Genomic DNA, 72,089 nt, shown 5'->3' with positions numbered 1-72,089 from the left:
CGTTTTGCATTGTTGCCAAAAAGTTAAATTTTGGTTTCATCTGACCAGAGCACCTTCTTCCACATGTTTGGTGTGTCTCCCAGGTGGCTTGTGGCAAACTTTAAACAACACTTTTTATGGATATCTTTAAGAAATGGCTTTCTTCTTGCCACTCTTCCATAAAGGCCAGATTTGTGCAATATACGACTGATTGTTGTCCTATGGACAGAGTCTCCCACCTCAGCTGTAGATCTCTGCAGTTCATCCAGAGTGATCATGGGCCTCTTGGCTGCATCTCTGATCATTCTTCTCCTTGTATGAGCTGAAAGTTTAGAGGGACGGCCAGGTCTTGGTAGATTTGCAGTGGTCTGATACTCCTTCCATTTCAATATTATCGCTTGCACAGTGCTCCTTGGGATGTTTAAAGCTTGGGAAATCTTTTTGTACCCAAATCCGGCTTTAAACTTCTTCACAACAGTATCTCGGACCTGCCTGGTGTGTTCCTTGTTCTTCATGATGCTCTCTGCGCTTTTAACGGACTTCTGGGACTATCACAGTGCAGGTGCATTTATACGGAGACTTGATTACACACAGGTGGATTGTATTTATCATTAGTCATTTAGGTCAACATTGGATCATTCAGAGATCCTCACTGAACTTCTGGAGAGAGTTTGCTGCACTGAAAGTAAAGGGGCTGAATAATTTTGAACGCCCAATTTTTCAGTTTTTGATTTGTTAAAAAGTTTGAAATATCCAATAAATGTCGTTCCACTTCATGATTGTGTCCCACTTGTTGTTGATTCTTCACAAAAAAATACAGTTTTATATCTTTATGTTTGAAGCCTGAAATGTGGCAAAAGGTCGCAAAGTTCAAGGGGGCCGAATACTTTCGCAAGGCACTGTATGTGCTCACTGCCCACAAAATGAGGTGGAAACTGAGCTGCACTTCCTAGCCTCCTGCCAAATGTATTAACATATTACACACATATTTCCCTCAGATTGCATAGATCCACAAAATAAATTTGAAAACAAACCCAATTTTGATAAACTCTTATATCTATTCGGTGAAATACCACAGTGTGCCATCACAGCAGCAAGATTTGTGACCTGTTGCCACAAGAAATGGGCAACCAGTGAAGAACAAACACCATTGTAAATACAACCTACATTTATGTTTATTTATTTTCCATGTTGTACTTTAACTATTTGCACATTGTTACAACACTGTTGACATATGACATTTTTAAATGTCTTTTTATTTTGGAACTTCTGTGAGTGTAATGTTTACTGTTCATTTTCATTGTTTTTCACTTGTATTTATTATCTACTTCACTTGCTAAGGCAATGTTAAAACATGTTTGTTTCCCATGCCAATAAATCCCTTGAATTGAATTGAGAGAGAGAATCTCTGCTTGTCAATTGTAGATAGGCATGCTAAGAGAATGGGTGCCTAAAAGCCTAACCCCTTTTCATATGGGAAATGCTAACAGTAGACTGTCTGGGTAGTGTATATATTGTCTTTTTGCCTTACCTTCTTATCATCTGGTCTGGGTTTTCTGGTGTTCTGCAGCAGCTTGAGCCCCTCAATCTGTCAGGTCAGCAGGGAGTAAAGTCTTCTTTAAAAGTTTCTCCAGACTCGCTGCATCCAGAACATTCACGTACGCTTACAGTGATAATAGAAACCAGAAAGACATGCACATACAGAGTCTGAAGAAAGTATTCATACCACTTGATGTATTCCACTTTGTTGTGTTACAGTCTGAATTCAAAATGGATAATACAATTATCATTCTCACCATCTACAAACAGTACCCCATAATGATGAAGTGAACTTGTTTTTAGAAATGTTTACACAATTATTGAAAATGAAACACAGTACTCTCATTTATATAAGTATTCACACACCCGAGTCAATACATTGCCTTCGGAAAGTATTCAGACCCTTTGACTTTTTCCACATTTTGTTACGTTACAGCCTTATTCTAAAATTGATGAGAGTTTCCCCCCCCCCCCCTCAATCTACACACAATACACCATAATGACAAAGCAAAGCAAAGTTTGACATTTTTGCTAATTTAATAAAAATATAAAACTGAAATATCATATTTACATAAGTATTCAGATCTTTTACTCAGTACTTTGTTGAAGAACCTTTGGCAGCGATTCGAGCCTCGAGTCTTCTTGGGTATGACACTACAAGTTTGGCACCTGTATTTGGGGAGTTTATCCCATTCATCGCTGCAGATCCTCTCAAGCTCTGTCAGGTTGGATGGGTAGCATGCACAGCTATTTTCAGGTCTCTCCAGAGATGTTCGGTCTGTTTCAAGTCCGGGTTCTGGCTGGGCCACTCAAGGACATTCAGAGACTTGTCCCAAAGCCACACCTGTGTTGTCTTGGCTGTGTGCTTAGGGTCGTTGTCTTGCTGGAAGGTGAGCCTTCAGCCCAGTCTAAGGTCCTGGGAGCTCTGGAGCAGGTTGTTTTCATCAAGGATCTCTGTACTTTGCTCTGTTCATCTTTCCCTTGATCCTGACTAGTCTCCCAGTACCTACCGCTGAAAAACATCCCTACAGCATAATGCTGCCACCACCATGCTTCTCCGTATGGATGGTGCCAGGTTTCCTCCAGACGTGACGCTTGGCATTCAATAATCTTGTTTCTCATTGTGTTAGAGTCTTTAGGTGCCTTTTGGCAAACTCCAAGCGGGCTGTCATGTGCCTTTTACTGAGGAGTGGCTTCTGTCTAGCCACTCTGCCATAAAGGCCTAATTGCTGGAGTGCTGCAGAGATGGTTGGACCTCAGAGTGAAGGAAAAGCATCCAATAAGGGATCAGAATGTGGGAACATAAAGCTGGTTGAGAGAAAGCTTTTCGCACTCTTGGCAGTCATCAAGGCAAAGGGTGGCAACTTTGAAGAATCTCAAATATATTTTGATTTGTTTAACACTTTTTTGGTTACTACATATTCCATATGTGTTATTTCATAGTTTTGATGTCTTAACTACTTTTCTACAATGTATAAAATAAAGAACAACCCTGTAATGAGTAGGTGTCCAAACTTTTGACTGGTACTGTTTATTAAAAACTATTGTCCCTTACATCATTACCCCATAGCAACAGATGTGGGATACACATACACACTCGACCTCTTTCCCCCACAAACAACCACAAGCTCAGCTCAAGAAAGGACTTTGTGTAAATGCATATACAGGTGCAGCTGTTTGAGAAGGCATGCAAAATGTAAGAAAAATTAAGAGATTTGATTAAACAACGTCAAGTTCCAGCTGAGGGAAATCAGATACACCCCTTCTCCCTAAAACACTCATGCTGATCCCCTGTTGTGACCATTTTTCCAAGCATCTCTATGCAGTCAGACCTTTGATTATTTTGTGCCACCAGGTTCACAATAATTTGCCCCCTCTCTGATTGTCCGAGCGTGACCCTGTCGCCATGGGTTACTGCAGCTAGTGTTGCCAGCACTGCACCCCACTGGAATCTCCACCGGCTAGTTACAAGGTTGTCAAGGTTCTCATTAGCAGCTTTGAGAAATTCCTTGTATATTATGCTCACCCATCAGGGGGCTTTGTAGGATCAACCCTGCCAGGCAGGCTCAAAAGCTTGAGTGGGCGGTGCTGCTTTAGTGGGTCTCTGACCGCATTTATCTTTCTGTTTTGGCTGCATACATGCTACCTACAGTATGCCCATAAAACAGATAAGGACTTCTCTTTAGTGTATTGGTCACTCAGGTGGGTGTCTAGGGTATAGGGTTGGGGACCGTTTTATCATGATAGGTCCATAAATAAACTATATTTATAATTTATTTTAAAATTAAAACTCAGCAAAAAAAAGACCCTGTCTTTCAAAGATAATTCGTAAAAATCCAAATAACTTCACAGATCTTCATTGTAAAGGGTTTTAACAATGTTTCCCATGCTTGTTCAATGAACCATAAACAATTAATGTACATGCACCTGTGGAACGGTCGTTAAGACACTAACAGCTTACAGACGGTAGGCAATTAAGGTCAGTTATGAAAACTTAGGACACTAAAGAGACCTTTCTACTGACTCTGAAAAACACCAAAAGAAAGATGCCCAGGGTCCCTGCTCATCTGCGTGAACGTGCCTTAGGCATGCTGCAAGGAGGCATGAGGACTGCAGATGTGGCCAGGGCAAAAAATTGAAATGTCCGTACTGTGAGATGCCTAAGACAGAGCTACAAGGAGACAGGACGGACAGCTGATCGTCCTTGCAGTGGCAGACCACGTGTAACACCTGCACAGGATGGGTACATCCGAACATCACACCTGCGGAACAGGTACAGGATGGCAACAACAACTGCCCGAGTTACATCAGGAACGCACAATCCCTCCATCAGTGCTCAGACTGTCCGCAATAGGCTGAGTGAGGCTGGACTGAGGGCTTGTAGGCCTGTTATAAGGCAGGTCCCTGCTCGCACACATACAGTACATGGGGTCTGCGATTTGCATTCACTTAGCTCCACACTTTTCCAAACATAAAAACCCACATCCCACCTTCCATCACAATACACCCGCACATACTGTGCCTTCTATGTCCTCAGTTTTCTGTTTTTATCCCTACCATGTTGATTCTGAGTACTTTTGTGTTCCAGTTCCTTATTTTTGAATGTATCATTTAGCTAATTATCCTTTCTTCTAATGTTGTTTTATAAAATACTATAAATAGATAGTTGAATACGAATTATTTTACAACATTCCCTATTTTGAATGGTATAGTGTAGTTGTACTTTAAATCTGGTTGTTAGTTATTTTGGTCATGTTGCTACAGATGCCACCCAATCATTAATTATTTTTGCATCGTTGCTAAGCAAAATGACTGGTCATCCATTCTAAACAAAATGGTTGCTATGCAGGCTGGATAATGTTTAAAGTATTTACTTATTTAACCAGGAAGCGCTCATTGAGATTTGAAATCTCTTTTTCAAGCGCATCCTGTCCAAGACAATTACAGACAGACATGAAAACTACAGGTAATCTAGTAAAAAAACAGAATTCACAGGAGTATAACAAAATCATAAAACAGCAAATTAAGAACATTGACAGGTCAAGGAATCAGCCTCAAAATCCTTCATCGATGATTTATCATCAATTGGGACAAGTTCTTCCAGTTTAAAAGTATTTTGTAAGGCGTTCCATGGCGCAGCGTACATAAAAGCCCTTTAACCAAATTCAGTTTTGACATTTGGAACACTTAGTAGGATAGAGTATTGCGAACGAAGAGATTACCCACCACATTTCTGAACAATAAAATGGTATTAACCCCATAATGGCTTTGTAAAGTTAAGTATACCAGTGACATCCGATTAACTAGAAGGACAGCCACTATCCAAGTGTTGAGTAGGTTAAATTGTCCTGTTAGTTATTATTCAAGACATCCGGCCTACCTAACACCTATTTAGTATCCTGGCGAATATGCCTCTCATGATTAAGTTTAGTTTTATTTATGGTAGCACACCTTACCTCAGGTCATCGCGGACCTGCCAGTGTATATTGGTCATACAAAACCCAGTGGATCTGTTTGGAATAGCAAAACATTTTAGAACCTCAAATCATAGATAAATCATTCCCCCCAGAATCGAGAATATAGTCTACTGACCTTGTCGCCGACTGGGAAAAGCAATGTTCGTTGGATCTAGTCACCGTCCCTGTCGGTCTGGGGTGTATACCGGCCTGTTATAGTGCCCCAATTGTCAAGACCCGGTTACAAACTCGGGTCTCCGGTGTGAGAAACAGTCACTTAGCAAACTGAGCCACTAATAGTCAGCAGAACCCAGAAGATGAGGCAGACACAGCAGTACTTGAGACGGTGTTTTAATAAAGTAAAAAGGAAAGTTCTTCAGGCAAAAATATAAATCCACAACATCAAAAGTAATTCCAAGAGAAAAAGGTAATCCTCCAAGTCAAAAGGTAAATCCACAAGGTGGTAGGTACGGCAGAAGAAAGCCTCAAAAGGTAAACAAAAAAAACAGAGTACCACAAGTGAGTCCAACTGGTGCAACAAATGTTCACAGCATCGCTGGGTGCTAACATTCAAACACAGAGCAAAGAAGTGAGGAAAACTAAGGGTTTAAATACATTCAAGGGAAACAAGGCACAGGTGCAAATAATAACTGGAAACAAGGGAAAACCAAAGGGTTCAAAAAGCACAATGGTGGCATTCAGTGGCCAAAACCGGAACAATCCTGGCCAAATCCTGACACCCAATGTCAGGGGACAGGACTTTGTTATACGGGACCACGGCCCGCCCGTGCACGGTTCTCAGCTTATTACCTTCAGATGACAGGGACAGATATTTAGATCCGGCTCTCAAAGGACCAAATTGTTAAAGGAATTTGATTCCTATAAGTTCATCAACCAATTCAATTAAAATACTCTGCCCATTTCTAAGAATTTGTAAGATACATATTTGCATGAAATGGACAGAGACCAGTCTCAAAATCAATCAATAGCGTTTATTCTCGAGAGTACTACCTATAAAATCATGTACATTAGTTTATATACCTCATGTTTCTTCAAATGTCTCTCCTCCCCTCAGATACAATGGCAGTATAGTTCACAAGCCTTCCCACATTGTCTACCACCTGTTAAACAATCTACTACTAGGTAGAGACAGGATGTCCTGTAAGGAACACAGCATTCCAGCCAGTCTGACGATAGCTCCATTCGTTTCTAACAAGGAACAGACAGTCCTTGTTCTAATTCTTGACTAAAATTACACACATTATATTCAGTATTATGATTATAATAAGATTCATACATCCATACAGTAACATAGTAGTATTCTGTTTAGTTATAGTTTTAAGTTAAATGGATACATAATTTAGTCATTATTCATCAAAATCCCATAACCAAAGTGTTGGTCCCATGTTTCATAAGGTGAAATAAAAGATCCCAGAAATTTTATATACACATAAAAGGCTTATTACTCTCAATTTTTTTGCACAAATTTATTTATATCCCTGTTAGTGAGCATTTATACTTTGCCCTGATAATCCACCTACCTGACAGGTGTGGCATATCAAGAAGCTGATTAAACAGCATGATCATTACACAGATGAACCTTGTGCTAGGGACAATAAAAGGCCTCTCTAAAATGCACAGTTTTGTCACACAACACAATGGCACAGATGTCTCAAGTTTTGAGTGGGCATGCAATTGGCATGCTGACTGCAGGAATGTCCACCAGCGCTGTTGCCAGATAATTGAATGTTCATTTCTTTACCATAAGCCGCCTTCAATATCGTTTTTGAGAATTAGGCTGTACATCCAACTGGCCTTACAACCGCAGACTATGTGTAACCACGCCAACCCAGGACCTCCACATCTGGCATATTTACCTGCGGAATCGTCTGAGACCAGCCACCTGGACAGTTGATGAAACTTGGGAGTGTTTCTGTCTGTAAACAGAAAAATCTCTGTATAATTGGCTGGGCCTGGCTTCCCAGTGGGTGGGCCTGGTGCCCAACTGGGTGGGCCTATGCGCTGCACCCCTGCCCAGTCATGTGAAATCCATAGATTACGGCCTAATTTATTTATTAACTGTAACTCAGTAAAATCATTGAAAGTTTAGCATGTTGCATTTACATACTTGTTCAATATACAGCATATGGGCGGCAGGGTAGCCTAGTGGCTAGAGAGTTGGACTAGTAGCCAGAAGGTTGCAAGTTCAAATCCCCGAGCTGACAAGGTACAAATCTGTCTTTCTGCCCCTGAACAGGCAGTTAACCCACTGTTCCTAGGCCGTCATTGAAAATAAGAATTTGTTCTTAACTGACTTGCTGAGTTAAATAAAGGTTAAAAAAACATATATATTAGCCTTCTGATTACAATGAAGAGCAAGATGTGCCGCTCTGTTCTGGGCCAGCTGCAGCTTAACTAGGTCTTTCTTTGACAGTAATCAAGATAAGACAATACTAGAGCCTGCAAGACTTGCATTCTGGAATGTGGTGTCAAAAAAGCACAGTGTCTCTTTATTATGTGTATGCCTCTCCCCATCTTTACAACCATTGAATCTATATGTTTTGACCATGACTGTTTTCAATCTAAGGTAACACCAAGTAATTTAGTCTCCTCAACTTGTTCAACAGCCACACCATTCATTACCAGATTCAACTGTGGTCTAGAGCTTAGGGAATGGATTTGTACCAAATACAATGCTCTTAGTTTTAGATGTTCAGGACCAGTTTGTTACTGGCCAACTATTCCAAAACGTGCAGTGACTGCATAAGCTGTGGTTGCTGATGTGTATATAGTTGAGTTATCAGCATACATGGACTCACAGGCTTTGTTTAATGCCAGTGGAAGGTTATCGGGGTGGTAGGGTAGCCTAGTGGTAAGAGCGTTGGACTCGTAACTGAAAGGTTGGAAGATCGAATCCCCGAGCTGACAAGGTACATATCTGTCTTTCTGCCCCTGAACAAGACAGTTAACCCACTGTTCCTAGGCTATCATTGTAAATAAGAATTTGTTCTTAACTGACTTGCATTGTTAAATAAAGGTAAAGTAGAGAGCTGCCCTGTGGTACACCACACCCTACATTTTTGACATTAGATAGGCTTCCATTAAAGAAACCCCTCTGAGTTCTATTAGATAGATAGCTCTGAATCCACAATAAGGCAGAGGTTGAAAAGCAATAAAACATATGTTTTCTCAACAACAGGTAATGGTCAATGATATCAAAGGTTGCACTGAAATCTAACAGTACAGCTCCCACAATCTTCTTATTATCAATTTATTTCAACCAATCATCAATCATTTGTGTCAGTGCAGTACATGTTGAGTGCCTTTATAAGAATGCTGAAAGTCTGTTGTCAATTTGTTTGAAGAGAAATAGCATTGTATATGGTCAAACACCTTTTTTTCCAACAGTTTGCTATGAGCTGGCAGCAAGCTGATATGGATGCTGTTAGAACTAATAAAGGCCGCTTTACCACTCTTGGGTAGCAGAATGACTTTGGCTTCCCTCCAGGCTTGAGGACAAACACCTTCCTTAAATATATGACAGATAGGAGTGGCCATAGAGTCAGCTAGCATCCTCAGTAGCTATCCATCTAAGTTGTCAAAGCCAGGAGGTTTGTCATTATTGATCGATAACAATAATTTTTCCACCTCTCCCACAATACCATTATAAAATGTTAACTTAAAATGCTTGTCTTTCATTGTTTGTTTTTGTATGCATGAATACAATGTCTCACTGTTCCTTTAGACAAAATTTGCCTAAATTTGCCCACTTTGCCAATTGAGAAATTATGTAACTAAACTCAACACAAAGAAGAAGAAACCATTATAAAGCCAATATCAGAAGAAAAGCTGCATTATCTAAACTACAGTTGACAAACAAATGGCCTAACAAACGTCAGAAATTATAATATGGCCTACCAAACATCAGAAATTATTAGCAGAAAGTTGTCTAAATTATGGGTGAAAGTAGCCAGTAGGCTATAAGGTCCAGTTTGGAGCAGCAAAATAAATTATTATGGAATTATGGTGGATTGAACTGCGTAGATAGCCTACTTTTGAAGTGATTTGTTTGACAATCAGAAGAAAATATCACACAACACCCATGATATGCAAAACTGAGCCTGTGCAGACACCGCTAAAAACATCAGCAAACGGGATTAGATGTTTACATGCCACAGTATCCTGTCTAAGATCAGCATATCTCAAGCATCTTATCCGAGTTTCTCATAACTGGGATACAAACTTTTTCGGGTTGTTGTAAACAGGATATGATGTTTATATGTCAACTCAAAAACAGAATACTTTAACAGGATATTGGTGGACATGTAAACCTGACTATTGAGATAAAATGTGATGTGCTCAGTGGTGTCATGACGTTGGCCTGGGCATAGGTTTATGACAGTCATAAATACCTATTTTTCCTCTCTCTACCCTACTGATGTTACATTTGCAAACCCCTTGGTTAAAATAGAGATTCTGGGAACTTCAGAAGGTGGGGGGAAATGAACTCTATTCTGGTAATCCGACCAATTGAACATATTCACTGATGTGGTCATCCTGTCTGGGTTGGCGCCCCCCCCCCCTTGGGTTGTGCCGTGGCGGAGATCTTTGCGGGCTATACTCAGCTTTGTCTCAGGATGGTAAGTTGGTGGTTGAAGATATCCCTCCAGTGGTGTGGGGGCTGTGCTTTGGCAAAGTGGGTGGGGTTATATCCTTCCTGTTTGGCCCTGTCCGGGGGTGTCCTCGGGTGGGGCCACAGTGTCTCCTGACCCCTCCTGTCTCAGCCTCCAGTATTTATGCTGCAGTAGTTTATGTGTCGGGGGCTGGGGTCAGTTTGTTATATCTGGAGTACTTCTCCTGTCCAATTCGGTGTCCTGTGTGAATCTAAGTGTGCGTTCTCTAATTCTCTCCTTCTCTCTCTCGGAGGACCTGAGCCCTAGGACCATGCCCCAGGACTACCTGACATGATGACTCCTTGCTGTCCCCAGTCCACCTGGCCGTGCTGCTGCTCCAGTTTCAACTGACCTGAGCCCTAGGACCATGCCCCAGGACTACTTGACATGATGACTCCTTGCTGTCCCCAGTCCACCTGGCCGTGCTGCTGCTCCAGTTTCAACTGTTCTGCCTTATTATTATTCGACCATGCTGGTCATTTATGAACATTTGAACATCTTGGCCATGTTCTGTTATAATCTCTACCCGGCACAGCCAGAAGAGGACTGGCCACCCCACATAGCCTGGTTCCTCTCTAGGTTTCTTCCTAGGTTTTGGCTTTTCTAGGGAGTTTTTCCTAGCCACCGTGCTTCTACACCTGCATTGCTTGCTGTTTGGGGTTTTAGGCTGGGTTTCTGTACAGCACTTTGAGATATCAGCTGATGTACGAAGGGCTATATAAATAAATTTGATTTGATTTGATTTGATTTGATATGTGGTGGTACTTAATGAATATAATGTCAGTTCGGTTGTCATCTGAGATATTCTCATCAATGATAAGATGACATAAACTCTACAGTGGAAAGTCTACACATCAGAGTTATCGGATTCACATGGAATTGTTGTTCAATTTAAATTTTTGAATATGAAATTATTCGTGATGGGATGAAATGTGAATTTAGCTTCTAAAATGTGAGATTTGGGTTTTCATAAGGTAGGGCTCTGCTCAATCAGCGGTCCACCCCCGTGGAGGGACATGGGCTATAAAACTTTTAAAACACGCCCTCCTCTCCCTTCCTATATAAAGCCTTGACGACAATATAACCTCCTGTTCCGAGGATTTGAGGACGACGGTCCGATGTCAGAATGGTTCAGATAATAACTACAGAACGAAGCCAACATCAGCGTGAGCTTTGGTTGCGAATGGTATGAACTTTGAACTCTTATTCACTACGGAAGTAATACCTCCTAGACGTTGAGTTAGCAACAGCCGCTGCAAACGAGGGTTAGGAAGGAACAGACAGAGTATCCTGTCTATCACACAACGACGTTACTTCAACGTATCCAATTGACCACCAGAGACATTCTTCGAAGGACAAAGGACTCGGTTGAGCAACACGGCCTTCCATCTACCACCAACCTACCGAAGCGCAGCTCAGAGTAAATATTTATTGCATTTTCCTTTTCCAAATGGGCGGTAATTTAGAATGCATAAGATACTGTATTTTTACGATAGCACAGCTTCGCCCTTTGTTCCTCAGTCTTCCCGCTCTTTCATTCAAACCCAGCCCTTTTCTTTTGTGTAACAAGCTGTCATATCTGTTCTGCTCGCTATGGACGTTTTCCTTTATGACGTAATTTGCAATCAAGTTATGATTTAATTATGTGTAATTCTGTGTTATTAGTTAGGTATTTAGTAAATAAATAATTAAACCCAATTTTGTATCGCTGATTCAACTTGTTAGCCAGGGTTCGTGCAGATAACCAAGAATTTACAACTTTCAGATGAAACTGAATTAAGATGATGATTAATATTGACTGATATTGATGTAAAATATTACTCGGTCTTTAAGAGTTTATTCGGAAGATAACAGCTCTATAAATATTATTTCATGGTGCCCTGACTCTCTAGTTAATTACATTTACATGATTAGCTCAATCACGTAATATTAATTACGGAGAAATTATTTTATAGAATAGCATGTCATATCACTTAATCCGGCATAGCCAAAGACACGACAGTGGGAATAACTTTATGCAGTGGAGTTTTGCAATGTTTATAATTAACTGAAATTTATCCAATGTTTTTTTTTAAATACATGGACCAATCATAATTATGTCGGAGACATTAAACTTATTTTTAAACATAAACAAGAGAACACAATGTCCAGATGGTCAATGGCATGTATTTTTCACAATGGCTGTCACATATTATTATGAATAGCTTTCCAAATAAATAACTTGACACTGTCTTGTGTATATAAAAACTCTTTACTTTAATGTAACCATACAAGAAATGCAGCATGTCCCAACTCTCAACATGTTCAACCTGTGAATAGATTGCACAAATAGCTTTATTTCAGCATCAATAAACAGGAACAAAACCATGAGTTGCTGGACATTGTTGGAATTCACTGACAAAGCCTGCATGTCAGCAAAATATCTTAAATCAATTATAAAATTATAGAACAAAGAAATATCATAATTGCTTAAAATGTCAAACACATTCACTATAATATTAACACAACATGTAAAGTGTTGATCCCATGTTTCACGAGCTGAATTAAAAGATCCCATACATTTTCCATACGCACAAAAAGCTTATTTCTCTCAGATTTTGTGCACAAATGTGTTTACATCCCTGTTAGTGAGCATTTCTCCTTTTCCCTGAAAGTCCATCCACCTGACAGGTGTGGCATATCAAGAAGCTGATTAAACAGCATGGTCATTACACAGGTGCACCTTGTGATGGGGGACAATAAAAGGTGAGTATGCAATTGACATACTGACTGCAGGAATGTGCACCAGAGCTGTGGCCAGAGAATTTCATGTTAATTTCTCTACCATAAGCCACCTCCAACGTCATTTTAGAGAATTTGGCTTTATGTCCAACTGGCCTCACAACCGCAGACCACGTGTATGGGGATGTGTGGGCGAGCGGTTTGCTGATGTCAAAGTTGTGAACAGAGTGCCCTATGGTGGCGGTGGGATTAGGGTATGGGCAGGGATAAATTATGGACAATGAACAGAATTGCATTTTATCTATGGCAATTTGAATGCACAGAGATCCCGTGACGAGACCCTGAGGCCCATTGTCGTGCTATTCACCCGCCGCCATCACCTCATGTTTCAGCATGATAATGCACTGCCCCATGTCGCAAGGATCTGTACACAATTCCTGGAAGCTGAAAATGACCCAGTTATTCCATATTGCATGTTGCGTTTATATTTTTGTTCAGTATATGCCATTTAGCGGACGTTTTTATCCAAAGTGACTTACAGTCATGTGTGCATACATTTTAAGTATGAGTGGTCCTGGGAATCAAACCCACTATCCTGACATAGCAAGCGCCATGCTCTTTTTAAAACTGAGCAAAAGAAAACAGTCCTGAAAGTAGCTATAATTGTGTTCTGTTATTATTTTTGAATATATTGGCAACAGTTGCTAATACCTGTCACCAACAAGTGTTCCCAGATTGCAAAAAAGGTATAGAAATGCCATACTCTGTAGCTCTCTGCTTGAGCATAGCCACCTGCGCTATACCATACAACTGTCAAAACACAGAACATAAACATCAGCAGACAATATATTATAAGTACACATATGAAAACTATAAAATATCTCTTTCAAAGTACTATACAACATAGGAGGCAAAGAATGATAGGTAAACAAAACTGTAGGCAAGCTGTGACAATAACAGTGTGTGGATAAAGCTGCAAAGTCCACAGGGAATGTATTTACTGTGGCATCCATAGCAACAGATGAAGTTTGGGTTGCATACTGTTGGTAATAGTTTTCAGGGCATATTGTTGGTGCAACAACATCAGAACTTCACACGGGAGGGGTATGACATACAGCTCAACTGCAACATTGGACATACACTGAGTGTACAAAACATTATGAACACCTGCTCTTTCCATGACATAGACTGAACAGGTGAATCCAGGTGAAAGCTATGATCCCTTATCGATGTCACGTGTTAGCTAAACCCACTTCAATTAGTGTAAATGAAGGAGGGGAGACAGGTTAAAGAATGATTAAGCCTTGAGACAATTGAGACATTGATTGTGTATGTGTGCCATTCAGAGTGTGAATGGACAAGACAAAATATTTAAGTGCCTTTGAACAGGGTATGGTGGTAGGTGCCAGGTGCACCGGTTTGTGTCAAGAACTACAACGCTGCTGGGTTTTTCACATTCAACAGTTTATTGTGTGTATTAAGAATGGTTCACCACCCAAAGGACATCCAGCCAACTTGACACAAATGTGGGAAGCATTGGAGTCAACAAGCTCTAACGAATTGAGGCTGTTCTGGATGGGGTGCAACTAAATATTAAGAAGGTGTACTTAATGTTTTTTACACTCAGTGTATATTTGCAATGTTTGGAAATTAACGTCCTCCTCGGGTTTCCTGTAGTTGTCTCTTTCTGCCCTTCCGCCAGTGAAGAGTGCTACAATCTGAAGTAAGAAAATAGTTTAAGTGACTGAGATCAATCATCTTAAAATCATGTCTAAATATTTCTGATAAAAGCATACAAACTATTTTGAGTGATCAGTGACACTTCATTAAACGTTTATGGGCCTGCTTTGAACATCCTAGCCATGAAGTAAGCACTAAACCAATCCAACATGTGTGTTACAACATTGTTGCTGTTTTTTCTTCTAATGTTTTTTTTATATTCATGACTCATGTTCTGCACATGAGTGCTTTATACTCCTTCATGCCTTACGTTTTCCTTCTATTAAATTGTTAACAGATGTGCTCTAGCCTCAACAACTCTACTGATCTCTCTGTAAAACAAGGAACAAATATACAGTGGGGCAATAAAGTATTTAGTCAGCCACCAATTGTGCAAGTTCTCCCACGTAAAAAGATGAGAGAGGCCTGTAATTTTCATCATAGGTACACTTCAACTATGACGGACAAAATGAGATTTTTTTTCTCCAGAAAATCACATTGTAGGATTTTTAATGAATTTATTTGCAAATTATGGTGGAAAATAAGTATTTGGTCACCTACAAACAAGCAAGATTTCTGGCTCTCACAGACCTGTAACTTCTTCTTCAAGAGGCTCCTCTGTCCTCCACTCGTTACCTGTATTAATGGCACCTGTTTGAACTTGTTATCAGTTTAAAAAGACACCTGTCCACAACCTCAAACAGTCACACTCCAAACTCCACTATGGCCAAGACCAAAGAGCTGTCAAAGGACACCAGAAACAAAATTGTAGACCTGCACCAGGCTGGGAAGACTGAATCTGCAAAAGGTAAGCAGCTTGGTTTGAAGAAATCAACTGTGGGAGCAATTATTAGGAAATGGAAGACATACAAGACCACTGATAATCTCCCTCGATCTGGGGCTCCACGCAAAAATCCCAGAACCACACGGGGGGACCTAGAGAATGACCTGCAGAGAGCTGGGACCAAAGTAACAAAGCCTACCATCAGTAACACACTACACTGCCAGGGACTCAAATCCTGCAGTGCCAGACGTGTCCCCCTGCTTAAGCCAGTATATGTCCAGGCCCGTCTGAAGTTTGCTAGAGAGCATTTGGATGATCCAGAACAAGATTGGGAGAATGTCATATGGTCAGATGAAAACAAAATATAACTTTTTGGTAAAAACTCAACTCGTCGTGTTTGGAGGACAAAGAATGCTGAGTTGCATCCAAAGAACACCATACCTACTGTGAAGCATGGGGGTGGAAACATCATGCTTTGGGGCTGTTTTTCTGCAAAGGGACCAGGACGACTGATCCGTGTAAAGGAAAGATTGAATGGGGCCATGTATCGTGAGATTTTGAGTGAAAACCTCCTTCCATCAGCAAGGGCATTGAAGATGAAACGTGGCTGGGTCTTTCAGCATGACAATGATCCCAAACACACCGCCCGGGTGTGTAAGAAGCATTTCAAGGTCCTGGAGTGGCCTAGCCAGTCTCCTGATCTCAACCCCATAGAAAATCTTTGCAGGGAGTTGAAAGTCCGTGTTGCCCAGCAACAGCCCCAAAACATCACTGCTCTAAAGGAGATCTGCATGGAGGAATGGGCCAAAATACCAGCAACAGTGTGTGAAAACCTTGTGAAGACTTACAGAAAACATTTGACATCTGTCATTGCCAACAAAGGGTATATAACAAAGTATTGAGATAAACTTTTGTTATTGACCAAATACTTATTTTCCACCATAATTTGCAAATAAATTCATTAAAAATCCTACAATGTGATTTTGTCTGTCATAGTTGAAGTGTACCTATGATGAAAATTACAGGCCTCTCATCTTTTTAAGTGGGAGAACTTGCACAATTGGTGGCTGACTAAATACTTTTTTGCCCCACTGTACCTTAAGAGGTGCTGATGCAATTAACATGTGTGGTTAAAAGTGAATGATACAGTCATGTGTTAACGTATATAGGATGTGTAAATGATTCATGAATAGGCTAACAGGAGATATTAACAGGCCTGTCCAAGTCACTCTCCTTTTAAGGCAGAGACCTCATGGGAACCTGTGGCACAGACAACTATCTCTCTTTAAACAGTGTTGAATAAGAACAACTTAGTGTCTACAGACACTGAAGAGATACAATTGACACAACATGCCAAACCAGTTGAGTAGGTTTGTGTTCCTGGGAAATTGCCAACATAGAGAGGTTAGGGTAGAGGTAAGAGGTAATAGAAGACAGGAAATATAATAAGGGAGTGAAGTGCACTCACAGTCTTGCTCTCCATCTTCACTGGGAAAGCAGTTTTTGAAGAGACAGTGCATTGTTCTATAGCAGTTATCCAACAGGGATTTGGGGGTCACGAACCTCCACCCTTTTGAGTTGGGCTCCTTCACTCTATTGTAGATCTCCTCTATTCGCTCTGGGGGCTCTCTCTGAGAGGTAAACATACAGCACATTACCATTATGAGTTAAGTTTGTCCACAGAGAGATGAGCAGAGCAGTGACAGTGACACGATGACCAGTCTTACACACCTCATCACTCTGTGGTGGGAACACCTGCTGGATCTTCCTGAAGAGATCTTCCAGATCGGAGGTGTACTTGTAGGAGGGATGTCTCTCTGGCAGGACCCTCAAGATTCTCTTCAACACCTCCTGGTTGACCAACAGCCACACACCCTGCAGGTCCCCCTCCTCCAGATCCACCACCCTCACCCTCTGGAGGGACAGAACAGAGATAAAGTGACGTAGTGGGAAGCGGGATAGGAGGAGGAACAGCTATAGATGTATAGAGTGATAAGAGTGAAGGTTGGAGATAAAGGAAGGAGAATACGGAAGCAAAGTAGATGAAGGGTGAGTGAGTGGATGGTATGATATGTTGATTTTTCATATGACTGAACAAGTTAGAAGAGTGATAATGATAAGGAAACAAAGGGAGGGACTCACCAGCCTGCTGATGTTGCAGAGTTTGAAGATCTCTTCATAGTGAACTCTGATGGTGTAATTAATGGGGAAATTGTGCTTCTGTTAAAGACAGGAAAGATTTTGGTGTCAGATTGTGTTTGTACAAAAAAACACCACCTTTCAATATAATTATTCTGTGCAGTGATCCACGCACTAGTCTTCCCTAATGTGTGTCTAATTTCATTAATATTCCAAACTTGCAAGTCACTGTCTTGATATCCTGAACCATTCTTACAAAGTTACGTCTTCTGTCGGTGAGTTTTGTTTCCAATGTCTTCAACGACTTGCACTGGGCCAATGTTGTGGGTGTCATCAAAACCGGTATTACCCACATCAAACCTACAGGGGGCACAACACACATATCATATAATACAGGGTTCTCCAACACTGTTCCTGGATAGCTACCCAAGTATTTTTCTCTGCTCATCCCTGAGTAATAAAGGCCTAGTGCACTAATTTGGTGTTTCTTAATTCTTATTTATTTTTTACCACCACCATTGAAGTGGTATAATGGTGTGAGAACTGAACTCAGATGAGTAAAGACATTGAGACATCTCTCACAGTGCAAAGACAGACCATCGCTCCTAGCTAGACCTCTGTGGCTGGCTGGCTACTGTGCTAAAATTAATTACGCTGAAATATAACCTCTTCTTTCCATCAGACTCATTATCTCATTGAGAATCCACCAATCTAAGGGAGAGCCCCTTCTGAGCCAGATTATAATACTGAGTAAACACCTTAATTTTCACACAACAATAATCTCCTCTAAAACGCTTCACCATAATCAGTGATGTACAGTCTTAGAAAAATGGGTTCAAAAAGGTTCTTCGGCTGTCCCCATAGGAGAACACTTTTTGGGTTCAAGGTATAACCCTTTGACATGAAACCTAAAAGGTTTTTTACCTAGTACCAAAAAAAATTCTATAAAGTGCTATCTTATGGGGACAGCCAAAGGACCCTTTTAGGTTCTAGATAGCAACTTTTGTAGTGGTAAAAAAAACATGCCGGTCGCAGTGGGGAAAAAAGCAGCACTGCCTATATTTTCAATGCATTTTTCTGCAAAAGGTGGGTAAACTGTTGGGCAAAAAACATTTTGGTAAACTCCATTATACCACGGACCATAATCTGCATGTGGTCAAGGGCAGGATACACAGTCACGGTCAGCACAACATTTTTTGCTGTTATGTTTGTGAACACAGGATTGTTCGGTTTGGTCCTGTGGTCTAAACTCAGATTGAGACCGTAAGTGCCTATTTTGACAAAAGGGTATTTTTTTCTCAGGAGTAACTAGCTCTGGCTGTACATAGACTGGGGAAGAATGAGTGGTGGCATGCAGTCCAAAGCTAGTCTATTGTTGATCACTGTGTGGTTAGATACTGTGGGCCAGGGCTTGGATGCAGACGGCTGTATAGAGACTCCGAGTCAGCAAAGTCTCCAAGACCTCACAACACACTTCACAAAGCACTAGGAATATGCCTCACCGCACAATCTGTATACACCAAACAAGTCCATATACAGTCAGGAGCTCAAACATCAGATATTCATATACCTCACTCACCCCACCTCCCCTCTATTGTCTTCAATAATTATACCTTCTTCCTATCTTTTTTACTCCTGTATGTCTCTCTCTCTCTCTCGCTCTGTGCTACAGGACGTGGTTAGATACATAGATACCAAGATTTAACTGCTATCTCTTTTTTTTGCAACAGAAACCGGACCTACGCAATAACTTTTTTTGGGGGAGGGGGGGGGGTTCTCTATCTGAGATAGGAAATACCCATAGATGTTTTCTACTGTCTCTCTCCTTTGAAACTTTCTAGCTTGAGCTCTTTGCAATATACATTGTCAGTGATGATTTATGGTAATAGTTGTTCAGTTTACAGAGAGCACTATCATCTTTTAAATCTTAATTCGATTTAGCACTCTCACTCTCCAAAGACAAACTGGGGCTCAGTTACTGAACGTGCTCATGGTACAAACAATTCTTAATGGTCTCCACTGACATATGTACTTCCTCAAACTATTAAGGGCCTCTTAGCTTTAAACGCATAAGTGGTTGATGTGATGAGGTCTCACCCAGCCCATTGCAACAAAAGCATAACTTATTAATGAAACCAGAAATAACATCCATGATGTCAAACTAAACATAATCTCAGTTCTGACCCCAATACATTTGGAAGCTAGATTATTTCCCAACAATATGTCAAGAAGACTCTAGCCTTTGGCCTGTTACGTAATTCTTCACACATGAACATACACCACAGCACTTCTCTTACCGAATAGCCCACCCAGGAGCCAGGTTGTTGGCTGGCACATAGTCCAACTGAGGTCCCTGTCTAAACACGCTGGAGGCCTCCGACTCAGAGCCCACACTGTTCCAGAGCACCACCAGGCCGTTTTCGCTCCGTGTTACCCTGTAACAGCAACACAGAGAGGCATTTTTAGACATTTCAACATTCACTTTCTTCATTGGTGTTAATTTGATTTTTTCTGAATAGCTACAAACACAGTACCCTTGTCAGGTTGAAAGAACAGAGAAAAAATAAATAACCCCACACTGCTCTTGCTAGTACCACTGCTCTTTATTAGCTTTATGTACCAGCCTCAAGGCCTTCCTCGGAGATTTTGAGGTTGAACGGACAGGAAATAAGTTTAAACTGATATTTCATGACAGACACACGTGTACATCTAGGGCACCAACCACTTTATGTCAAAAGGAGACATGGGTCATTAGCTGAGTTTGAAGTTTAAAGTACTGCATTGCCAAAACCAGTGCATAAAGAACTCCACTCTAGTAATGACTTTCCCTCACTTAACCAGGAATTATTACTAGATGTCTGTAAATGCTCTGCAATCTTTGTCAATTAAATAATAATTCGAATAATGATTCTATAACGCACATTCACTTGCAGTAACGCCAATATAATACGGTTATTACAGACTTATAAATACAACGTTGTTAAGTAAGGTTAATATATCAGTGATACAATCTAGTAATAATTCATTTGCAATCTCGAGACCGTCATCAAATTCAAATTTGGGTCTATGTACACCGAATGTGAATGATGTGATTATTCATTCACATGTGAATTTCCATGATCAGTCCCCCCCCCCCAAAATGATGAAAAATGATCAAATTTGATATCAAGAAAATGAATCACACATCATAGCTGTAATTTATAGAAAGGTGGAGGACAGTGCCAAAATGACACATGTCTGGACACACATGGTACTGTATGTAACAATAAAATGCATAGCATAATATCGTCAACATATTTATTATCTTTTAATAACAATATGTATGACTGTATAACAAAAGTGGGCAGCGCAGCAGCCTATGAAACGCAGCAGTTCCAATATTTGCGCAAAGCGTAACAAATTCGAATTCAATATTCAAACTTGCACAATCACACCTGTAACAACCGAAACCCGTCACTTCAACAATCCAGTATCTTCAGAATAACCCGCAGCAGCAACGATCAAAAGCACACATGCCCCACACAAATGATTTACAAATCTGGGAAACAACGCGTGCGTTAATCCGGACAGTGACATTGGCACGATGTGTCGTCTTCAACAGATTATCTGAGTGTGGCAACACCCAGAACAAAACCCCGTCTCAGACCAAAGCGAATTTAGGAAAATAACCGAAGCCTCCCTTTCTTGCCCTCTTTGGCCCCCAGCTCTTCAAAATGAGAAAAAAATAATAATTGCGAATCTGTTCGTCTCCAGCAGCAGCTCCGAATGAGGGCAGAGCCTGTTAAAAAAACTTGCTTCTACAGGCCCAGATGTCACGGGTTTTTACTTTCACTTTCCAATCTCTCCGAAATAATGCTCTCTCATCCCTGACCAGACTGCCCCCTGAAACATTCTTTGCGTTTAATAATTGTAGGCGAGGACAGGACTCCACGTTAGTGTCCATACAGGCTTACAACTTTCCCATGTGCTCAAAAGTCACTGGTCCAGGCATGTATGCGATGTATTCACAATCACATCATTGCATGACATTCACACATCACTGTCTTGCATCTCTCTCTCTCTCTCTCTCTCTCTCTCTCTCTCTCTCTCTCTCTCTCTCTCTCTCTCTCTCTCTCTCTCTCTCTCTCTCTCTCTCTCTCTCTCTCTCTCTCTCTCTCTCTCTCTCTCTCTCTCTCTCTCTGGCCACTCTTCAGAGGCTGGTTCCTCTCTAGGTGTCATCCTAGGTTCCCACCTTTCGAGGGAGTTTTTACTAGCCACAGAGCTTCGACATCTGCGTTGCTTGCTCTTTGGACTATTAGGCTGGGTTTCTGTATGAGCACTTTGTGACAACTGCTGATGTAATATGGCTTTATAAATACAACTCTAGGTCATCTGTGTGGCCAGCATACACTGTCATAAAAAAAAAGTTGTTTCAACTAAATATTATTAAGTAGCTGGTTCTACAGCTTTGTTTGTTTACTCAACTTTTCAGTCAAAGTATTACCTGAACTTTACTTTGCCATTTGGGCAATGATGCCCTTCATCTACTTCCCCAGAGTCAGATGATACAATTTTTATGTCTATGTGTCCAGTATGAAGGAATTTAGAGGTTGTCTGACGAGTCAATGCTAACTAGCGTTGATGCAATGAATGGAAGTCTATGGGTATCTACTAGCATGCCAAACTTAGCTCCAACATGAAGAAATTTAGAAAAAAACATAGGCAAAAAGTTCATTCAAATATAAATGACTATTTTAGCATTAGTTACACACACACGCACGCACGCACGCACGCACGCACACACACACACACACACACACACACACACACACACACACACACACACACACACACACACACACACACACACACACACACACACACACACACACACACACACACACACACACACACACTGATTTTAACATACAATGTTTTCAATTGTCAATTTACATATTTGTATTCAGAGCCTTTACTTGGTACTTTGTTGAAGCACCTTTGGCAGCGATTACAGCCTTGAGTCTTCTTGGGTATGACGCTACAAGCCTGGCACACCTGTATTTGGAGAGTTTCTCCCATTCTTCTCTGTAGATCCTCACAAGCTCTGTCAGGTTGGATGGGTAGCATCACTGCACAGCTATTTTCAGGTCTCTCCAGAGATGTTTAATTGGGTTCAAGTCCGGGCTCTGGCTGGGCCACTCAAGGACATTCAGAGACTTGTCCCAAAGCCACTCCTGCATTGTCTAGGCTGTGTGCTTAGGGTCATTGTCTGTGGTCCTTAGTGCGTTGGAACAGGTTTTTGTCAAGGATCTCACTGTACTTTACTCCGTTCATCTTTCTCTCGATCCTGAATAGTCTCCCAGACCCTGCCACTAAGAAACAACCCCAAAGCATGATGCTGCCACCACCATGCTTCACCGTAGGGATGGTGCCAGGTTTCCTCCAGACATGACGCTTGGTATTCAGGCCAAAGAGTTCAATTTTGGTTTCATCATACCAGATAAGGCCACTGTGTTCTTTAAGACCTTCAATGCTGCAGAAACGTTTTGGAACCTTTCCCCAGATCTGTGCCTCAATACAATCTGTCTCGGAGCTCTACGGATAATTCCTTCGACCTCATGCCTTGGTTTATGCTCCGACATGCACTGTTAACTGTGGGACCTTATATAGACAGGTGTGTTCCTTTTCTAATCATATCCAATTAATTTACTTTACCAGAGGTGGACTCCAATCAAGTTGTAGAAACATCAAGGATGATCAATGGAAACAGGATGCACCCGAGCTCAATTTCGAGTCTCATAGCAAAGGGTCTGAATACTTATGTAAATAAGGTATCTGTTGTTTTTTTTTAAATACATTTGCAAAAAAATGTAAAAACCTCTTTTTGCTTTGTCATTATGGGGTATTGTGTGCAGATTGATGATAAAAAAAAAATATTTGAGCAATTTTAGAATAAGGCTGTAACATAACAGAATGTGGAAAAAGTCTTAATACTTTCTGAATGCACTGTACAGTCGTGGCCAAAAAAAGAAATATATACACTGCTCAAAAGGTGGTGACCACAGACCACTTCTCAGTTCCTATGCTTCCTGGCTGATGTTTTGGTCACTTTTGAATGCTGGCGGTGCTTTCACTCCAGTGGTAGCATGAGATGGAGTCGACAACCCACACAAGTGGCTCAGGTAGTGCAGCTCATCCAGGATAGATCATCAATGAATGCGAGCTGTGGCAAGAAGGTTTGCTGTGTCTGTCAGCGTAGTGTCCAGAGCATGGAGGCGCTACCAGGAGACAGGCCAGTACATCAGGAGACGTGGAGGAGGCCGTAGGAGGGCAACAACCCAGCAGCAGGACCGCTACCTCCGCCTTTGCGCAAGGAGAGGCAGGAGGAGCACTGCCAGAGCCCTGCAAAATGACCTCCAGCAGGCCACAAATGTGCATGTGTCTGCTCAAACGGTCAGAAACAGACTCCATGAGGGTGGTATGAGGGCTCGACATCCACAGGTGGGGGTTGTGGTTACAGCCCAACACCGTGCAGGACATTTGGCATTTGCCAGAGAACACCAAGATTGGCAAATTTGCCACTGGCGCCCTGGGCTCTTCACAGATGAAAGCAGGTTCACACTGAGCACGTGACAGACGTGACAGATTCTGGAGACGCCGTGGAGAACGTTCTGCTGCCTGCAACATCCTTCAGCATGACCGGTTTGGCGGTGGGTCAGTCATGGTGTGGGGTGGCATTTCTTTGGGGGGGCTGCACAGCCCTCCATGTGCTCGCCAGAGGTAGCCTGACTGCCATTAGGTACCGAGATGAGATCCTCAGACCCCTTTTGAGACCATATGCTGGTGCGGTTGGCCCTGGGTTCCTCCTAATGCAAGACAATGCTAGACCTCATGTGGCTGGAGTGTGTCAGCAGTTCCTGAAAGAGGAAGGCATTGATGCTATGGACTGGCCCGCCCGTTCCCCATACCTGAATCCAATTGAGCACATCTGGGACATCATGTCTCGCTCCATCTACCAACGCCACGTTGCACCACAGACTGTCCAGGAGTTGGCGGATGCTTTAGTCCAAGTCTGGGAGGAGATCCCTCAGGAGACCATCCGCCACCTCATCAGGAGCATGTCCAGGTGTTGTAGGGAGGTCATAAATGCACGTGGAAGCCACACACACTACTGAGCCTCTTTTTGACTTGTTCTAAGGACATTACATCAAAGTTGGATAAGCTTGTAGTGTATTTTTCCACTTTAATTTTGAGTGCGACTCCAAATCCAGACCTCCATGGGTTGATACATTTGATTTCCATTGATAATTTTTGTGTGATTTTGTTGTCAGCACATTTAACTACGTAAAGAAAAAAGTACTTAATTAAGAATCATTCATTCATTCAGATCTAGGATGTATTATTTTAGTGTTCCCTTTATTTTTTTAAACAGTGTATATATTCATTTTCACTAAGTTTGCTGCCTCAGTGTCTTTAGATATTTATGTCAGATGTTACTATGGAATACTGTAGTATAATTACAAGCATTTCATAAGTGCCAAAGGCTTTTATTGACAATTACATGAAGTTGATGCAAAGAGTCAATATTTGCAGTGTTGACCCTTCTTTTTCAAGACCTCTGCAATCTGCCCTGGCATGCTGTCAATTAACTTCTGGGCCACATCCTGACTGATGGCAGCCCATTCTTGCATAATCAATGCTTGGAGTTTGTCAGAATTGTGGGTTTTAGTTTGTCCACCCACTTCTTGAGGATTGACCACAAGTTCTCAATGGGATTAAAGTCTGGGGAGTTTCCTGGCCATGGACCCAAAATAACGATGTCTTATTCCCCGAACCACTTAGTTATCACTTTTGCCTTATGGCAAGGTGCTCTATCATGCTGGAAAAGGAATTGCTTGTCATAAAACTGTTCCTGGATGGTTGGGAGAAGTTGCTCTCTGAGGATGTGTTGGTACCATTCTTTATTCATGGCTGTGTTCTTAGGAAAAATTGTGAGTGAGCCCACTCCCTTGGCTGAGAAGCAACCCCACACATGAATGGTCTCAGAATGCTTTACTGTTGGCATGACACAGGATTGATGGTAGCGCTCACCATTCTTCTCCGGACAAGCTTTTTTCCGAATGCCCCAAACAATCAGAAAGGGGATTCATCAGAGAAAATGACTTTACCCCAGCCCTCAGCAGTCCAATCCCTGTACCTTTTGCAGAATATCAGTCTGTCCCTGATGTTTTTCCTGGAGAGAAGTGGCTTCTTTGCTGCCCTTCTTTGACACCAGGCCATCCTCCAAAAGTCTTCGCCTCACCTGCCTGCTGCCATTCCTGAGAAAACTCTGTACTGGTGGTGCCCCGATCCCGCAGCTGAATCAACTTTAGGAGACGGTCCTGGCACTTGCTGGACGTTCTTGGGCGCCCTGAAGCCTTCAGAACAATTGAACCGCTCTCCTTGAAGTTCTTGATTATCTGATAAATGGTTGATTTAGGTGCAATCTTACTGGCAGCAATATCCTTGCATGTGAAGCCCTTTTTGTGCAAAGCAATGATGACAGCATGTTTTGTCCTTGCAGGTAACCATGGTTGACAGAGGAAGAACAATGATTCCAAGCACCACCCTCCTTTTTAAGCTTCCAATCTGATATTCGAACTCAATCAGCATGACAGAGTGATCTCCAGCCTTGTCCTCGTCAACACTCACACCTGTGTTAATGAGAGAATCACTGACAGGATGTCAGCTGGTTCTTTTGTGTCGGGGCTGAAATGCAGTGGAAATGTTTTTGGGGGGGATTTAGTTCATTTGCATGGCAAAGAGGGACTTGGCAATTAATTGCAATTCATCTGATCACTCTTCATAACATTCTGGAGTATATGCAAATTGCCATCATACAAACTGAGGCAGCAGACTTTGAAAATGTATATTTGTTTCATTTTGAAAACTTTTGGCCACGACTGTACATGATTACATTGTGCATGTTCATTTATACAGTAATTTGTATTCAACATGTCTTCAACTGGGATTCGATCTCACTACCTCTTGGTTCACAGCATTCCAATCTTCCTGCTATGCCACCATGTCTTTATCAATAACTGATGTTATCTGTGTTACTACACTTTGCACTTCGAAGTAAATCTCAGCTCTGTCAAAAGTACACTAAAAACTATTTTACCAGTGATTAAGGAGTAACATTAAAAACGATGTAATTTGCCCCACTAACAGACGACTATACAGAAATGGGTTATATCCTTCCTGTTTGGCCCTGTCCGGGGGTGTCCTCTGATGGGGCCACAGTGTCTCCTGACCCCTCCTGTCTCAGCCTCCAGTATTTATGCTGCAGTAGTTTATGTGTCGGGGGGCTGGGGTCAGTTTGTTATATCTGGAGTACTTCTCCTGTCCAATTCGGTGTCCTGTGTGAATCTAAGTGTGCGTTCTCTAATTCTCTCCTCTCTCTCGGAGGACCTGAGCCCTAGGACCATGCCCCAGGACTACCTGACATGACTCCTTGCTGTCCCCAGTCCACCTGGCCGTGCTGCTGCTCCAGTTTCAACTGTTCTGCCTTATTATTATTCGACCATGCTGGTCATTTATGAACATTTGAACATCTTGGCCATGTTCTGTTATAATCTCCACCCGGCACAGCCCGGAAGAGGACTGGCCACCCCACATATGCTCTCTCTAATTCTCTCCTTCTCTCTCTCGGAGGACCTGAGCCCTAGGACCATGCCCCAGGACTACCTGACATGAGGACTCCTTGCTGTCCCCAGTCCACCTGGCCGTGCTGCTGCTCCAGTTTCAACTGTTCTGCCTTATTATTATTCGACCATGCTGGTCATTTATGAACATTTGAACATCTTGGACATGTTCTGTTATAATCTCTACCCGGCACAGCCAGAAGAGGACTGGCCACCCCACATAGCCTGGTTCCTCTCTAGGTTTCTTCCTAGGTTTTGGCCTTTCTAGGGAGTTTTTCCTAACCACTGTGCTTCTACACCTGCATTGCTTGCTGTTTGGGGTTTTAGGCTGGGTTTCTGTACAGCACTTTGAGATATCAGCTGATGTACGAAGGGCTATATAAATAAATTTGATTTGAAATAAATGGTACAGTTAGGGTACCAAATTATCCCACCTCAAACGCACATGTGGATCATTATGGATTCTTTGGCCTTCATCCCACGGTAGTGAGGTGGGCAGGAATGACCAGATCTGGCAAATAATACAGTACCTCAATGGCTTCAGGAGTGGTTAGTTGGTTTTTAGTAACATTTCAACAGCTGAATGTTCCAGTTTAAGGAATATTCAGGTATTGGCTGAAATTAATTTGCCCTCTGACCCAAGTCCATTCATTATTATAATCAGTTAGTTAGCTGTAAGATCAAAGTCTAGGCATAATTAGAATTTAATAAATGTCATCACACTAGTAGGAGTGGGTAGCTTAAAGTGGCATCATCACCCCCTTGTCTCCTTCCCATCATTTGCTCTGTGTGAAAACATGCTGGTGAAAGCAAACACCTCAGATACATAATATAGTTTTATTTTATGTTTTCACATCACGATCAATGAAGATCAAGGAGAGGAAGCCCCTTTAGACAATTGAGATGCACCCTCATTTGAGATTTCAGGCAGCGGGCCAAGAGACATTCTCTTTACATCATCTGCTAGTCCAGACAAACTGACATCAGGGGGGGGAAGTCCCAGAAGATGGAGACCAATGACTCTCCAGTGATGGAAATGTAAGGATGCTGAAGATGGACACCCTCAAAATAGGGGCAGGGTCTAAGTGGAACGACCCTGGTGCTCAGTAGTTAGTCTTCTAATGTTTGAATTATTGCTTGCAGTTACAACATCAGGATGTTTGAATAAAATTAAGTTACTTTAGAACACATTGAAGTAAATAAGACACATAACCTATTGAACTGAAGAAATGTCTGAGACAGCTTACCAAGTACAACTTTTTATGCAAAAAAAATGCATGCATTTGTGCATATTTGGGAAGTCTTTCCCTGGCCAGCAGAAATGATGTTTTAACCTAAACCTGAGAGTACATATTGGCATGGCACAGATCTGGGGAAGGGTACAAAAACATTTCTGCAGCATTGAAGGTCCCCAATAAGACAGTGGGCTCCATCATTCTTATATGGAAGAAGTTTGGAACAACTAAGACTCTTCTTAGAGGTGACCGCCCAGCCAAACTGAGCAATCGGGGGAGAAGGGCCTTGGTCAGGGAGGTGACCAAGAACCCAATGGTCACTCTGACAGAGCTCCAGAGTTCCTCTGTGGAGTTGGGAGAACCTTCCAGAAGGACAACCATCTCTGCAGCACTCTACGAATCTGACCGTTATGGTAGAGTGGCCAGACTGAAGCCACTCCTCAGTAAAAAGGCAAAGACAGCCCGCTTGGAGTTTGCCAAATGGCGCCTAAAGGACTTTCAGAACATCAGAAATAAGATTGATCTGATGAAACTAAGATTCAACTCTTTGGCCTGAATGCCAAGTGTCACATCTGTAGGAAACCTGGCACTATCCCTACGGTGAAGCATGGTGGTGGCAGAATCATACTGTGGGGATGTTTTTTAGCGGCAGGGAGACTAGTCAGAGGAAAAGACGAACGGAGCAAAATACAGAGATCCTTCATGAAAACCTGCTTCGGAGCGCTCAGGCCCTCAGACTGGGGCGAAGTATCATCTTCCAACAGGACAACAACCATAAGCACACAGCCAGGACAACGCAGGAGTGGCTTTGGGACAAGTCTCTGAATGTCCGTGAATGGCCCAGCCAGAGCCCGGACTTGAACATCTCTGGAGAGACCTGAAAACAGCTGTACAGTTACGCTGCCCATCCAACCTGACAGAGCTTGAGAGGATCTGCAGAGAAGAATGGGAGAAACTTCCCAAATACAAAAGTGTGTCCATCTTGTAGCGTCATACCCAAGAATCAAGGCTGTAATCGCCACCTAAGGGGCCTCAACAAAGTACTCAGTGAAGGTTCTGAATACTTGAGATAAGAATTGTGATTTTTTTATACATTTGCAAAAATGCATAAAAACCTGTTTTTGCTTTGTCACTATGGGATAGTGTGTAGATTGTTAAGGGATTAATTATTATTATTTTTTTTAAAGGGTAGCCTAGTGGTTAGAGCGTTGGACTAGTAAATCATTTAAGGGTGGAGAAGGATTACTTATCCTAGGATAGGATAAGTAATCCTTCTCACCCCCTTAAATGATTTAGATGCACTATTGTAAAGTGGCTGTTCCACTGGATGTCAGAAGGTGAATTCACCAATTTGTAAGTCGCTCTGGATAAGAGCGTCTGCTAAATGACTTAAATGTAAATGTAACCGGAAGGTTGCAAGTTCAAACCCCCGAGCTGACAAGGTACAAATCTGTCGTTCTGCCCCTGAACAGGTAGTAAACCCAGTCATTGAAAATAAGAATTTCTTCTTAACTGACTTGCCTAGTTAAATGAAAGGTAAAATAACAAAAATGTGGAAAAAGTAATGGGGTCTGAATACTTTCCTAATGCACTGTATGTTCCTGGCAATCTCACCATACCTGCTAAAATGTCATGGTTGGGCACAGTGCCTTTATGCACAAATATTTATATAACAACAATGGTAGTCGAGATATGTATCCTCCCACATGCTGTATTTGGACGGGATGACATTGGGGGATTAACAAGCACAAAAAACATCTGTAATCCGCCATGTCACTCATTTTTACTTGGCAGGAGACTGGAGTTTGCCAAAAAACAGGTTATTCTGTCTGGAATTGGAAAAGTCCTCCAATAATACTAGTCCAGTGCAAATATACATCCCTATGCTTTGAGAGAAATGTCTGAGTTTGACAGGTTTTGCTCGCGGTTTGAACAAGAAAAGAATAACTGAATCAATAAATTAATGCAAAGTGCTGCACATATCCTATTATTTGAATAGTCTACATGTATCAACTTTCAGTGAAGATTCATATCACCCTAGACCCACTTCAACTTGCTTATGATGCCATCAATTTGCTTACAATCCAGACGATGCCGTCGCACTTCACACTGCCATGTTTCATCTGGAAGAGAGGAATAACTATGTTAGAATGCTGCTCATTGACTATAGCTCAGCATTCAACACCATAGTACCCTCCATGCTCATCATTAAGCTTGAAGCTTGAGAACTGGGTCCTGGACTTCCTGACGGGCCACCCCTAGGTGGCAAAGGTAGAAAACAACACCTCCCCTTCGCCAATCCTCAATACTGGGGCTCGTGTTCAGCCCCCTTCTGTACTACCTGTTCACCAATGACTGCGTGGCCACGCACGTCTAAACTCAATCATCGAGTTTGCAGACAGTAGTAGGCTTGACTACCAACAATGACCAGACAGTCTACAGGGAGGAGGTGAGGGCTCGGAGTGTGGTGCCAAGAATAACCTCACTCAACGTCAACAAAAAGAGATGATCGTGGACTTCAGAAAACAAAGGGAGTACACCCTATCCACATTGACGGGACTGCAGTGGAGGTGTAAAGCTGCAAGTTCCTCAGCGTACACATCCCTGACAAACTGAAATGGTTCACCCACACAGACAGTGTGGTGAAGACAGCGCCTCTTCAACCTCAGGAGGCGGAAGAAATTTTGCACCTAAAACCCTATAAAGTTTTACAAATGCACAAATGAGAGCATCCTGTCGGGCTGTATCACCGCCTGGTACGACAACTGCACCGCCCTCAACCACAAGACTCTCCAGAGGGTGGTGCGGTCTGCCAGACGCATCACTGGAGACAAACGACCAGCCCTCCAGGACACCTACAGCATCCAATGTCACAGGAAGGCCAAAAAGATCAAGGACAACCACCCTGAGCCACTGCCTGTTCATCCCTCTATCATCCACAATGCCAAGTCAGTACATATGCATCAAAGCTGGGACTGAGAGACTGAAAAACAGCTTCTATATCAAGGCCATCAGACTGTTAAAATAGCCATCACTAGCACAATAGAGCAAGGGGGGGCAAAGTACGGCCATATCCAGCCCACCCAGCACTCCACTCCAGCCCGCGAGACATTTTTTAAAAGTTAGTCTTGTCCCATCGCTGCAACTCCCGTACGGACTCGGCAGAGGTGACGCTCGAGAACAGTGTGTCCTCCGAAACACGACCCAGCCAAGCCACACTGCTTCTTAACACAATGCCCGCTTAACTCGGAAGCCAGCCACACCAATGTATCATCCCTGCAAATTGATTTGAACTATTTGCCCTCCAAAGAAATTGGGCCCTCTTGAATTTCAAAATCCCGATGTGGCCCTCGAACCAAAAAGTTTGCCAACCCCTGCATTAGAGGCTGCTGCCTACAGTATTTACACTACTGTTCAAAACTTTGGGGTCAGTTACACACGCAACCATTCAAAAGTTTGGGGTCACTTAGAAATGTCCTTGTTTTTGAAAGAAAAGCACCATTTGTCCATTAAAGTAACATCAAATTGATAAGAAACACAGTGTAGACATTGTTAATGTTGTAAATGACTATTGTAGCTGGAAACAGCTGATTTTTAATGGAGTATCTACATAGGCGTACAGAGGCCCATTATCAGTGAAAGATTAACGGGGAACATAGCTAATGGAAACATAGCTAATGGAAACATAGCTAATGGAAACATAGAAAAAGGTTCACCATCCAGCTGTATTACTTGCTATTGTACACAATCCTCTAATCTCTTACAATAGATGTGGACAATTTGTCCAGCAAGGAATATACCCTTTAAGCCGATAAAAAAAGAGCCGTTTGAGAATCCAAAATCTTTTTAGGATTAAAATTGACATCAAAAAGAAAAAGTCCTTTTCATTTGTGGCACTCAATTACAGCAAAGACTCAAAATGGATTGTTTCAACAAACACACAATGCAAAAACATTTGACCTAATTATATCAAAGTGTTTACTAGACCATGCGTCACACGCATTAAAACCCCAAAAATGCTCCTGTATGCGTCTATAGCACTGATGATATATACACATGATAAATTCAAAAGAATCCAGCTAGGTTTAAATGTCATCCTATGAGTGAAAACCACAGGGTAAATATCCACCATAGATATTATTATTAATTATAGTATTTACAGGCCTAACAAACAAATCAGGGCCTAGAGGACAAATCAAAGCACCTACAGATGAAGACTTTGAAAAATGTGTTCAGCTCCCACCTCTTCATGTTAACACAGCGGAACAAGTGTCAGTCTCAACATGTCAGTTGACAGTTTGTATGTGTATTTGTGCAGGTACAGAACACAAGGGTTCTAGAAGGCATAGCGTGTGAGGATGTCCTCCAGTTTCTTTGAGACCTCAGGTGGTGTACGGTCCAGCTCTTCTGCAACTCTTCTGCTTGTGGGGGTCCATGGAGTTAGACTGAGATCTGTGTGAGCAGTTCATCACATTCTGCAGACACAGATAGACAGGACAGAGGAAGAAGATCAGATACAGTAGGCAGACTGTCTGGATGTCCAACGAACAAGGCTTCTGATTTATTTCTGCTATCATGTTCAACAGACTTAATTCACAGCATGTCTAATGATCTTGCCAAATGTACTGACTTGGAAAGTCAATCTAAAATATTGTCATAATTATAAATACAGTTTATAAAGGTTTTATACAAATGTATACAAATAGCCTCTAAAATATGTAAACAAACTACAAATGTCAAAAGTGTTGTTTTCTTGGAAAGCTGTGGGTACCATTATATGGTACAATATCAGTACTTGTTGCATTACAACTTGTCTTATCATCAACTGATTTCAGCCAGTGTACGGCTGTGCATTACATTTATTGTTTGACTGGAATGTGTTGGCAGTTAATTAGAAAAATGTATGGAAACATTCCTCAAACTGTCTGGCTAGAGAGATAAATTCAACAAATTAATTATTTTAGACAATATCTTATCACAACACTCACAAACCATAGTTGACCAACTCCCTGACCTAGATCCCATCATAAGAAGGTTCATGTACATTCTAGTATTCCAATTCCTTATTCTGTGAACACAACTCCCCTGTTTTCAAGTCCTGCCAATGAAGACAGTTCTCAATACAGATGGTGTACTCTAGGTCTTTAATGAATGTGTGTGTGTGTGTGTGGTACCTCGTGGGAAGTGAAGGGCACCAGGACGCCGACAGACTTGTGTAGACCAGACTAAGCTGCCGGGTATCCGTGTGGTCTTCTGCAGTGACAGCACAGTCTCCCCGATGTGGTAGTTCATGATCACTTCAGCCTGACACAGAACAAGAGACATGGTACAGGGTCAGACAGACATTGCCATTACATAAACATTCCAACTCACTTCACACTCCCCACCCAGAAAACACCGCTTACATGCACCCTTTTTACCACTTGCCCACAATAAGTCAAAGTGGAGGGAATTTCCCACTGACTACCTAAAGAAAAAGTTGCTCCTAAAAACAGTTGCTTCCAATAAACAGCCAAATGGAAAACAGCATGTTAAACAGCGATTTGGCCTGGACAGCAGGTCTGTTATAGGCCGGGTCTGGGATGAAGCAAACCCAACACCACCAAGACAAACTCTGATCCAGAGAGAAAAACAGACAGAGTCCTTAGACAGAAGCAGAGTTCCCCTGAGCTCCTGTCTTTACAGAGCTGATGCTGTGACAGGGGAGCAGAAAGACTATACCTTCTGAGAGGCTCCGTTCAGCAGACCCCTATTCCACAATGCCTTGCTCCCAGTTGGGTCCTCATCACTGGAGTTGGGGGGCAAACACACCTAAGAAGGTACAAAGTGTAAGTACTAACATCTCCAGCAATAAAAGCCTTCAATATATTTGGATCAAACTGTTTTTTTATTATTTTTTTATTGATTTTTTACTTTTATTTTACTAGGCAAGTCAGTTAAGAACAAATTCTTATTTTCAATGACGGCCTAGGAACAGTGGGTTAACTGCCTGTTTAGGGGCAGAACAACAGATTTGTACCTTGTCAGCTCGGGGATTTGAACTTGCAACCTTCCGGTTACTAGTCCAACGATCTAACCACTAGGCTACCCTGTTAATGTGAGGTGTCTACAGAAAAGATAGACAACAGTATAACACCCAACATCATTGTCAGAAAAGAACAATAAAGAGCGACCACATACAATGCTGAGGTTGCCAAACTTGTCAGCTGAAGCCATGGTGTCGTAGTCCAGCAGGCAGGCGGTGGTGACCCAGCGAGGATGATCATCCGGTTCTCGCTACGCTTGTAGCGCACCCAGAACAGACTCTCCTGTACGTCAGTCACTATGACCCGCTGACAGATGGTGTGGATGCCAGTCACCAGGTTGGGGACATGCTGGAAATGAGACAGATGACTTCATTAAACAACTAAATATCGATCATCAACTGACCTAAAATCCATAGGGATTTTATTTGAAAGGTGTGGAACCTAAGAGGTTGACCGTGGTAAAATGCATGATGCGGTGGCCTTTTATCCTTGCTTTTGAAAGAAGATACTTACAAAGCAATCATCCTCCCAATCACTAATAATTCAAGTGGTTACCTTGACTACTATGAAACCTTAACCTAAAGTTAGTATTTAGGTTTGTCTTCCAGCAGACACTTCCTGTGTCAACATTGTAACATGTAAGAACAGCATACTTCAGGATCTATTGGTAAATGAGTGAGAAACCAAAAACATACCAGGGATAAAATCAAAACAGTAGAGTCCCTCTCTCCCTCCCCCTTTATATACACACAGAGACCCCTTTTTTTGCATCTAACTTTTAACTAGGCCAACACTGGAGGTGAAGAACTCAGGACTGAGGTGTGTGTGTGTGGTGTGTGTGGTGTGTGTGGTGTGTGTGGTGTGTGTGGTGTGTGTGTGTGTGTGTGTGTGTGTGTGTGTGTGTGTGTGTGTGTGTGTGTGTGTGTGTGAAAAAGAGAGTCTCCCCGTCTCACCTTGTTCTCACACATGTGCAGCAGCTTCTTCTTGTCCAGGTCGTAGATGCGCAGCAGTTTGCCAACGCCCACCAGGCCCTGGAACAGAGCGATGGCCAGAGAAACGTCCTCACCTGGAGTCTGACAATCAAAACAGCATTCATTTACAGGGATGTAACAACCCACCAATACGTATCAGTCCCTGTTATAAATGTTCAAGATCCACTACATAGCCAAAAGGATATGGACACCTGCTTGTCGAACATCTCATTCCAAAATCATGGGCATTAATATGGTGTTGGTCCCCCCTTTGCTGCTATAACAGCCTCCACTCATCTGGGAAGGCTTTCCACTAGATGTTGGAACATTGCTATGGGGATTTGCTTCCAATCAGCCACAGGGGCATTAGTAAGGTCGGGCCTTCCAAACTGTTGCCACAAAGTTGGAAGCACAGGATCGTATAGAATGTCATTGTATGCTGTAGCGTAAAGATTTCCCTTCACTGGAAGTAAGGGGCCTTGCCCGAACCATGAAAAAACAGCTCCAGACCATTATTCCTCCTCCACCAAACTTTACAGTTGGCACTATGCATTCGGGCAGGTAGCATTCTCCTGGCATCCACCAAACCCAGATTCGTCCATCAAACTCCCAAATGTTGAAGTGTGATTCATCACTCAGAGAACGCATTTCCACTGCGCCAGAGTCCAATGGTGGCGAGCTATATGCTCAATAAGGACCGCCACAGGAAAGGAAGACCCAGAGTTACCTCTGCTGCAGAGGATAAGTTCATTGGAGCCTCAGAAATTGCAGCCAAAATAGGTGCTTCAGAGTTCAAGCAAAACAGACTTCAGAGGAGACTGGTTGAATCAGGCCTTCATGGTCGAATTGCTGCAAAGAAACCACTACTAGAGGACACCAATAATAAGAAGATACTTGCTTAGGCCAAGAAACACAAGGAATGAACATAAGACTGGTGGAAATCCAAATGGGAGATTTTTGGTTCCAACCGCCATGTTTTTGTGAGATGCAGAGTAGCTGAACGGATGATCTCCGCATGTGTGGTTCCCACCGTGACGCATGAAGGTGGTGTGATGGTGCTCTATTTTTACTATTATCTACATTGTAGAATAATAGTAAAAACATCAGAGAAAAACCCTTGAAAGAGGAGATGTGTCCAAACGTTTGACAGGTACTGTATATTGTTTAAAGGCACACATTTTCTCCTCTACTCTGCTCTTGACTGCATATGCTGCAGGTATGGGGGCGTGGTCTAGGCAACCAAATACTTGTTTGCTACAAGACCTTGCTTGTTTCAGTAAGGCGCAACAAAGTTTCATCACGTTACTGTAGTCCATGTTACAGCAGAAACAGGACTCAAACACACAAAAATGGTTATTTTACCGTCTTCATCCATAACTGTCGGTTCCACAGTAAATTGTGCCAGCCCTACGTATCTTATAACACCACTTCCATAATATCAGCCTACACAAGCTACAAAGCCTGGGTGCACAACATGTAGCCTCAGTCAAAGTCACCCTGTTCCCACCCTCTCAGTCCATAAAACCCTGTTGGTCAGAACCATACCTCTGCCATTTGCTGCTTACGCTGGGACTTGGTGGCCTCTGTGTAGGCATTGTGATCCGTCTCTATGAGGATCAAGTTGTTGGTCTCTGGGTGGATGACAAACTTGGCGGTGTGGACTGCAGGGGGAAGGCCACCTGGTTGAAAACAGCACCCAGCTTCTCCAAGGCCAGAATCCTAAGAGGGAGACAAAGGCAGTATCACAAGATATTAATGGCATTAACGGGAACATGAATAACTTGAGAAAAAGTAATGGGACATATCCTGCATAAGTCAAATATCAGTGCTATAATTGAGAATTACTATGCTTCAGGGGGAATGACAAAACGATATGTGACCTCCGTAAATGCTGAGATCAGAGATGTTTACGCTCTCTCCATTGGTTTGTCAGAAGGGACATGAAGACTCATTTCAACAGCATAACTTCCCTGTCTTCAAATCTTGCCAATGAAGACATTCTCATTATGGATGAATACAAATGGAATTGAGGTTTTTAGTGAGTATGAGTGCAAGGGTGCGTCTGTCTACCTCAGGGTGTTGGTGGAGATGGCCACAATGCCCTCAGGAGACTGTTCAGAGGCGAAACCTGAGGTGTACTCCAGAGTCTCATAGGACAGGGGCATCGACTGGAAGCGGGACTGGTAAGAGTAACTCAGCCAGGAGCGGCTGGACATGGCCAACACAGAGGAGATAGAGGGGGATCAATGGTCGGAGAGTAAGGATGTAACTGTACACGTATTCGTGCCTAACGGTATGGGAATCTCGGTGTGGTCCGCACTGTGAACCTGAATTAATACATAAATAAACACTGCATTGTAGGCTGTGCCTGTTGAGGCATAGCTGGCTAGAGCCTATGTGCCAATTGTAATCAAAATTCTAATCCTAACTGGCACATTTCAAACTGTCCTTTTGTGAGGCGCAGTGGTGGGGTGGATAAACCAGGAGGATCCTCCATCATCGTTTAAATCTCCAGTTTGGGAACAGTTTGACTTCCTAGTAGATTACAACGGCGATGGACAGAGTTGTGGATAAAATGTTACGTGTCTCCACACTCAAGAATAGCCTATGCAGCTGCCAACACCTCAAATATGTTGGCACATTTACATCGACCCAGTCTTCCAGAGCAAGGAAACAACACAGTCTCCCCTCTGCATTCAAGCAGCTGATTCTACCTGGGCCAAAGAAACAAGAGCGATAGGTAGGCTATATTTATAGTCTTTGGTTTATAACCGTGGATATCTGCCTATTCTCTGTGTTTGAGAAGAGGGGATTTCAGCATCTCGTGAATGTGCTCGAGCCACATTACGAACTTCCCTCGTGCACCCATTTCAGCAAACAGCTAGTAGCCGTCCTATATAAGCAAACCAAAGAGTTCAATGAAAATGGCCAAATGGGCTTCCTTAACAGTGACAGCCCATCACATTAGCCCGGAGGGGGAGACGTACTATGCTACAGATATGGCTCCTTTATGAGTCACAAGTGCGCATCTGCCACTGAAGGAGGCAGTGTCATAGTGGGTTAAACACACACACACAACTGGAAAGAATCAACTTGAATGGCTACCAAACTGGTAATTACTGGTGGGAAACTCATCATCCTGAGAACTTACTTCTCCCACGTCGTGACCTCCGACATCTACTAAGGAAATGGCCTTGATATCAGCATTCGACAGTTAAATGCAACAAAACATTATTTTATAAAAAGCTATCTATTGCTGTGTTTTTTTAACTATAATTTATTTACAAGCGTGATAGCTGTACCTTTAGTTTATGGTTGACAGCTTGTTGCCAATTAGCCAATCGGTGTTGCTCAGCAAGTTCAAAATCACATGAATGCGAACCATGGGTTTGGTGAACTGTTACACCCCTATCAGAAAGCATATTAATACAAATGTTATGTTTCAGCTCCCGGCCCCTGAAAATCACATTCCACTTCCAGCTTCCTGTCCCTGCATCCTGACCCGGAAGAGCGTCACAGGTCGCGACCCCAGGTATCGAGTATCAGACAAGTCTCCAGTCACTGGGTCCAACACAGTCCTGAGCAACACACTGTCCTTAGGAAAGACATGTTACCTCTAGAATGTGTTCTAATAGGGCACAGACTATCAAGTAATACAGTGCCAGAAGTAAACAGGCAGTCACACAGTGTATGTTTGTATGTATGTATGTATGCTGACAGAGGCTTTTTAACATTCTCCATTATTATTTAGTCAGTGAAGAGACAAGAGAAACTCATCACATCAAGAGATACAGCATAACATCCCTCTCTTCAAACCCTGCCTCAAGACATCACAGATAGCTTACCTGCAGTCCGATGTTGAGATGGAGCGAAGAGGAAACCAACAGTGCCCTTCGCTTCTAGCTCATCTTCCTTCTCCACTCCTCCCATCTCCACTATACACAGACACTCAGGCTGGGCTGGCAGGGCCTGCATACTGAGGGGCTGAAGACAGTTCTGCACCAGACAAACACAGCAGGGTTAGGGCTACATACAGTTTAGAGAGATGGTACAAACACCTACTAAAGTGGGCAAAATCAACAATAAATCTTTTGGACTCCCCCCACAACACTCGACTTAAATTGTAATTGATTGGAAAACGCAGCAGAGCAACTGAGCTCTGGATGAGTTTGGCTTTTAAAGAGAGAGGGAAAGAAATACTGTAGCCTGAGAAGAGTCATACCGAGGAATCCAAAGAGATGACGTGGACTGTGTTGTCGACCAGCCCCGCAGCCAGGAAACGGGAGGGCTGCTCGCCAGGCGGGACGCCGGCCAAGCTCATACACACCACATGAGCGGACATCTCATTTCTTTCTGTGTACTCATTCAGCTGGCCAGACTGGGGAGGAGGAGAGAGTGAGAGGAGAAAGGTTATCAAACACCCACAGTCCGATGAAATATGAACTTTTCACTGAGCAGGAGATTCTTCTGGATATCCTGAAAAAGATGATAAAAACAGGGTCAAACTAAAAGACAGTACCTGGGTGACTAAATAAAACACCCAGGGGAAGAAGTTTCACTACTCACCGTGTCCATCTCAAAGTAAACCAGCTCTCCTCCAGTCAGAGCAATGACCACCTGCCTCTGGTTGACTGCACAGCGAATAATGGTCTTCTTCCCTGGAGTCTTCCACTCATTCACACGCTTATCAGCACGGATGTGGCGAATACTATCAGGATACACCTGTACAAGAGAATTCATAGTTTACACAGGGCTGGGGAAGGGGCCTGGCCAGGGTGTCCATGTCTGTGTATAATGCTGAGATCCGATGTGTTTAAGCTCTCTCCATCATTCTGTCAGAGAAGAGACATGAAGACTCATCACTTCAACAGCAATATTACATCTCCCTTCAGCTTTATACCACTTCCACCATCAGCATTGTATTCCCTCCAGAACATAAGGAGCATGTTCAGGACCCTTCATAGGTGTGTGTAGGGTGGGTGTTATACTGACCTGCACCAAAGCATCCTCCCCAAGCAGAAAGCAGGAGAGGGTGGTCCCCAGGAAACCAGAGTCTGTCACTTCCTCTACAGTCTCTCCAATAGACAGAACCAGGGTGGCGTTGACAAAGGACATAATGATGTAGGCGTCAAACTCATCTGGAGGAGAGGTGTTTAAATGAGCAAGAGTTTCACACCAAGGGGATATCTGCACAGTGCGTGTTCAACAGTATCATGAAGTGAATAATTTGTTCAGTATTCATCTGATACATGAAGCATAATATCATATCCTATATGTATTTATTCATAACGTGTGTCTGTATGTACATAGTGTACAAAACATTAAGAATATCCACCTTCCTAATATTGAGTTGCATCCCCTTTCGCCCTCAGAACAGCCTCACTTTGTCAGGGTATGGACAAGGTGTTGAAAGCGTTCCACAGGGATTCTGGCCCATGTTGACTCCAATGCTTCCCACAGTTGTATCATGTTGGCTAGATGTTCTATGGGTGGTGGGCCATTGTTGATACACACGGTGTGCCTGGCAGTTACTACCCTACCCTGTTCAAATCTTTTGTCTTGCCCATTCACCCCCTGAATGGCACGCATACACAATCCACATCTCAAGCCTTAAAAATCCTTGTTTAACCAGTCTCCTCCCCTTCATCTACACCGATTGAAGTGGATTTAACAAGTGACATCAATAAGGGATCATAGCTTGCACCTGGTCGGTCTATGTCCGTTTTAAACTCTATCAATGGAGAGTTTAAAACACCTCTAATCTCAGCATACACAGTGTGAAGACCCTCCCACTCTGTCTGCCAGTGGGCGGAGCAGGGATGGTGGTCAGCCAAATGGGACGCACGGGAAAAATACGCCTCTTCCCCATTCCTTGAGGAGACTCTCCATGCAGACACTGATAGAGTTTGGTTGTGGCCATTTTGGTTGTTTTGGCACCTTTCAACACATTTATGCACGCAAACACACACTACTGATGACTACACAGACACACACCATTGTTAATTGTATGTAGTTTACTTCAGTTAATAAATATATTTTGCTATTCCTTATCTCCACGTTGTCTCCCTTTTTGATACGAACTTCGAGCCGGTTCGTGACAACCGAGTGCACAAAACAGACGTAGACTGACCAGATGAAAGCTATGATACCTTACAAGTGACATCAGTAAGAGAGACATGAGAAATTAATCACAACATTTGCTCTCAAACTGTGCCCTGAGACTACGGCAGAATCTCTCCTAATTTGGTACATGAAGCAATTACTATCAGTCCCATAGATTTATTTGTATTCTTCACTAACCCAGTGCATTGCATAACAATCTTGAAATCTACTTCTGTAAACCAGTGTGTAGAAGATACAATGCCTGACTTATGCAGGCTAACCAGCTGTATGAGACAAGTCGAGGATGAAAGTCAGAGTGAAAGTGAGCCAGGCCACTGCACTACACTGACAGGCTAAAGCTCTGAAATCACATGATTTCTTGGAATATACTGGCAGAGCAGGGTTTCCATTAGGGAAATGTGGTGACAGACAACTGGACTAAATGGGTCCAGTAAATGTACTGTATTGTAAATGCATTGGGTGCATAATCCATTGCCTTCCTCTTGTGATGATTTAGTTGATAACTTTAATGGCAAATTAAGAGCAACCATTAACACTACAGCTCCACTAATGTTGAAAAAAAACAAACATTTAAAACAGCTCTTTCGAATGAGGAAATAAATCCATTTAAAAAAGACAGGCAGGGAGGAAGTGGAGAAAGTCAATATTGCAGATCCATTATGCTGCTCAGATCAATTAGAAAACGCCAAACAGGCTCATTTTTCTAACTTGATTACTAATAAATCCAAATAAGTTGAGAGTGCTCTTCGACCATTGATGGCCAGATAAATCTTACTTCCGCAAACCTCCTACTGGTCAAAAGTTCTAGAACACCTACTCATTCATGGGTTTTTCTTTATTTTACTATTTTCTACATTGTAGAATAATAGTGGAGACAAAAACCGTAAAATAACACGTATGGAATCGTGTAGTAACCAATAAAGTGTTAAACAAATCAAAACATGTTATATTTGAGATTCTTCAAATAGCCAACGACAGCTTTACACACTTGTCATTCTCTCAACCAGCTTCACCTGGAATGCTTTTCCAACAGTCTTGAAGGAGTTCCCACATATGCTGAGCACTTGTTGGCTGCTTTTCCTTGTCTCTACAGTCTGACTCATCCCAAACCATCTCAATTTGGTTGAGGTCTGGGGATTGTGGAGGCCAGGTCATCTGATGCAGCACTCCATCACTCATTCTTGGTAAAATAGCCCTTACAAATCCTGTGTTGGGTCATTGTCCTGTTGAAAAACAAAATGATAGTCCCACTAAGCCCAAACCAGATGGAGTATCGCTGCAGAATGCTGTGGTAGCCATAATGGTTAAGTGTGAATTCTAAATAAAATCAGACAGTGTCACCAGCAAAGCACCCTCACACAATAACACCTCTTCCGCCATGCTATACGGTGGGAAATACACATTGAGATCATCCGTTCACCCACACCGCGTCTCACAAAGACATGGCGGTTGGAACCAAAAATCTCCCATTTGGAATCCAGACCAAAGGACAAATTTCCACCCGTCTTATGTCCATTGCTCCTGTTTCTTGGCCCAAACAAGTTTCTTCTTCTTAGTGGTTTCTTTGCAGCACTTTGACCATGAAGGCCTGATTCGCAGTCTCCTCTGAAAAGTTGATGTTGAGATGTGTGTTTTGCTTGAACTCTGAAGAATTTATTTGGGCTGCAACTTCTGAGGCTGGTAATTCAAATGAACGTATCCTCTCAGCAGAGGTAACTCTGGATCTTCCTTTCCTGTGGCAGTCCTCATGAGTCAGTTTCATCATAGCGCTTGATGGTTTTTGCGACTACACTTGAAGAATCTTTCAAAGTTCTTGAAATGTTCTGTATTGACTGACGTTCATGTCTTAAAGTAATGATGGACTGTCGTTTCTTTTATTTGATCTGTCCTTGCCATAATATGGACCTGGTCTTTTACCAAATAGGGCCATCTTCTGCATACCACCACTACCTTGTCACAACACAACTGATAAGCTCAAACACATTGAGGAACTAAATTCCACAAATTAACTTTTAATTGAAATCCATTCCAGGTGACTACCTCATGAAGCTGGTTCAGAGAATGCCAAGAGTGTGCAAAGCAGTCAAGGCAAAGGGTGGCTATTTTAAGAATGTCATATATTTTGATATTTTTAACACTAATTTGGTTACTACATGTGTGTTATTTCATAGTTCAGTATTATTCTACAATGTAGAAAGTAGTCAAAATAAAAACCCCTGAATGAGTAGGTGTTTTAAAACTTGACAGGTCGTGTACATGAACTATCCTCTACAGTGCATTCGGAAATACCAAATGTTGTTACATTAGAACCTTGTTCTAAAATGGATTAAATTGTCGTTGTCCCCCTCATTCTACACACAAAACCCCATAATGACAAATTAATAACAGGTTTTTAGAAATGTTAGCAAATGTATTAAAAATAAAAAAAACTCTGGCTGGGCCACTCAACGACATTCAGGAGACACTCCTGCGTTGTCTTGGCTGTATGCTTAGGGTCGTTGTCCTGTTTGAAGGTGAACTTTTGCCCCAGTCTGAGGTCCTGAGCGTTCTGGAGCAGGTTCTCATTAAGGATCTGTACTTTAGTCAGGATTGAGGGAAAGATGAATGACGCAGTCTCCCAGTCCCTGCTCCAAAAAATAAAATAAAAAATAAAAACACCCACAGCATGACCAGGGAATTTTTCTGAATAAAAGAAATAAACTGAATGGAGCTAAGCATAGGCAAAATCCTATATGAAAACCTGGTTCAGTCTGCTTTCTACCAGACACTGGGAGACAAATTCACCTTTTAGCAGGACAATAACCTAGAACACAAGGCCAAATCTACACTGGAGTTGGTTATCAAGAAGACAGAGAATGCTCCTGAGTGGCCAAGCTACAGTTTTGGTTTAATGGTCAACCACCAATTTGACAGGACATGAAGAATTTTGAATATAAATGTACAAATGTTGCAGAATCTAGATGTATAAAGCGCTTACAGACATACCCAGAAAGATTCACAGCTGTAATCGCTACCAAAGGTGCTTATGCAAATGAAATATTTCAGCATTTAATTTTTTATATAAATTTGCAAATGTCTAAAAACATGGTTTTCCCTTGGTCATTATGCAGTATTGGTGGAGATGGGTGAGAAATATTTAATACATTTTTCATTCAGGCTGTAATACAACTAAATGTGGAATAAGTCAAGGTGTATGAATACTTTGAAGGCACTGTAGCTGTGGATTCTTTCAAATCATAAGATTAGGCCTCTATTTGGGAAGACCACAATTTGAGCAGATAGCGTGCCAATAAGCCTAGCTTATTGAAAATGCACATATGGAACTTATGACTGGCACACAGATCGGTAGAAATGTCAAGATGAATTGTAAACTTCCCTAAACTTGAAACGTACTCGCCACCAATGAAGTCTTTACATAAGAAATGTCTCTCCGTTTCCATGGTTGGAATTTGCCTATAGGCTACTTTGAAGCAAGGTAAAACATGCCTCATGAAGTAAAACATGTTTCAAAATAATTAAGTATGTTTTCAAATTGTATACTGCCTCTAGCTCACATTGTAAAGTGGTTATAATGCGCTGACAGCCTGTTGCCTGCACTTGAATGTGAGATGCGCTTCAATTGCCAGTTAAGAAATAACAATAGTAGCTCTTTAAAATCATGCACCAACATGTGATCACATTTAGAATTGTTGAGTGGATGGTCGGGGGGCCGGAACATACTTACAATTTGTAGACTGGAAATTGACCGCAAGAAGCCCAAACAGATGTTAAGACAAACAATTTTAAGACTTGCTTACCATTTGTATATGATCACGTGTCTCTCTATTATGCATGAGATTACTTGGGCACTGATTTCTTATCAGTGCTCAGACTGTCCGCAATATGCTGAACTGAGGGCTTGTAGACCTGTTGTAGGCAGGTCCTCACCAGACATCACTGGTAACAACGTCGCTTATGGGCACAAACCTACCGTCGCTGGACCAGACAGGACTGGCAAAAAGTGCTCTTCACTGACGAGTAGCGGTTTTGTCTCACCAGGGGTGATGGTCGGATTCGCGTTTATCGTCGAAGGAATGAGCTTTACGGCCTGTACTCTGGAGCGGGATCGATTTGGAGGTGGAGGGGCCGTCATGGTCTGGGGGCGGTGTGTCACAGCATGATCAGACTGAGCTTGTTGTCATTGCAGGCAATCTCAAGGCTGTGCGTTACAGGGAACACATCCTCCTCCCTGATGTGGTACCCTTCCTGCAGGCTCATCCTGACATGACCCTCCAGCATGACAATGCCACCAGCCATTGTTAGTGTTCTATACTGGAGAGGGAATGCAAATCAACCACGCTGGACAGAGTGGAATCAGGTGTATCAAAAAGGCCGTTTATTGATCAAAGATATCTTGTCCCGCAGTTTAACGTGCACGGATCTAGTTCATATAACCCGGTAAGGAGTCAGGTGAAAAAGAGGCCTAGATATTGGTCACAACAGATTTTATACATGGAATATGTAGGTGGAGTCTTGTCGTGTTGGTCTTCTGACTGGTCGGTGAAGGTTGGAGGCGGGTCCTGACCGAGCCTGTGCAGGAGCCTTATTGGTGCCCCGTGAAGTCGTCCCATCCTGGCTCCTGCCCAGTAGAAAGGGGAGTGGAGTGTGTGTGTGTGTGTGTGTGTGTTTATGCAAGAAGATGTTTGTGTGTCCCATTATGGCCAGGTGTGTGTTCGTGTGATGGAATGTCCGTGTGTGTCCCAGAGTCGTGAGATAAGGGAGCAAATGGGGTCGTGAAATAACATAGCTGAGGGGGGTAGTTTATTGCTGGGTATGTGTGTGTCAGGGGACAGTGAGACCGGAGATCAGAGGGGTCTTGAAACAATAGAGCTGAGACAACAGAGCTCAGGGGGGTAGTTTATTGCTGGGTATGTTTGTCGGTTCCTGTTTTAGCAGGGGTACAAGAAATGACTTGAGTCAGGCAGATTAGCTTAGCGCTGTATAATATATGAGCTATGTGTATGAATAATTATATAACACCATACTGCTCGTTCTGTGAGGGATTTCCTGCAAGACGGGAAAATCCCTGTTCTGCCATGGCCAGCGAAGGGCCCGGATCTCAATCCCATGGAGCACGTCTGGGACCTGTTGGATCTGAGGGTGAGGGCCATTCCCCCCAGAAATGTCTGGGAACTTGTAGGTACCTTGGTGGAAGAGTGGGATAACATCTCACAGCAAGAATTGGAACATCTGGTGCAGTCCATGAGGAGGAGATGCACTGCAATACTTAATGCAGCTGGTGGTGGCCATACCAAAATACTTTTGATTTTGACCTCCCCCTTTGTTCAGGGACACATTATTCCATTTGTTAGTCACATGTCTGTGGAACTTGTTAAGTTTGTCTCAATTGTTGAATCTTATGTTCATACAAATATTTACGTTAGGTTTGCTGAAAACAAAAAGTTGACAGTGAGAGGATGTTTCTTTTTTTGCTGAGTTTACAATAACTGCAACCAAATACTGCAGATGTGGATTGTAACTGATAGGAGAATAACTTGCAACTACAGATAAGAAATTGATGTATATACATTTCCACACTGTGGTTGCAATACTATTAAATAGTGAAAGATACCCTTTTAGTGTTAGTGGTTTGAAAAAAAATAATCTGCTCATTTTGGTGGGAGAATAAATCACCATGCAGTAAATTAGTTAGACCAAAAAGAAAGTTCCAAATCACTCAGCCAATAACAGCAAATGTTTGTTTTCCCCTCCCCACTCAAAACACTCCTAGACAGTCCAGCAAAAATTTTGCTTGAGAAACGTATCTGCTAACAATCATAGAAAGGTACTTTGTTACCCTGAAATAATTTGAGGCCAAAACGGCTGCATTGGACCTTTAACAAATACCTTCAATGTGTCGGCGCAAAGTCCACACAGCATTGGGCTTACCGGGCAGCTCAGATACAGCCATCTCTGACACCTGGAGGGAACAAGCACTGATCAGATTGATACTCACCGCCTTCGAACCTAAGCATTTACCATCCTGTGCATTAAGATGTTAAGATCTGCTGGGATCAGAGGTATACACATTCTCTCCAGTGCTTTGTCAGAGAAGAGACATGAATATCATCACTTTTACAGCTTCTAATGAAAACCTAGAAACCAAACTCTGCCCAAATCTGGTTTCTGGTGTGCATGTGAGTGAGTATCTGCATAAGTTTGTTCAAATGTAGTCATTGCTCAAATACTACTGTGGCATGTCACACACAGTGTGAATGTGTGTGTAGGAGCACTTTCTGGGAGGTGGAATAGCAGAACACATACCTCCAGTCCATGTCTGAGGACGGATTTGGGTCCCCTGCCACATGCTAATGAGGTCACTCCCCAGCTGTCAGGTCAGCAATCTAGAGACGGACAAAGAGTAAGAGAGATGAGTAGGAGAAATGAGCCAGTGACGAGATCAGTATTCTATCGGAGTTAGAATATCAAGTAAAACAGGCAGTCTGACAGTGTATAATGCGGAGATCAGAGGTTCTTAGACTATTATTACAGGTAGTTTACAATAAAAATGTCATAATACATTCAATTTGGCTGCTGGGGGGCAAATTGTCCTCGTCCTGGAGAAGTTGTCATTTGGACTACGGTCAACATCACTATATTATTTGATTTGTTTGCCATCTAGTTTATCCACTGAAAGTTTGTTAACTAGCCATATTGACGCTAGTTAATTTGATGTGGTCCATAAATCAATAGCCCAAATGTCTGTCAGGTGCAAAGGTAGTTAAAAAAAAATGTTTAAAAGAGGATCATGTTAATTGACGTCGCTAGGTAGGCCTACATTGGTTGGAGAAAAAAGTACATTAGGTCTAATTACCACTCACTATAGAGTATGTTTAGCCAACTGTACAAAGAATATACTGGTGCTTGCAAAGTAAACATCTAACAGTACCATGGCAAATGCGCCCTAGTGCTGCATGATAGGCAGTGCCCACAAAAGATTGAGTGGTTTAGGTTCAATTCCATACTCTTCAGGTATAGTTGGTCAATTTTATCTCACGCAATTATCCAATGGCGCCTAATATTGAGAGAGAACGTGAGGCTACCCTACGCATCTGAAATTACAAGATCATGCAGTATAACAAAGCTAAAATGGGCACAATTGTTTTGCATGGAATGTGTCGGTCTGACTACGCTCTTCAAGACCAAATAGTTGGCATTTCGTTAAATTCCTTGAAAACAGCACACAGTTGTAAGTGGTTTTAGCAGAGCTGTGGGTTTCCTTGCTCCCCAGCAGCCAAAGTTAACTCTAAACCTTTTGAAGTTTTATTGAAAACCATTTAGTCAGAGAAGAAACATGACTCATCACTGCAACAGCATAACATCCCTCTCCTCAAACCCTGCCCCATTTGTCCTCCTACTAACCCGCATGGTAAGCGAGCAAAAATCAGTTTGATTGTGAGGCTGTCTGGCCTCTGCCTGCATGTGGTGAGCCACACCGTATCCAAAAATGGGAAAACACCTCGGTTGAGTACAAGAGGAAAAGGTGCATAACCACCTTAGATTTTTTTATTTATGGGAATCGAAAACTATTGACACGCACATAGGGTTGCACATTTTGGGGAATATTCAGTCGTGGAAATAACAGGAATATGCAAATGAATACTAATACGATTTAAATGTAGATGTTTTTTGCATTGTTTATATTTACCATATGGCGACAAACAAACCTTATCATAAGTAGACATAATTGCAATGATTAACTCCTTCCTATAGTAATAAAACAATGTAGTTACAAGCTGAACTTTAATTAAATGAGTCAACTCTTCACATGGGATGATTTCACTGAACAAAAGGAAATATTGAATGATCCATCGCATCTCCCAAAAGGTTTTCAACAAACAGTATATCACAAGTGAGTACACCCCTCACATTTTTTGTAAATATTTGAGTATATCTTTTCATGTGACAACACTGAAGAAATGACACTTTGCTACAATGTAAAGTAGTGAGTGTACAGCTTGTATAACAGTGTAAATTTGTTGTCCCCTCAAAATAAAATCAACACACAGCCATTAATGTCTAAAACGCAGGCAACAAAAGTGAGTACACCCCTAAGTGAAAATGTCCAAATTGGGCCCAAAGTGTCAATATTTTGTGTGGCCACCATCATTTTCCAGCACTGCCTTAACCCTCTTGGGCATGGAGTTCACCAGCGCTTCATAGGTTGCCACTGGCGTCCTCTTCCACTCCTCCATGACGACATCATGGAGCTGGTGGATGTTAGAGACCTTGCACTCCTCCACCTTCCGTTTGAGGATGCCCCACAGATGCTCAATAGGGTTTAGGTCTGGAGACATGCTTGGCCATTCCATCACCTTAACCCCCAGCTTCTTTAGCAATGCAGTGGTCGTCTTGGAGGTGTGTTTGGGGTCGTTATCATGTTGAAATACTGCCCTGCGGCCCAGTCTCCGAAGGGAGGGGATCATGCTCTGCTTCAGTATGTCACAGTACATGTTGGCATTCATGGTTCCCTCAATGAACTGTAGCTCCCCAGTGCCGGCAGCACTCATGCAGCCCCAGACCATGACACTCCCACCACCATTCTTGACTGTAGGCAAGATACACTTGTCTCTGTACTCCTCACCTGGTTGCCGCCACACACGCTTGACACCATCTGAACCAAATAAGTTTCTTGGTCTCATCAGACCACAGGGCATGGTTCCAGAAATCCATGTCCTTAGTCTGCTTGTCTTCAGCAAACTGTTCGCAGGCTTTCTTGTGCATCATCTTTAGAAGAGGCTTCCTTCTGGGACGACAGCCATGCAGACCAATTTGATGCAGTGTACGGCATATGGTCTGAGCACTGACAGGCTGACCCCCCACCCCTTCAACCTCTGCAGCAATGCTGGCAGCACTCTTATGTCTATTTCCCAAAGACAACCTCTGGATATGACGCTGAGCATGTGCACTCAACTTCTTTGGTTGACCATGGCGAGGCCTGTTCTGAGTGGAACCGGTCCAGTTAAACCACTGTATGGTCTTGGCCACCGTGTTGCAGCTCAGTTTCAGAGTCTTGGCAATCTTCTTATAGCCCAAGCCATCTTCATGTAGAGCAACAATTATTTTTTTCAGATCCTCAGATAGTACTTTGCCATGAGGTGCCATGTTGAACTTCCAGTGACCAGTCAGTATGAGGGAGTGTGAGCGCTGACCCCAAATTTAGCACACCTGCTCCCCATTCACACCTGAGACCTTGTGACACTAACGAGTCACATGGCACCGGGGAGGGAAAATGGCTAATTGGGCCCAATTTGGACATTTTCACTTAGGGGTGTACTCACTTTTGTTGCCAGCGGTTTAGACATTAATGGCTGTGTGTTGATTAGCGGGGACAGCAAATTTACACTGTTGAACAAGCTGTACACTCACTACTTTACATTGTAGCAAAGTGCCATTTCTTCAGTGTTGTCACATGAAAAGATATACTCAATTATTTACAAAAATGTGAGGGGTGTACTCACTTGTGATATACTGTACATCTGTAAAATGATAGCCTAGAAACTAAAGCTTTGGCTGTCTTCCTCTCAGGCTTCCATGTCTTCTGGACCTCCTCAATGTCAATTTCTTGAACAGCAGACTGAGGCTTCATCGTCACTGTCCAACCTTGAGGATGGCTCGTTGTCAGGCTCAAAAAGCCTAAAATTTGCCTGGATGGCCACCAATTTTTCAACCCTTATATTGTTCTGTAGCGTGCTTTGGTGTGTGTTCCCAAACAAGGACATCGAATTCCCAAACGCAAAACCAGTTGCGCTCTGAGGTGGCTGATGTTGGTGGGATTTGGAGAATGGAAGCAACAGGGTAAAGAGCCTCAGTTCCACAAAGTCTCTCTTCCACCAGGTGGCTGATGATATATGTTGGCACGACTTCCATATTGCATCACCATCTCAAACAACTTGCTTGGAAATGTACTTCGCCAGACTGGCAAGAACCTTGCCCTCATCCAGGCCAAGGTAGCAAGACATGGTAGTTATGACACCACAGGCCTTGTTGATCTCTGCAACAGACAGGATGCTCTTGCCAGCATACTTGGGGTTCAACATGTACGCTACGGTGTGTATGGGCTTCAGTCAGAATTCTTCATGCTTTTTGATGCATTTCAGAACTGCAGTCTCCTCTGCTTGGAGCAACAGTAAAGTGGGCAGGGCGGATTTCTTCCCTTACATCTGCAAGCAGAGTCTGAACATCAGACAGGATGGCATTGTCTCCTTCAATCCGTGCAATGGCTACTGCTATAGGTTTCAGGAGTTGAGGACGCTTACCACTCTCTTAAAACACATCATCCAGGAGGCTCCTCTTGATGGGGCTGTCCATGTCAGCAAACTGTGATATGGCCATTTCTTGGAGACTCCTTCCCCTCCAGGAAACTGGCAAACATGACGACAACACCGCCACCCTAACGGGTGTTGCTGGCCAGCTTCAATGTGGTGCTCTTATTCTTCTCACTTTGCTTGGTGAGGTAGATTGCTGCTATAACTTGATGACCCTTCACATACCTAACCATTTCCTTGGCTCTCTTGCAGAGTGTATCCATTGTTTTCAGTGCCATGACGTCCTTGAGGAGCAGATTCAATGCATGAGCAGCACAGCCAATGGGTGTGATGTGAGGGTAGGACTCCTCCACTTTAGACCAAGCAGCCTTCATGTACGCAGCATTGTCTGTCACCAGCGCAAATTCCTTATGTGGTCCAAGGTCATTGATGACTGCCTTCAGCTCATCTACAATGTAGAGACCGGTGTGTCTGTTGTCCCTTGTGTCTGTGCTCTTGTAGAATTACTGGTTGAGATGTAGTTAAATATTCCTTGCCCACGAACATTCAACCACCCATCAGAGATGATTGCAATACAGTCTGCTTTCTCTATGATTTGCTTGACCTTCACTTGAACTCTGCATCTAGCAAATGAGTAGATAAAGTATGTCTGGTTGGAGGGGCCTTTGCTGGGCGAAGAACATTCAGAAATCTCTTCCAATACACATTATTGGAAGAGTATCAGAGGTGAACCAGTTGCATACACAGCTCGAACAAAACATTGATAATTTCTTTGACCACATTCCTCCATTGAGTCAAAACAACTTCTGATTCCAGGAGGTTGTCAGAGGTTGCTTGTTGTGAGCACTAAAGGAACTTTATGCACTTGGCCAGATGATTCTGCATCTGTTGCATTCTTCACATATGATTTGGCACAGTATTTGCAAATGTACACAGCTTTTCCTTCTACATTAGCTGCAGTGAAATGTCTCCACACATCAGATAGTGCCTGTGGCATTTTCCTGTAAAGATGAGGGCTAATTTTTTTTATTTTTTTTAAATAGAAAAAAAAAATACAATTCCATGTACAGATAAATAGTTAAGCAGTTTGATTAAACTCCTCCTTCATAAGATAAATGTTTAAAATGAAACATGGAAACAGGTGAACTAACACTCAGTTAGCAGGCTCAATCAAGTGAAATCCCACATGGTAGCAAAAACTAACTAGCAGAAATTGTTAAGTTAGAAATGATTTAAACACTTTGCTGTAGGCCACCATTTACTAGTTAACAAAAAATAATGTATATCATGTAAAATATTCACCCCACCCAGTATTGTGATCAAAACTTACCAGAAAGCATGTAGTCCTTGGCTCAGACAGTGTAGTAGTGTGGGCTCAATAGCAACTCAGTGTGCAAGCTCTTGAGAATCAGCTGTACATGTGATGAAGAATGCACTGTGCATGCAGAGGGTTGCAACTCCACTGAATTGGGGAAGGTTTAACCAAAATATGCCACAAGATCTAGATTTGCCTTGTGTATCCCACAAAAAAGTTCAGTTAAAAGCTAAAATTCTTGATGAATTTAAGCTAAATGAACTTCCCATGGAAAATTTCCCCAAAAATTCTGGATATTTACCATGAGGTTTCCGACCTATTGCAACCCTACACGCACACCAAATACACAACACAGAAATACACACACACACACACACACACACACACACACCACACCTGCTAAGCTTCCCAATAAAGCAATAAAAATATTAAAGTATCCCAGAAAAGTGCTAAAGAACGTTAACATGAGAAGCGTGGAAGTGGGCAGATTTCCTTGTCCTTTCATCAGCAGTGATTCTGGGCAGCTCCATAATAAGAGATGTTTTTGTACCAGGAATGGTCACAATGCCTTATCCCAGAGCTCGAGTAAATTATAATTGCAGCTCAATGTGTAACTTTTGTTGACAATTGCGATACCTTTTTGGAAACAAAACACATTCTATAAGGAGGATGGGATCCACCCAAATCATATGGGATCCAGTTTCCTTTCACAGCACTATAAGGCTGCAATGAGACTAGAGGTCAACTGATTAATCTGCATTTTTGGATGCCGATTACATTGCAATCCACAAGGAAACTGCGTGGCAGGCTGACCTGTTACATGAGTGCAGCAAGGAGCCACGGTACGTTGCTAGCTAGCATTAAACTTATCACTAGTTAACTGCACATGGTTTAACTAGCTTGTCCTGGGTTGCATATAGTCAATGCGGTGCCTGTTAATTTATCACCGAATCACAGCCTACTTTGACAAACGGGTGAGGCTTTCATAAAAGCGCATTTGCGAAAAGCATAATCGTTGCACCAATGAACCTAAACACAAACATCAATGCCTTTCTTAAAATCAATACACAAGTATATATTTTTTTAGTTAAAAGAAATTCATGTTAGCAGGCAATATTAACTAGTGAAATTTCAGTACAAGCAGAGTCAGGGTATATGCAGCAGTTTGGGCCACCTGGCTCGTTGCGAACTGTGTGAAGACCATTTCTTCCTAACAATGACTAATTCATTTGCCAGAATTATGACATAACATTGAAGTTTGCGCAATGTAACAGCAATATTTAGACTTAGGGTTGCCACCCGTTTGATAAAATATGGAAGAGTTACGTATTTCACTGAAAGAATAAACGTTTTGTTTTCGAAATGATAGTTTCCGGATTTGACCATATTAATGACCCAAGGCTTGTATTTCTGTGTGTTATATCCTAGTTAAGTGTATGATTTGATAGAGCAGTCTGAGCGGTGGTAGGCAGCAGCAGGCTCGTACGCATTCAAACAGCACTTTCCTGTGTTTGCCAGCAGCTCTTCGCAATGCTTGAAGCACAGCGCTTTATGACTTCAAGCCTATCAACTCCCAAGATAAGGCTGGTAATACTATAATGCCTATAAGAACATCCAATAGTCAAAGGTATGAGAAATAAAAATGGTATAGAGAGAAATAGTATTATAATAATTACAACCTAAAACGAAGAATCATGTTAAAAGGAACCACCAGCTTTCATATGTTCTCATGTTCTGAGCAAGGAACTTAAACGTTAGCTTTCTTACATGGCACATATTGCACTTTTACTTTCTTCTCCAACACTTTGTTTTTACATTATTTATTTGAGACGGAATTGATTTTATTTATGTGCTATATTAAATTAAAATAAGTGTTCATTCAGTATTGTTGTAATTGTCATCTCAGACATATAAAAACGTGTGTGTGTGTGTGTGTATATATACACACACACAAACACACACACACACACACACACACACATACATACATACATACATACATACATACATTATAAGTAACCTAATGTGTCCCTTTAACTGCCCTGGAATGCCTCTACTGATCCTACAGCTATTGTATGCAGTAATCATGTACCTATGAACCAGATTTATACTGTTAGCATTAAATCTGTGTGCCCTCGGAGGAAGTCCACTGAGCAGTGCACACTGCACTAACAAAGAACATGAGCACAGCTGCTTCTAAGATTCCCATTAAAGCAATGAAAGCAAGTAAGCATCCCAGAAGAAAAGTGTTCAAAATAGCCCATGTTAACAAATGTAGCTTAATTAAGAAACAAGGTTAATGAAATCAATAATTTGCTAGTAACAGATGTAGGGTTGCAAAGGGTCAGGAACGTTCCGTTAAATTTCCGGAATTCTGGAAATTTTCCAGGGCAAATTAAGCCTGGGAATTTAGCTTAAATTCATCAAAAAAAGTTAGCTTATCACAGCAACCCTTTTTTGTGGGATACACAAGGCAATTATAGGTCTTGTGGTATATTTTGGTTAACCTATCCCCAAGCTACCTCACCAAGCAAAGTGAGAAGAACAAGAGCACCACATTGAAGCTGCCCAGCAACACCCGTTAGGGTGGTGTTGTCATCATGTTTGACAGTTTCCTGGAGGGGAAGGAGTCTCTCCAAGAAATGGCCATATCAGTTTGCCAATAGGGACAGCCCCATCAAGAGGATCCTCCAGGATGATGTATTTTGGGAGAGAGTGGTAAGCAGTCTGAAACCTATAGCAGTAGCCATTGCACGGATTGAGGGAGACAATGCCATCCTGTCAATCAAGAAAAAGCTTCAAACTGTAACTAGCGCCTGCAACCTGGTTCAGGTTATCAGTTAACCTACCATGGTAGTTACAAACAATACAGGAAATTAAAACATGTTGATTTAATCACATCTTTACTAATGCTGCAGAAATGAGCTTGAAAGCAGTATCCAGATCCATCGGATATAGTGATCACAATACAGTAGCCATCTCTAGGAAAACTTAAGTTCCAAAGGCTGGGCCTAATATAGTGTATAAGTGTATTTTGTATTGATTCCTGTTATTGATGTAAAGAATCTGTTGGTCCGTGGTGTGTAATGAGGAGCAAACAGATACTGTACTTGACAATTATGAAATTGCTTATTCCAGTTGATAATAAGCATTAAGAAAATGACTGAAAACTTACATCCTGTGGATTGATGAGGAAATGAAAAATGGTATGGTTGAGAAGGATGAGGCAATAATGAACGGCAAATAAGTCTGGCTGCACAACCGATTGGCAGACTTATTGCAAAATCATGTGGTTAAACTGAATACAAATAATTAACTACACTATGAAACAAAGACATTAAATATAGAATGATAGTAAAAAGCTTTGGAGCACCTTAAATTACATTTTGGAAAAAAGGCAAACTCCATCATTCATTGAATCAATTCATCGCAACACCAACTGATAATGTCCACTACTTCAATTATTTTTTAATTGGCAAGATTAGCAAACATAGGCATGACATGCCAGTAATAAATACTGACACTATGCATCAAAGTATATCTGACCAAATTATTATAGACAAGCATTGTAATTTTTCATTCTGTAAAGTTATTGTGGAAAAGGTGAAAAGTATTGTCTATCATCAATGACAAGCCACGGGGCGGCAGGGTAGCCTAGTGGTTAGAGCGTTGGACGAGTAACCGAAAGGTTGCAAGTTTGAATCCCCAAGCTGACAAGGTACAAATCTGTCGTTCTGCCCCTGAACAGGCAGTTAACCCACTGTTCCTAGGCCGTCATTGAAAATAAGAATTTGTTCTTAACTGACTTGCCTAGTAAAATAAAGGTAAAATAAAAAATGACAAGCCACGGGGCTTGAATTACTGAGGATAATAGAGGACGATATTGCCACTCCTATTTGCCATATTTCCAATTTAAGCCTACTAGAATGTGTCCCCCCCCAGGGTTGGAGGGAAACAAGTCATTCCGCTACCTAAGAATAGTAAAGCCCCCTTTACTGGCTCAAATAGGTAACCAATCAGCCTGTTACCAAGCATTAGTCAACTTTTGGAAACAATTGTTTGACCAGATGTTAATCTGTTTACTGTAAAATAGCATTCCAAGACTTTCATCACACTTATAGTGAAGGACATTCAACAAGATCAGCACTTACACAAATGACTGATTGGCTGAGAGAAAGAGATGATAAAAACATTGTGGGGGCTGTTTTGTTAGACTTCAGTGTGGCTTTTGACATTATCAACCATAGTCTGCAGCTAGAAAAATGTACGTGTTATGGCTTTACACCCCCTGCTATACTGTGGATGAAAAGTTACCTGCCTAACAGAGCACAGAGGGTGTAATTAAATGGAAGCCTCTTCAACATAATCCAGGTAGAATTAAGAAATCCCCAGGGGAGCGAGCGGTCTACTTTAAAAAATATTTACTAACGACAAGCATAAAGCCAGTGTGTCTATGTAAGGGAAAGATACCTAATCAGTTGTACAGCTGAACATATTCAACGGAAATGTGTCTTCCGTATTTAACCCAACCCCTCTGAATCAGAGAAGTGTGAGGGGCTGCCATAATCGACAACATGTCGTTGGCACCCGAGGAACAGTGGGTTAACTGTCTGGCTCAGGGGCAGAACGACAGATTTTTACCTTGTCAGCGCGGGGATTCGGTAACCTTCCGGTTACTGGCCCAACCACTAGGTTACCTGCCGCCCCTATGCGGACGACTCAACACTATACATGTCAACTTCTACAGCGACTTAAATGACTGCAACACTTAAGAGTTGCAGTTCGTTTCAGAATGGGTGGCAAAGAATAAGTTGGAGTTACCCTAGATTGTAAACTGTCATGGTCAAATCATATTGATATAACAGTAGCTAAGATGGGGAGAAGTTAGTCTATAATAAAGCGCTGCTCTACCTTAACAGCACTATCAAAAAAGACAGGTCCTACAGGCCCTAGTTGTCACACGTGGACTACTGTTCAGTCGTGAGGTCAGGTGCCACAAAGAGGGACTTAGGAAAATTGCAATTGGCTCAAAACAGGGCAGCCCTTGGACGTACACATTAATAACATGCATGTCGATCTCTCATGGCTCAAAGTGGAGGAGAGAGTGACTTAATCACTACTTGTATTTGTGAGAGGTATTGGCATGTTGAATGCACCGAGCGGTCTGTTTAAACTATTGGCACACAGCTCAGACACCCATGCAGACCCCACAAGACATGCCAGAGGTCTCTTAAAAGTCCAAGTCCAGAGCAGACTATGGGAGAAGCACAGTACTACATAGAGCCATGAATACATGGAACTATATTCCACATCAAGTAACTCGTGCAAAAAAACGATGAAAATACACCTTATGGAACAGCAGGGACTGTGAAGCAACTCAAACATAGGCACAGACACATGTATATATACACACAGTAACATACACACCATGCAGACACAGATTCTGTGTTGTAGATATGTGGTAGTAGAGTAGGAGCCTGAGGGCATTCTGCTGTGAATGTATTGTAATGTTTTTAAAATTGTACAAGTGCCTTCATTTGACTGGACCCCAGGAAGACTATCTGCTGCCAACGGAGCTCCATCATAAATACACACACCTGGCAGGAGATGGGGGAGAGGTTCTCCTGACAAATAAGAAGCCGGTCTTCAGCTGTGGCTACAGGGATGGTGTCAAAGTACTTCATCCTCATCTCTGTAAATGTTTTTGAATGAGAATCCCATCATGTGAACACGGACCTGTGTGTGTGCTGAGATCTGGTGTTTATGCTATATTCATGTTGTCAGAGAAGAGACATGAAGACTCATCACTTCAACAGCACTCTTTGCTGCCCTCCCCCAGTTTCTATCTCAGACTGCACACTGCTGCCCTCACCATCTCCTCATCCGTCTTCAGGGTGACCTTGAAGATGTCCCCCTGCTCCATTTGGGCCAGGAAAAAGAACAGACTTGGTCTTGTGGGTGGCTGAGCAGACGAAGATCATGCCTCTCAGAATCATCCAGGTCATTCTGTGTTTAGGGCAAAATAAAGAATGAGGGCACTGTGTGGATAGTATCAATAACTTAAAACTGATCCATACAAACATTCACAAATTCAATGCGACTGGTCTGGTTAGCCAAGTCCTTTGTTAGTACATTTTTTACTCAACTTTACAGAAACTCACCCTTCTGCGTGGGATGGGACAGCGAATGTCAGGCTGATTGCCAAAGTTTTTGTAGGTAATGTAGTTCTCTGAACAGATGAAAACCCCACTAGGACCATGAGAGCCTCCAGGAACTGGACAAAAGAGGGGGTCATGATGACACAATGTTTACACTAGGGATGCAAATTAACTGACCCTCATTAACCGGTCAACAAACATTTTTTTTCCAAACAGTAAAATACTATCAGAGACCTGTATATAATGATGAGATGCTTGTCTCCACCCTAACAATAAGAGTTATTCCAAGGTGGGGAGGCAGGCGACAAGTTTAGGCCCAAAATAAAGACCAAACACGCATTGGGATTATTTGGGACCAATTTTGGTCGAGAGCGAAACCTCTCGCTTCGCCTCTTCCTCTCCGATACCAAGCACACATACAACGAGTTTAACAGAAACATGCAACAATAGAAAACCTACAGTCCTCCAGTCAAAAGACTACAGCCTATTACTAAACATGCAACTGCTGTAATGAAGCAGCTACTAAAACAATTTTCAAACATTATCAAAAAGCAATTCATGGGAAAACAGTTCTAAACAGCACATGTAACAAATCAGTTAGAAATTTAGAAAGAGGGGAATTTAATAGTAACTAGGATTCGGAAAGTATTCAGACCCCTTGACTTCCCCACATTAGAATACGGCTGTAACATAACAAAAAATAGATTAAATCGTCCCCCGCCAATCTACATACCATACCCCATAATGACAAAGCAAAAACAGTTTTTTTTTTTTTAAGTATATGGAAATATCACATTTCCATAAGTATTCAGACCCTTTACTCAGTACTTTGCTGAATCACCAGTATGACGCTACAAACTTGGCACACCTATATTTGGTGGAGCTCCTCCCATTCTTCTCTGCATATCCTCTCAAGCTGTCAGGTTGGATGGGGAGCGTCGATGCAGTTATTTTCAAGTCTCTTCGGAGATATTCGATCAGGTTAAAATGTGGGCTCTGGCTGGGCTACTCAAGAACTTTCAGAGACTTGTCCCGAAGCCACTCCTGCGTTGTCTTGGCTGTATGCTTAGGGTTGTTGTCCTGTTGGGAAGGTGAACATTCGCCCGTCTGAGGTCCTGAGCGCTCTGGAGCAGGTTTTCATCAAGGATCTTTCCTTTGATCCTGACTAGTCTCCCAGTCCCTGCCACTATAAAACATCCCCATAGCATGCTGCCACCACGCTTCACCTTAGGGATGGTGCCAGGTTTCCTCCAGACATGACACTTCAGGCCAATGAGTTCAAGCAGAATTTCATCAGACTAGGGAATCTTGTTTCTCATGGTCAGATTCCTTTAGGTGCCTTTTGGCAAACTCCAAGCTGGCTGTCATGTGCTGCAGGGTGCACCTGTGTTCAAATTCGAGTCTCATAGCAAAGGTCTGAATATTTATGTAAATACGGTATGCTTTTATTTGTAATAAATGTGCAAAAAATATTTAAACTGTTTGCTTTGTCATTATCGGGTAGTGTGTGTAGGTTGAGGGAAAATGTTTTAATTAATATATTTTATTACAAGGCTGTAACGTAACAAAATGTGGAAAAAGTCAAGGGCTCTGAATACTTTCCGAATGCACCACATGTGTACAACTTCATGAGCTGGATTGCTCGTCCACACAATTGTTTTATTTTATTTTGCGCTCATTAGCATATTTAGCTAGCAGCCTCCATGAAAATTTGCTATTACTTGTGCTAATGTGTTAGCATTCTGGTAACATGTGCTTAATGGTCTATTTTGTGTTTTTGTGACGATATGAAAATCTGGAAACTGCCCAACCCTAGTTGCTAATATGACTAGGACTGTGCCTTTGGCTTCTTATATGAAACCAAATAGAACAGGAGAGAAATGCTGGTTAATGGCATGAGGAAGTTTTGATAAAATAATTGCCTCAACATTTATGGCTAGATTTTCGCAAGGCTACTTTGAAGCAAGACATGCCTCATTTGACATTAAGTAAAAGGTTTAGCTTTCAAACAATTACTGCCTCAAGCTCACATTTTAATTGTGGCTATCAAAGTTCAACATGCGATTGCATTTAGAATTGTTATTTGTTGCTCAATGACTGGGTTTACAGAAGCAGGTTTCACTCCATTACATGCTTTTTGACGAGCTCTCGCGCTATTCCGCTCCTCAAACTAGGCTCCAATTGCAATAAATAAGATGCATGACCACTAACAAAAATACACGCGCCAATTTAATTCCACACAATTATGCAAATGACCCTAGAGACCGATAAATACATTTGACTGGTCGTGCTTTCGGCAGCTAACCGATTAACATACCTGGTTTACACTGTAGTGTTACAAAAAACAATCCAGGCTTTGAAGGCACTAACAGAACAGCTACAACAGTGAGCTTGTTTGTGTTGAAATCAGAAGCTCTCTCCAGTGGATAGTCAGGGAAGAGACCCAATAATCACGTCAACCCAAATTTTCTGCACAGGCTCTCTCTCTCTCTCTCTCTCTCTATAGTGGCACTGTGGCCATTTCCCAGCCAGTGGGTGTGCAGTCATCCAAACAATGAGGACTAATCTTCACCCCAGCAGGAAGAAGTGAGGAGCAATGCGCAAGGGCAGACCTCATCAGTAGAACACAAGAGGAAAGGCTGCAAACAACTCATAACCTGGCTCTGACCACCCTCTACTGGAAATAATAAGTAGCTACCTGTGATGAGGAAGTTGCCATGCTCCTCCAGGGCCTCGCTGTACTTGCACACCAAGTGGTTCAGACCGAGGTCCAACTCATAGAAGGTCAGTGTCTGCTGGGTATTGGATGCAGCCTCTCCAGTGGGGTCATTGTCAGCTTCCTGGACGGAGGTAGAAGTAATAGGTCACATGCTGTGGGTCAGTGGAAACAAAGAGGACGGATGAGGATTTACAGGACAGCTGTAGTAGCAGAGCAGCTGTGTGGGGATCAGAGGTGTCTAAGCTCTCTCCAGTGGTTTGTCAGAGAAGAGACATGAAGACTCATCATTTCAACAACACTTGGGTGGGTAGAGAGCGAATAAAGTAGCAGCACATCTGAGTCTGTGTAAAGAAGTCCAGGTATGTGGAACGTAACAAGAGTGCATGAGCCAATTCACATATCATAGGGGTCAGTGCTGGGCTCTCACCTCATAGTCAGTCTCTAGACAGGCAAACATTGGGTTCTCAAAGCCCACGTCCACTCCTACCACGTGGTACACCAGCAGGTTGGCCTTGTGAGCCTCCAGGGGAGAGGAGATGGTGAGACGTGCTGCTGCATCTCTGTTCAGGATGTATACCAGCTTCTGCTTCTCAATGGCACTTGGAAACACAGAGGTAATCAGTAAACTACAACACCTGGAAACAAATGTAAATCAGTAAACTCGGAGATGAAAACCGTCCATTGCAATAGGGGATTATCCCATCAAGTCATAGATGTCAACAACAAAAATGACCGTTATCAACACTTTCCAAAACAATCTCTCACAGTTCTCGGAGCTTATTTACCCATCATGACTGCCCTGCCCTTGGGGTCGACGGCAAGGAACTGTCCAGGGATGATGCGACGACAGCCACTCTTGCCAAAGGTCTCCTGATGGATCTTCTCAAACGTGTTATTGGAAAGGTGGTACTCCAGGATCACGATGAGGCCCGAGTCACTGCCCACCTCAATGTAGTCTAGGGATGAAAAGCACAAATGTCTCAAAAGAGATTTCAAAAACAGAGTTTTTCAACCACATACATAGAAAATATGAATCTACATTACACACAGCAACTACTCTTGACGCCAAGATTGAGTCATATCTATATACCAAAATGCAATCTCAGGTGTACAGGCAGACACACATACATACATAACACACACCTTTAGTTCCTCCAGTCAGCCTGAAGGCCATAAGGGAGCAGATATTGCCAAACACCTCCATGGTGAGCAGGGTATGAACCTTCCCTGGGTTGGCATCTAGACGCAGGAGCTCGATGATCTTCCCGCCAAGAAACAACTCTCCTGCATCTTGGTTCCCGCAAGGCAAGTCAATAAATATTCCCAAAACTGATCATATGTGACAAATTTATACAGTATATACACTCAGGGTGAAAGTAGATTTATTCCTGGTACGGGACCTCTTCAGTGTGCACACACTTGTACTTTTCTGTGTTTCATTCTAAACATAGCATTACATATAGAATCCATATGAATTTAATAGGATCTCTGTGGGCCTAATAGTAAAGATTAGTCATTTAATTCAAACATGTATTACCTTTCAAATGTGGCATTACCAAAAACCAGTTATGATGTTTTCATCTGATTGTCAAACAATTTCAAAAGGCACCTACCCACTTTTGTACACAAAAATAATTCCAGCATCCATACAGTGGACTGTGCACCTACCATTTTAGAAATGCAAACAAAAACATCTTACAAAACACCAAAAAGGTTCATGAATGACATTCAGTGATGGCCTTTCATCAAGCATACACTTGCAACCTGAATTGGTGCATCAACTGCACGTTCAAATCCATTCGCTCATTTTCCATGTGACTGACATGCAGTAATGACAGTGTGAAAGCTTCCAGTTCTTGGCATATATGTTTTAATTGTGATAGGCTCATGGTCAACCAGTATGGTGGAGCTACACTATTTATTCTGCCATTACTCTGTTTCGGTTTACTTTCACCCCATATAAACACTCAGGGATGAGCAAGCAAAAGAGGGGATGTTACACTAACTGCCCAAAAGTATGTGGACACCTGCCCATTAATATGAAGTTGGTTCCCCCTTTGCTGCGATAACAGCCTCCACTCTTCTGGGAAGGCTTTCCACTAGATGTTGGAACATTGCTGCAGGGACTTGCTTCCATTCAGCCACAAGAACATTAGTGAGGTCGGGCACTGATGTTGGGCGATTAGGCCTGGCTTGCAGTCGGTGATCCAATTCATCCCAAAGGAGTTTAATGGGGTTGAGGTCAGGAATCTGTGCAGGCCAGTCAAGTTCTTCTACACTGATCTCGATAAACCATTTCTGTATGGACCTTGCTTTGTGCACGGTGGCATTGTTATGCTGAAATAAGAAAGGGCCTTCCCCAAACTGGGCATGGTGATCTTGGGCTTGTGTTGCAGCTGCTTGTGAATGGAAATTCATTTCATGAAGCTCTCGAAGAACAGTTATTGTGCTGACGTTGCTTCCAGAGGCAGTTTGGAACTTGGTAGTGAGTGTTGCAACCAAGGACAGACGATTTTTTAAAGTGCTACAGCACTCGGCGGTCCCATTCTGTGAGTTTGTGTAGCCTATCACTGCTCATAGACATTTCCACTTCACAATAACAGAACTGACTTGTTGGAAAGGCGCCATGGTTTGAAAGTCACTGAGCTCTTCAGTAAAACCATTCTACTGACAATATTTGTCTATGGAGATTGCATGGCTGTGCTCGATTTTATACACCTGTCAGCAACGGGTGCGGCTGAAGTAGCCGAAAGTGTGTCCACATACTTTTGTATATAATGTGTATGTACCTGAGAAGTTGCCATGGATGGCGTAAGTGACGCCAGCAGCAAGCTGCGGGGTCAGGTTATACAGAAACAGTGTCTGTTTCGCAACCTTCAGGTGCAGGTGAAATAGGCCACAGCTGTGGGAGAAAGGATTAGTAAAGTGTTGCACACAAACAAAGTTTCGCATTGTTGGAAGTGTTAAAACATAACTAGCAACCTAGCTTTTATATGACAGGGTATCAATTGGCTAGAGACCTCAGCTCTCATAATGCAACAAAGTAATGATCGTCGTTGATACTGCACATACATTTGCAAGAAAAGCATTTCGTCATCTGTTGACGATAGTTAACTAGTCAACATTTATTACAAACAAAACCATAACTATTTAGATAAGTTAAACTACTGTAGCTAGCTAAGGTTAGCAAGCCAACTTTGTTAAGTGGATTGTACACAAACCCACTGGTCGCTGCTGCAACTAGCCAGGTCCGACTTTACCAAGGAAAACACAAGAACAGGGGCCTGTTGCACAAAAGTAGAATTAAGACATCCGGGATAAATGACTCAGCTGAGCTCAATGAAGCCAAAACATGTGCGTCCAGGCTTAATTGGTTGCACAAAGACCAAGCCAGGATGAGCAGACACGGATTCATTAAGCCAGGTGAAACCAATCCTGGGATAGGTGCGCGCTCACGGCTCACTCAAATAGACCCCGCCACAGATCACAGATTAACTGATTTACCATGGCAACTAGAGCCGCGTACTTTTCCCCGTCGGAAGCACAAATCCTCATGGAGGCATACGAGGAGGTAAAAGATATAATTAAGAAGAAAGGCAACACCGCCACAGTGATAAAGCAAAGAGAAAAAGCGTGGCAAAGTATTGCAGACCGCCTGAATGCGTAAGTAGTGCACAATTACACACTCACCGCTCCGCTGAAACATCACAATTACAATTCAAATATTTAATTCACATCTCCAAAAATGCAGTTGTACTGTAATTATGAAACGGTTAAATGTTTAATTGAAATGCACTGCAGATATGAGTGAAATTGTGTAAAGTAACTCCATCACACTGTATAAAGCTATGATAATTTTTTTTATATTTTTACTGAAAACAAGACAAAAATACCAAGTAATTTTTTGCAGTGTGACTCCATTAAATGTGTGTGTGTGTGTGTGTGTGTAGATTAAACATGAACGGGCCAAAACGGACATGGCAGCAGGTCAAAATCAAAACAAGAACATTCTGCAGAATGGTATGGTCCCTGACTAATATTTAACAAAGCACAAGCATATATTGTACCCAGAAGGTGCCTGCTCACACATTGTCTGTACTGTTTTAGCAGTGAAAAAGAATACCCACAGACAAGGCACGGGTGGTGGGTCACCAAAGGCTGACCTTACCCCAGCAGAGGACATGGCCTTGGAGCTAAATAAAGGCAGGCCCGTCTTAGAGGGGATCCCTGGGGGAAAGAGACTAGCATAGGTTCCTCCCAAGATGCCACCCGCTTCATTCAAGGTATGTCCTTCCATCTCTACATGGGATACAACCACATTCATATTGAATCAATTTGGACTGTCTGACTTTGGTTTACCTATTGCCTTGCAGTGTCTGGCAGCACTGTGTTCCTGTTAGAGCCACCAGCACAAGCACCAGACGATGCTGATCCAGTGAGTACTCCATCAAAGGCATACTGTAGGCCTGGCATGTCTTGTCTACTAGCTTCAATATGAATCCGATTAAATGTGATAGGGTGAAGGCCCCAGTGCAGCAGCAACAGCACATGATGGAGACGATGATGAGGAGGAGACCATCTCTCTGGATTCCAGAAGGCATGAGGTATCATGTTAAGACTGTGAAAGTACTATTTACTCTACAATGGTGAGGAGTCCTCATCAAAAAATCTAATTTATTTTACAGGACCCAGATGCTATACAGTGGGAAAACCAGCCTGGCAACATAGTGCGTATTAATAAAAGGACACCACATCCTGCCAAATTCCAGCTGCGCTAATTTTCCAAAACAATCTCACAGTTCTCGTATTGTGTTCACAGAGCTCACAAGCTATCAGAAAGTTGTATGGCAACCACCTCCGGCGCCAAATAGAACTGGCAGACATAGACATTCAGTACAAGAAGAAAAAGATGGAAAATCTTGCACTGGAGTCCGAAATAAAAAAGAGGACAATTAGGAAACTGGACCTTGAAATAAAAAACTTGAGAGAGAGGTGAGATATGCCTTCAATGTACACTGTATGCTAACTGTAACACAAATGTATTAATCATTATTTTTCTTTCCTCCCCCAGCTCCAAGAAGATGACACAGCTCAAAATAAAAATTAGGTATATTCTCGTAAAGTCAAGTGAGCCATGACATATGAGCTCTTATTGTGAGCACACAGGACGGTGGCATCTTTCTAAGGTTTTTTTACTTTCCCAGCAATCAGTACAACCAAGTCATCGTTATAAGGCATCGCCCTCTTTGCCCACCCCCCAGCACCAGGTGTGGCCACTAGCCTATATGAAGGCCCAAAATTGTGTGTTCCTTTCTGCTCTGACAATGGCATGCCCATTCGTGCGAGATGTGGTGGATGAAGAAGCACTTGTGCTGAGGAGAGCCTTCAGGCGAGAAAGGGTCTTCAGGGACCGGTTGGACCCACTGGCCTTCCCTGATGACCATCTATATGAAAGATACAGGTTTTCTGCAGATGGCATCAGGTATCTATGCAGACTACTGGGTCCCAGGATTAAGCACCGCACTGCACGGAGCCATGCACTGAGTGTGGAGCAAATGGTTTGTGTGGCCTTGCGCTTTTTTGCTAGTGGAGCCTTCCTGTACTCAGTGGGGATGCTGAACAAGGCCACAACTTGCCGCACAATAAGGAGTGTGTGTCTGGCTATCAAAGCATTAGCAGATGTCTTCATCTCCTTCCCTGGCCACAGAAGACTCTGTGACATCAAAGAGGAGTTCTATAGGATTGCAGGTAAGAGGATCTACAAATTACAGGACAACTGTTAACACATAGTAGGATACTCTTTACTTTGTGTGACAGGTTTCCCCAATGTCATTGGTGCAGTGGACTGCACACACATAAGGATAAAAGCCCCTCAGGTGCCCATGAGGCCGATTTTGTGAATAGGAAATCCTTTCACAGCATTAATGTTCAGGTGAACATAACTTTTTGATATTGTCCATTGACGAACACTCTGCATTGCCAGTGATGTGCATTGATTGGTGTAATATTCCTCATCTTATGATTTCAGATGGTCTGCATTGCTGACTGTGTGATCAGCAATGTTGTGGCAAAATGGCCTGGCTCAGTCCATGACTCCAGAATCTTTCGGGCCTCTGAAATCTATCAGTGCCTATCACAAGGTAAGCCACACAACCCCTATTTATAACCATCATGGCTGTGTCAAGAATATCACAGTGTTTATGAGGTAGTAATGATGAGATTTTGTGTTGACAGGTGAATTCTCTGGTGTGTTGCTGGGAGACAGGGGGTATGGCTGCCAGCCTTTTCTCCTGACACCTTTCACAGACCCCCAGGAAGCACAGCAGGCCTACAACCATGCCCATGCCAGGACCAGGGCCAGAGTTGAAATGACCTTTGGCCTCCTGAAGGCACGCTTTCACTGCCTTCACAAATTAAGGGTCAGCCCTGTTAGGGCATGTGATATTACTGTGGCTTGTGCTGTCCTCCACAATGTGGCCTGCCTGAGGAAGGAGAGGGCCCCCAGAGTGCCACCAGCCATGGACTGGGACAATCCGGCAATCTTCCCTGATGACGACAGTGGTCGGCTGCTGAGGGACCAATATGTGTTGAATTATTTTAGTTAGTATGTGTGCTTTCAATTTTGGTTAAATATGTCCTGCGGTGGCAGAGGAATTTGGGTTTTTTTGGGTTCGTTTTTTGACGAATTTGGCCTCTTATGATGTTTGTGCGGTATACTGTGTGTAATACAAGGCTGCAGGGAGGCTACTGCATCCATTCATTTGTCTGTTCAGTTGATGTGTATGGATTTGTCCTGCATTTATTTTAGTGTGCAGACATGCAGGGTGTGTTATATACAGACCTTTGAATGTGTATGTATAATATGCTTGGATTCTGTGCTTTCCATCTTGTAGAGTCACTGTGACTTCAGTTTCGAAAGGAGCTGATGGTTTACCTGCTTTGTTTTGTCCTTATTCAATAAAGGAACATAATGTTACACATTGTGTTTTTATATTCATATGGAATGTGTATTTGTTTATATGACAGAGTACTAGGGCCACACTGAAGAAAAAGGATAAAGTCATACATTTATGAGGCTGGTTCTTTCTGCAGAAAAGCTACATATTGTTTTTACAGTTTTGATACTTATGACAATGTGATACTTAATATTCTGGCACATCAGCATGTCTTTGTTTATGAAACCATACTGAAGTACAATTTCACAGAAATGCCCCACATCTGTCATTTTAACAACTGTCCTCCTTTAAAACAACTGGTTACAATATTATGACTTGTGTTTTTCCCCTCTGTGGCCCTAATATTCTATCATTTTATATATAGCCTTATAGTCTATGGGAAACTGTAAATTATCTAATGATAGCAACATCATCTAAAAATCATTTTTTATCCAAAATCATTGAAATTAATGATCACAAACGTTTAAATAATAACAGTGGGTCTAGTTATATGTGATAACAATGTATAGTGAGCAGTGAAATAACTATTGGTTTCCATTTGTGGTGACTGCTGACTGACATTAGGGATGAGATTAAATAGATCCTGGAATTTAGCCTGGTCTGGAGCAGGCTAGCTCCACAGAATAAATCTCCATGGTAATTTATACCATAACATATCCTCCTGCCCCCTATCCATCTTTAGTGCAACCGGATTACGGATCAATTGAGCCAGGATCACCAAGATATCCTGGCTTAATCCCTTATCCTAGTTTTGTGCAACAGGCCCCAGGAGCCTACCATTACAAAAATACTTTACGAAATAGACAAAGCAACTTTGCAATACTTAGCTTGCATACTAGCCTAAAAAACAGCTACGGTGCTAGGCTTTCATTCAGCCAGTCGTCTACCCAAAACCGTCATCTTCAAAATTGAGAAACACGTAACCATTTTTCTATTGATATATTTTATTTTCAATATTGTATTGTGGGGATACTGTATGCAAATTATTTACGGTGTCGCATCTGGGATAATATCAACTTGATGACAAATTTCATTCACATAGTGAATGTAATTATATGATACTTTTACGGGTAAACGCTTGCTGTCGATCGTGGGTCCTTCATGATCTGCGACGTCATTAAACAAATTCGGTCCATAGCGTGCCTGAAACCTAGCGACACAATTATAAGGACGTAACATGGAGTTCAAAGATATAAAATAAAATGTATACGGCGTATCTAAAATCTGCTATCAATTGTTTAAATGAACAAAAATAAAATGGAAAAAAAGCGGCCAACATCAACACATTTAACACTATTCCACTAGGTGGCGACAAAGCATATGCTTTGCTTAGAAGCTGAGGTGGCTCAGTGGGATGAAATATGCAGACAAATACAGGAACTATGATGCAGGTAGTCAGTGCAGACTCAGAAAAATATCCCCCTCATAAAACTCCACAACGTGTTAGAATAAATCACTAACTCACAAAAACGAAATGTAAATATTAGAATATAGATAGAATATGTGTAGCAGCAAATACATTCTTTGGTAAAAGTTAAATGTACATAATGAAGAGCCGCCTATAGCAGGGTTCCCCAAACTCGGTCCTATTGTCCATTGCTCGTGTTTCTTGGCCCAAGCAAGTCTTTAATTATTGGTATCTTTTAGTGGTTTCTTTGCAGCAATTCGATCACGAAGGACTGATTCACACGGTCTCCTCTGAACAGTTGATGTTGAGATGTGTCTGTTACTTGAACTCTGAAGCATTTGTTTGGGCTAGAATTTAAGGCTGGTAACTCTAATTAACTTACACCCTGAAGCAGAGTTAACTCTGGGTCTTCCTTTCCTGTGGCAGTCCTCATGATAGCCAGTTTCATAATAGTACTTGATGGTTTTTGGGACTGCACTTGAAGACATTTTCAAAGTTCTTGAAATTTTCCATATTGACCGACCTTCATGTCATCAAGTAATGATGTACTATCGTTTCTCTTTGTTTATTTGAGCTGTTCTTGCCATTATATGGGCTTGGTCTTTTACCAAATAGGGCTATCTTCTGAAAACCACCCAAACCTTGTCACAACAACTGATTGGCCCAAACGCAAATTCCACAAATGTACTTTTAACAAGGCACACATGTTAATTGAAATGCATTCCAGGTGACTACCTCATGAAGCTGGTTGATGCCAATAGTTTGCAAAACTGTCATCAAGGCAAAGGGTGGCAACTTTGAAGACTCTCAAATAAAATAAAATATTGATTTTGATTTGTTGAACACTATTTTGGTTACTACATGATTCAATGTGTTATTTCATAGTTTTGATGTCTTCACTATTTATTCTACAATGTAGAAAATAGTCAAAATAAAGAAAACCCCATGAATGAGTAGGTGTGTCCAAACTTTTTACTAGTAATGTATTTAATCATCATCATTAATCTGTTATTTGCGCATGCCTGTATTTTCAGGACAGTGCCCGCGTCTTGATGAACATGATGAAACTACAGTTCCCTTAAAGCACACCACTTACCATGGATTTGCCGAATTCACACAGCCGTGGCGTTGAAAAGAACGTGTATGCAGTGATGCTAGATTTAGCAACTTTTCAGAGTACCCTGGCAACTTTGTTTCAAACAGCATCTAGCAACAAATTTAGCTACTTTTAAAAATATATTTGGAACTTTTAGCAACTTTTGAAAAGTGACTCAAACGCTAAAATGCACTCATGTTCCCTCTACATGACACAAAAACGATTTTCTCTGTCACATACTCAGTCACAACACACGTCCTGGCTGCAAAAGTGCTTTGTGAGTGACGTCAGTAGCAGGCGCTCAGCTCTTGCACAGGCAGCAGCAGGCCAGCAGCAATTTCAGCAAATTAAAAATCATTGTTGGCTGACTGCAGCAGCAGTAGTATGCGTTCGTCAAAACAAACACAATGAATATAGTTGGTCACAAATGTTTGATCTTCAACAGAACTTAAAACATCAATCAACATGTCTCAATCAAAATTGTACAGCCAGAAGTACAGAAAAGAGTGGGAGTCTGTACCTGAATTTAAAGGGTGGCTGAAGCCAGTAATTGGGGATGATTGTCGGGCATACTGTGCATACTGCAGATCAGACATGCTTGCA

The 72,089-nt window shown here is 42.3% G+C and overlaps 1 protein-coding gene and 1 pseudogene across 4 annotated transcripts; both read right to left on the bottom strand.

The window, feature by feature from the left end:
- Positions 1 to 14,315: 14,315 nt before the first annotated feature.
- On the bottom strand, positions 14,316 to 21,528 carry LOC135524450 (interleukin-34-like). 4 transcript variants are annotated; one of them, XM_064951996.1, is made up of 7 exons: positions 20,945 to 21,528; positions 19,808 to 19,945; positions 17,767 to 17,870; positions 17,514 to 17,591; positions 17,103 to 17,345; positions 16,935 to 17,002; positions 14,316 to 14,586 (listed from the first exon to the last, which is right to left on the bottom strand). In XM_064951996.1, exons 2-7 carry the CDS (start codon positions 19,845 to 19,847, stop codon positions 14,580 to 14,582), a joined length of 540 nt encoding a protein of 179 aa, XP_064808068.1. In that variant the 5' UTR covers positions 19,848 to 19,945; positions 20,945 to 21,528; the 3' UTR covers positions 14,316 to 14,579. The 4 variants fall into 4 exon arrangements, with proteins under 4 accessions (XP_064808068.1, XP_064808064.1, XP_064808067.1 ...); XM_064951992.1 differs by having other exon boundaries at positions 16,840 to 17,002; positions 20,945 to 21,526; XM_064951995.1 differs by having other exon boundaries at positions 16,840 to 17,002; positions 17,103 to 17,285; positions 20,945 to 21,523.
- An 11,261-nt stretch (positions 21,529 to 32,789) lies between these two features.
- Positions 32,790 to 65,301, bottom strand: LOC135525017 (splicing factor 3B subunit 3-like; annotated as a pseudogene).
- Between the last annotated feature and the right edge of the window lie 6,788 nt (positions 65,302 to 72,089).

The sequence above is a fragment of the Oncorhynchus masou genome, chromosome 31, assembly GCF_036934945.1.
Source record: "Oncorhynchus masou masou isolate Uvic2021 chromosome 31, UVic_Omas_1.1, whole genome shotgun sequence".
In the NCBI taxonomy this organism is placed as follows: domain Eukaryota; kingdom Metazoa; phylum Chordata; class Actinopteri; order Salmoniformes; family Salmonidae; genus Oncorhynchus; species Oncorhynchus masou.
Note: the sequence above shows the minus strand (reverse complement) of the source record. Positions and strands in the feature narration are given on the sequence as shown.

Coding starts and splice junctions, on each gene's coding strand:
- LOC135524450 (XM_064951992.1), bottom strand. CDS start 19,847: ATGTGCCAGCCAACAACCTGGCTCCTGGGTGGGCTATTCG. Junction 17,003..17,102: donor TCCCACCACAGAGTGATGAG/GTGTGTAAGACT, acceptor TTTACCTCTCAG/AGAGAGCCCCCAGAGCGAAT. Junction 14,587..16,839: donor TGAAGATGGAGAGCAAGACT/GTGAGTGCACTT, acceptor TTCTTACTTCAG/ATTGTAGCACTCTTCACTGG.